Source organism: Hypanus sabinus, chromosome 6 (assembly GCF_030144855.1).
Source record: "Hypanus sabinus isolate sHypSab1 chromosome 6, sHypSab1.hap1, whole genome shotgun sequence".
NCBI lineage: Eukaryota > Metazoa > Chordata > Chondrichthyes > Myliobatiformes > Dasyatidae > Hypanus > Hypanus sabinus.
In genome coordinates this window covers 108,483,759-108,555,847 of record NC_082711.1, presented here as the reverse complement: position 1 = coordinate 108,555,847, position 72,089 = coordinate 108,483,759, and the positions used below count along the sequence as shown (strand labels likewise).

At 45.2% G+C, this 72,089-nt stretch overlaps 2 protein-coding genes across 5 annotated transcripts in view; one reads left to right on the top strand and one right to left on the bottom strand.

The window, feature by feature from the left end:
• LOC132395739 (hydra actinoporin-like toxin 1) overlaps positions 1-2,762 on the bottom strand; it is a 13,780-nt gene extending 11,018 nt beyond the window's left edge. The window contains exon 1 of the mRNA XM_059972706.1: positions 2,626-2,762. The gene's annotated coding sequence lies outside the window, so the exon portion shown is untranslated. The remainder of the gene's footprint in view (positions 1-2,625) is intronic.
• A 25,541-nt stretch (positions 2,763-28,303) lies between these two features.
• ap4b1 (adaptor related protein complex 4 subunit beta 1) lies at positions 28,304-50,665 on the top strand. 4 transcript variants are annotated; one of them, XM_059972703.1, is made up of 9 exons: positions 28,304-28,478; positions 31,170-31,300; positions 37,991-38,138; positions 38,651-39,147; positions 45,834-45,917; positions 45,991-46,094; positions 47,649-47,856; positions 48,364-48,639; positions 50,118-50,665. In XM_059972703.1, exons 1-9 carry the CDS (start codon positions 28,396-28,398, stop codon positions 50,576-50,578), a joined length of 1,992 nt encoding a protein of 663 aa, XP_059828686.1. In that variant the 5' UTR covers positions 28,304-28,395; the 3' UTR covers positions 50,579-50,665. The 4 variants fall into 4 exon arrangements, with proteins under 4 accessions (XP_059828686.1, XP_059828685.1, XP_059828687.1 ...); XM_059972702.1 differs by having other exon boundaries at positions 28,304-28,733; XM_059972704.1 differs by having other exon boundaries at positions 28,478-28,612.
• The last annotated feature ends 21,424 nt before the right edge of the window (positions 50,666-72,089 follow it).

Here is a 72,089-nt window from a genome sequence, read left to right as displayed (position 1 = left end):
GTGTTGTTCCTCCAACCTGAGTTTGGCCTCATCATGGCAGTAGACAAGGCCATGTATGGACATATCCGAATGGGAATGGGAAGCAGAATTGAAGTGGGTGCTGCTCTCCAACCTTTCTTTTGCTACATTGACAATGACATTGGTGCTGCTTCCTGCACCCATGCTGAGCTCGTCAATTTCTTCGACTTTGCCTCTAACTTTCACCCAGCCCTCAAATTCACTTGGTACATTCACTTCTCTCCCCTTTCTTGATCTCTCGGTCTCCATCTCTGGAGACAGACTGTCCACTGACATCTTCTATAAACCCACTGACTCCCATAACTACCTTGACTATACCTCTTCCCACCCTGCCCAATGCAAAAATTCTATTCCCTATTCCCAGTTCCTCCGTCTCCGCCGCATCTGTTCCCAGGATGAAGCTTTCCATTCCAGGACATCCCAAATGTCCTCTTTCTTTAAGAATCATGGTTTTCCTTCTGCCATCATCAACGATGCCCTTACCCGCATCTCCTCCATTTCCCGCACTTCGGCCCTCACCCCATCCTCCCGTCACCACAACAGGGACCATGATTCCCTTGTCCTCACCTACCACCCCACCAGCCTCCAGATCCAGCATATTATCCTCTGCAGCTTCTGCCACCTTCAACAGGACACCACCACTAAGGGCATCTTTCCCTCTCTAACCCTCTCTCCTTTTCACAGGGATCATTCCCTTCATGACTCCCTGGTCCACACGTCCCTTCCCACAGATCCCCCACCAGGCACTTATCCCTGCAAGCGTAAGTGCTACACCTGTCCCTACATCTGCTCTCTTACCACCATTCAAGGCCCCAAAAAGTCCTTCCAGGTGAGGCAATACTTCACTTTTGAGTCTGTTGGGGTCAGCTATTGCATCAGGTGCTCCCGGTGTGGCCTCCCCTACATCGGCGAGACCCGACGCAGATTGGGGGACTGCTTCGTCGAGCACCTACAACAGACAGGATCTCTCGGTTGCCACCCACTTCAACTCTGCTTCACATTCCCATTCGGACATGTCCATACGTGGCCTCCTCTACTGCCATGATGAGGCCAAACTCAGGTTGGAGGAGCAACACCTCATATACCATCTGGGTAGTCTCCAGCCCCTTGGCATGAACATTGAATTCTCTAACTTCCGGTAATTCCCTCCCTCTCCCTTCCACCAGCCCACCTTCACTCTGCCTCCTCTCTATCTGACTATCACCTCTTTCATGATTCTGCCTTCTTCTACTACCCATAGTGCTTTCCCTTTAGATTCCTTCTTCACCTCACCTGCCTATCCCCTCCCCCACCCCTTGATCTTTCCTCTGATTGGTTTTCCACCTTCCCCCACCTTCTTTATGGGGCCCCTGACCCCCCAAAATCTTACAGTCTCTTATAGTCGATTAGAGCACAGAAACAGGCCTCTGGACCTATCTAGTCCTGTCTCATCCCATCAACCTCCACTCTGACCACGCCCTCCACACCCCTCCCATCTAGTAACCTATCCAAACTTCTCTGAAATATTGAAACTAAAATCACATCCACCACAGTCTCACCATTCTCTATGTGGTTCCCTCTCATTAAAGATCTCACCTTTCACCCTTAACCCATGACCTCTGGTTGTAGTCCCACCCAACCTCAGCAGAAAAAAGCCTGCTTGCATTTACCCTATCTATAAACCCTCATAATTTTGCACAGCTCTCCAATCTCCCCTCTATCTTCCACATTCCAGGGAATAAAGCCCTAGCCTATTTAATCTTTCATTGTAACTCAGGTCCTCCTTTTAAATTGCCCTGTACTCTTTCAAACTTGCATCTCGGTGTTCATAACTACACACAATACTCCAAATTAGGCCTCGCCAAATTCTTATGCAACTTCAACATAACACCCCGTGTATTTCTCTATTTAAAGTAGTATTTTGGTCTGGAATGAACAGAGGTAACGTGTACAAACAACAAAGTTTACAATGTCGGCGAACCCTCGTGAACAGTGACCCCACCCCTCTCCTTCCAATCCTCCTCCAGTCCTTTGAATGTTGTTCCCTTTCCCCTATTCCCCCCCCCCCCCCCCGCCCACATTATCCTTTTTCATCCCCTCACGGTTTCTGGATTTATACTCCTAGCTGTCTCCCCTTCCCGTCAGTTCTCCATCTTTCCTTTTATCTGCCTTCACCTATTATCTGCCTACCTCCACCCCCAAACCCCTTACCTGGCTTCTGCCCACTATTTCAATCTATCCACCGGTCTCTGAAGGCCCCTGATTCACCCCCATCACCACCCCTTTAAACTGGCGTCTCTTCTCTCCTCTCTCGGTCCTAATACATGTTTTCGTGAAATGCCGACAGTTCCCTGCTCGACCCGCAGCGTCCCAGCAGCAGATTGTTTGTTGCTCCTAGTTACGGCAGTTAAAGGCTCTGGGGTTCCATGATGGAATACCGACCAGGAATCCGTCCGGAATATCGGAAAGCAAAACGCCAGGGTGCTTACTCGGCTGCACACTAGTTATACTGAAGCGCTGGGATATCTGATTCCACCGCTTACTCTGCGGCCAGTGTCAAAGTTTTTCCAGCCGTCACTATCCCCGGGAATCTGTATGTCCCGTAATTGCTTCCCACAGGATTCTCACCTCCAAAGTGCGCGGGATAACTGGAAGCTGCCGTGTCCCGTTGGCTGACTCTCTGCATCGAAATACAATGGCGATAGGGGCTGGGTGAGAGCAACTCGGAGACAGCGATTGGGCGAAAGGGGATTATTACGTGCAGTTTTCTTTTAAAATGAAACCGAGAGGGCTTCGCACAGATGAAGGATTTATTGTGGTCAGGCCTGAAGAGGGAGCTTGCAAAGAAGTAAAACTCTCAAATGTTAAAATGTTCCATTCGCAGTTCCAGTTGGATTGAATTAATTGAATTGAATTTGTGACATTTGCATTGAATGGACTGAATTTCTTGCATTCTTCACATACATGAGTAAAAATATTTACGCTATGTCTCCGTCTAAATGTGCAATCATAGTAATTTATAATAAATAGAACAGCCAATGTAACATGTCTGCTCTCACCCTATCCTCCTGCCACCCCACCACGGATAGGGTTCCTCTTGTCCTCACCTATCACCCCACTAACCTCCGCGTCCAGGACATAGTTCTCCCGAACTTCCACCATCTCCAACGGGATCAACCCCAGCATCCCTCACCCCCACCCCGCCTTTTGCAGGGATCGTTCCCTACGAGACCCCCTTTTCCATTCGTCCCTCCCCGCAGATATCCCTCCTGGCACTTATCCTTGCAAGCAGACCAAGTGCTACACCTCCTCCCTCACTACCACTCAGGGCCCCAAACAGTCCTTCCAGGTGAGGCGACACTTCTGTTGGGGTCAGATATTGTGTCCGGTGCTCCCGGTCTCGCCTCCTGTATATCGGTGAGACCCGACGTAGATCGGGAGACCGCTTTGCCGGGCACTTACGCTCCGTACGCCAGAAAAAGCGGGAACTCTCCGTGGCCACCCATTTTAATTCTACTTTCCATTCCCTTTCCGACATGTCAGCCCATGCCCTCTTCTACTGCCGCGATGAAGACGCTATACTGGGTAGTCTCCAAACTGATGGCATGAAGATCGATTTCTCGAAGTTCAGACAGTGCCCCCCCCCCCTTCACCATTTCCTATTCCGCTTTCACTCTCCACCTTATCTCCTTACCTGCCCATCACCTCACTGGTGTTTCTCTCCACTTTTCTTTCTTCCATGGTCTTCTGCTTTCTTCTATCAGATTTCCCCTTCTCCTGCCCTTTATCTTTTTCACCAATCAATTTCCCAGCTGTTTGCATCACCCTCTCCCAGTTTCACCTATCACCTTGCGTTTCTTCCCTCCCTCCACCACTTTCTTCCTCTGATTCCTCATCTTTTTTTTCCAATCTTGGTGAAGGGTCTTGGCCTGAAATGTCGCCTGTTTACTCTTTTCCATAGATGCTGCCTGACCTGCTGAGTTCCTCCAGCATTTTGTCTGTGTTGCTTGGATTTCCAGCATCTGCAGATTTTCACTTGTTTGTGTTAGGACTGAGCCTGCTGTTGGGAGCTTTCTCTCAGGCAGGAGGTGATAGAGAAGAAGGAGATAGCGAACGGGACGTGGTATTGGGTGATAGAGGTTGTATGGAGGAAGATGAATGGCAGGTTTCTGGGAAATGGAAACTTAAGTGGCCAATTGAGGGCTGTCATGGCTTATCATCCAGTGATGAAGGCAGTAGACAGGATTTAAATAAAAGAAGGAAGGAAGAGTTTAAGGTTTTGTGGAGTTTTGAATGTGGGTCTGTTGTGGGTGCAAAACCTTTAAGAGATGGGACACTCTTTGTATTCTGTGAAGATAGGAAGCAACATGGGACACCTTTGGGGTAAAAAGCTGTGGGATGAAGGAAAATACTACTCAGGAATTATATTGAATGACAGTGATTTTGGGGAATAATTTCTGGCATGTCTCTAGATGTATCCATTCACCAAGTTAAAATAATTTAGTCGGAAGGCTTCGTACCATCTTTACTTCCCTTGCAGGAAGTAAAACTTGAGTGAAAACTCCCAACAGCAGGTTCAGATGTGGACATTAAATGTTTAAAAGGGTTTCATGGGTGGGGTTAGAATGGACGGTTTATGCGTGCTGATAAGGAAAATACGTTGCCAGATAGAGTTAATTTATGTTATATATGCTTCAAGTCCATGTGAGGTGGCCAATACCAGAGGTTTGGTGATGTGACAGCTGTGTGTTAGGGTAAAGTGTGGTGTGGCAGCTGTGGTGGAAAACACGATTATGGCAATTGTGGAGAAGGCATTAGGCTAACTTGTAGCAACTGTCGAGGAGAATTAGCTCAGGTTATGCAGGGTGCCTGCCCTGTATATAGGAAATCTGTGGAAGTGCGGCGTGTTTGGGTGGAAAGGGGCATATCATATGCAGAGGCTCTGCAGGATGTACGGAAGACAGTGTCAATGACTATCCAAACTACAGACAGTTTAAAGCCGGTGTGTAAAGTGTATGATTGTATAACAAAAGATTGTTTGATTATTGATAAACTAAAGTTGTTACCTTCATGATAGACATGGTCAATTATTGAGAACAACTTAAAAATAGGGCAGAAAAAATTATATTAAAAACTGTAGAAAAGCTTCTAGAAATAAAAGTCTTAACTCTGTAAGTTATTAATGATGTCTTACAGAGAGGAGTACAGTAAATAATGTTCAGACTTCACAGGAAGGTTGCCAATGGGTTTTGTAATCTTACAATGGAATGCTAAAAGCCTATTAGCTAATGGTCAAGAGCTTAAGAAATTTATTGAAGAATTACCAAATAAACCTGATGTTGTATGTGTACAGGAAACCTGGTTGAAACCTGTCTAAGTTTCAAGATAGAAGATGATGTTGAAAAAGACATGATCGGAAAAGGGACAATGGAAGAGTGGCTATGTTTGCCAAAATGGGACAGCACACAAAGCTTTCGAGATTGTGAGTCAATCGTGGTTGAAGCTTGGGTAACAAATGCTAAAGTGCAGATAATAAATTTTTATAACCCTTGTGAAAGGGTTAACACCTGATATATTGGCAAGCACGGGTGGAAATGGGAAATGTAAGATTATATGGTGTGTGGATTTTAATGCTTATTGTACCGTGTGGGGCTGTAATGATACAAATGTGAATGGAATGGTGGCAACAGACTTTCTGAATGAAAATGTTTGCTGTGCTTGAATGAGGGTAAGAATACGAGGATAGATCTATTTCACAACACAGTCTGCTACAGATCTTACACTGGTATCAGATGATACACCAAGTTTGCATAACAGTGGGGAGTGATCTTTTCCCTATTATCTGTACAATGTCCATCTTTCTGTTGTAACAGAAAGTACCAGTCATTTCCCTGGTTAAGAGACCTGGCTTAGTAGCAGCCCTCACCTTGGTACATCCCACCAGTGGGTTTGGTTTCCTATTGGCCTTGTCAGGCCTGGTGTCACCAACCCAGACCATCTGAATACGCAGGCCCTCAGATCTTTTTCTGCTATCTGAGCACTGCCATTCATCCAGTAACTGAGATGTCTGCTCAGCCCAAGCCTCATATTTTTCTTCCCCCTCGTATGTGGGCTTGACCCCAGAAAACACTCCCAGCCTACGATAACGTCAGCTCTCCGCAGATATACTTCTGCATTTATCGACCAATGATGCAATGGCCAAAACGAGTTCAGAATTTGGAACAATCGCTGAAGGTCCTTTCACATCATCAAACTCCTTCCCCTCACTCTGCAGAAACGAGAACAACTTTTCTTGTAAGTCTCCGCCCCCAGCTACGGGAAACTCGACTTCCAGTTCGGCACGCTCGCCTGCACTCCCCTCTTCTTCGAAAGTATTGACAGCCCAAGGCCCTGCCTCTGCCGGGACCCCAGTGGTACCAGGCAGATCCACTCGCGTCTCGTCATTGTTGGTCTGCACTAAAACCACCTCTTTGCCTGCCGTTCGGTTCAACTGATCGTCACTCCCACTAATAATTCAACTTTACTTTAAACCGTAATCAACAATTCATCTGGGCTGCAGATATCCATCCCGCCCAGAACACAAGAATTAGCTGCAGGCAATGTCTTTGAATAGAACCGACACTTAAACACTGCGGCGCCCATAACCTCGTATCTTAATCACTTTCCTGGACAATGGTTTAACACAGTCTTAAACACAAGCCCACTTAATAAATCCTTAGGGCAATCACACAACGTTCAACAAATTCAACCTGGGACAACAGCCCCCTCAGTGAAACCCCTCATTACTGGGCATCTCCGGAAAAGCAGCTTGTTAGCCTTCGTTAACAGCCCCTGGACTCTGCTGCGAGGAAACTACCTTTCCTCAGCCCCGTACGTCTGGGATGTATACGACTTTGGTCCCACCAAACACGAGGCCGGGATGTCTCGCCCACCCGAACCCTGGTTTGTGTGAATGCAGTGTGATTTACTACACCCCCCCCCCACCCCACTGTCACCGATGGCAAGAAATCATAGACCGTACACTGCATACTGTTATAAAGAAAGTAAATTTAAGAATTTAAACTTAACCAGTTATTTAAACAAAAGGGTCCATCATAACTAAACACTCAAATATGCACATGAGTTGGAGCTCATCTTTAACCCACGAGCTGGACCCTTGATCTGTGTGAAACAAACACCTTCTGAATGTCCCTCGAAGTCCGTGTCCAACAAACGGGTCTCCCCGGGAGTACTGGTCCTTCCACCTTGAAGCCATTCATCTGCACAAAGTGCCTTGTTCAACAGGGGCGGCATCCTCAAAAAGACCTCAACCCACACCAGTGTCTATCACAAAAACCTCTCCGCCCAGCGTTCTCTAGAACCTTCTCCCAGTTCCATCATCCTGATTGGCTGACACCAGAATCCTAAATTGAAAAACAAAGCCCCTTATCTCAGTTCAAACCCAAGTCGGCTGAAAGCAGAACAGACTGCTCTTACAGAACTGCTAAAATGAAATACCTACAGCTTAGCGGTAAAGATCTTAACCAGGGCATTGTAATTATACGCAATATACTCACACATATAGTTAAATGACAATAAAATGACTTGATAGAGTTGCTCGTCCTTTATTGGCAACATTAGCAGAGTGTTGGAAGCACTGTATGTGTAGTCTTTTGTTTTAGGTGGATGGGAAATGAATGGACACAAATCTTATGTTGTTTAATGTCGGTGATAATCCCAGTGTACCACTTTCTGGTTTTCCCCTTTGCCTATCGTTGTCTTGGGCCTTCAGGAAAAGATCAAGATGAAGCATGAATGTTTATCAGTGGCACAGGAAGTTCAGTAATATCTGCAATGCGATATAATAGTTTCTTGCATATCTACACAGGTGGTTTAAAAGGTCCAGTGAATGGTCGTACACATGTTTCTATTTACGTTCCAAAGTTTCAGAAGGGTACTGAGGAAAGATTATCAGACAATGCATCAGTATTCACACCTTAGCCTTGGAAAGGGTCAAAGATGTACACCCTGAATATGTGTATTGGTGCTCTGATTCATTCTCTGTTTTGAACTTCTATTACAGCAGGAATTTCAAATTGTCATCCAGACATTCCTCTTCAGATTGGAACACATCTGTAGGGTCTAGGCTTGTGTATGCATTTCATATGGGTTTCTGCCAATGTCAGGTTTGAAAGAAATGAGATGGCAGACATCCTCCCGAAGCTATCTCTTAAAATTAGCGATATAAATATAGGGGTGCCTTTGCAAAATGGGGAGGTGAAAGCCATAATTAAGAAGTCTATTCTGTCACTGTTGGGATAAGGAAAAGGAAAGGAGGCATTTATAGAAAATTCAGAGGATGGCGGGAACTCAGCTGGGAGATGGGTATTAAAGGAGAGAAGAAGTTATACTTACACATTTATGTATTGGATATACTATGTTGAATAATTCCTTGTTCAGAATTAATATGATATTGTACTGTCAAAGTATTTTCAGCAGTTCAAGATGAAGTTGAACTTTCAGCAGTTGAGAATGGGAAGAAATGCTGTCCCTGTCAGCAATGGTAAGATGTGAGAAAACAGACAAGTGAAAGGTGCAATGCCCTTTGTGATGCCGTTGGGCAGCACAGGAACAGGCCCTTCAGCCCAGCTCTCCCTTCACCTTTCTGACGAGGCTGGCGAGAGCCCATTGGGCCTGTCCCATTGAGGCAGGGAAAGGTGGTGGGTTAACAAGAGATGTTCAACATCCAGTCAAGAGGAAGAAAGGTGCTTATATAAGGTTCAGGAAGGATCAGACAGGGCTCTGATGAGTTACAATTTATCCAGGAAGAAACTGAAGAATGGAATTAGAGAGCAAGAAGGGGGTATGAGAAGGCCTTTGTGAGTAGTATTAAGGATAATCCCCAAAGCGATATACACACATGAGGAACAGAAAGATGACAATGATATAGGGTTAGGACCGATCAGGGGTAGACCGATCTACACATGTGATGAACAGGAAGAAGGAAAGGGTAGGGATAGGGCCAATCAGGGGTAGAAGAGAAAACATGTACCTAGAGTCAGAGGAGGCAGGGAAGGTCCTTAATCAATACGTTGCTTCAGTGTTTGCCAGTGAGAGACCTTGACGAATGTGAGGTCAGCATAAAACCCAGAACATGTCAATGTTAAGAAAGAAGATGTGCCAAAACATTTGAAAAACATTAAGATAGGTAAGTTCCCAGGGCTTGATCAGATATTCCACAGGATGCTACAGGAAGTGAGGAAAAAGATTGCTACGGCTTTGGCAAGGATCTTTGCATCCTCACTGGCCACAGTTGTAGTATCAGATGATTAGAGGGTGACAAATGTTACTCCTTGGTTCAGGAACGGGAGTAGGGATACACCTGGGAATTGTAGACTGGTAAATCTTACTTGAGTGGGGGGCAAATTATTGAAGAGAAATCTTAGAGATAGGATTTATGAATATATTGAGAATAATAGCCTGATTAGATAGAGCCATTGTGGCTTTGTGAAGGGCAGGTCATGCCTCATGAGCCTGATTGAATTGTTTGAGGATGTGACAAAGTAAATTGATGAAAATAGAACCGTGGATGGAGTGAATATGGATTTTAGTCAGGAGTTTGATAAGGTTCCCCATAGTAGGCTCATACAGAAAGTCAGGAGGCATGGGATCTGGGGAAACTTTGCTGGGTGGATTCAGAATTGGTTTGTCCAGAGAAAGCAGAGGGTGGTTGCAGATGGAAAGTTTTCTACCAGGAGGTCAGTGAACAATGGTGTTTCACAGGGATCTACTCTGAGACCCCTGTACTTTGTGATTTTTATAAATGACTTGGATGAGGAAGTTGCAAGGTGGGTTAGTAAGTTTGCAGATGACATAAAGGTTGGTGGAATTGTAGATAGTGTGTGGAGGGCCGTCGTAGGTTGCTACGGGACACTGTCAGCATGCAGAGCTGGGCTGAGAAGAGGCAGATGGCGTTCAACCCAGAAACGTGAAATGAATTACTTTGGAAGATCAAATTTGAAAGCAGAATACAGGAAGAGTGGCAGGTTTCTTCACAGGGGGATTGTGGTGTCCATGTCTATAGATTCCTCAAAGGTGGCTGTGCAAGTTGATCGTGTTTTAAGAAAGCCTATGATGTGTTGGCCTTTATTAGTCAGGTATTGATTTCAAGAGCCAAGAGGTAATGTCCACATATGTTTAGACCACACATGAAATATTGTGTTAATTTCTGATTGCTACATTTTAGGAAGGATATGGTAGCTTTAGAGAGGGTGTAGAAGAGATGTTAGGATGCTGCATGGACTAGAGGGCAGGTCTTCTGAAAGTAGGTTGTGTGAGCCTGGGCCTTTCTCTTTGGAATGAAGGAGGATTAGAAGTGACTTGATAGATATGTACAAGATGATAAGAGGCATAGATCGAATGGACAACCAGAGACTTTTTCCCAGGGTGGAAATGACTAATACCAGTGGGAATAATTTTAAGGTAATTGGAAGAATATATGGGGGTGGGATGTCAAAGGTAAATACCTTTACACAGAGAGTGGTGGGTGCATTGAACACCTTGTGAAGGAGGTCAGAACGGCACATACATTAGGGGCATTTAAGAAACTCTTAGATAGGGATATGGATGATAGAAAAATGGAGGGCTATGCAGGAGGGAAGTGTTTGATCTTTCTTTCTCTTTCAATCTTTTTATTGTTATCAAAATAGCGGATATACATAATGTTGTTACATAATTGTTAAAATTACATTGCTATCAGAAAACAAATATAATTACATATTCAGTTAGTGCAAAGGAAATAAACCTCCCATGGATGTTCAAAATACAAATGTAAAGTTAACATAAAAGAAAAAATTGAGTTATCCAAAAAGACCAAAAAAAGAAAAAAACCAAAAAAGAAAATAAAAACAAACAAAAAACTATACCCTCACAAAAAAACTAACCTAACCAATACAAAACTAACATAAAAAGGAAAAAAAAAAACAGAGAAAAGAAAAAGAAAGATGGGCTGTGTATAACATTGGAAAATAAACAGGATCATTAGTGTCGCCAGCTCCGAACCTCCCTACATATATTAACACAAAATAGGTTTGGAAAGGGGTCAACTCACATCATCTGAAAGTGTTGAATAAAAGGTCTCCAAGTCTGATCAAATTTAATAGAAGGGTCATATATAACACTTCTGATTTTTTCTACATTTAAACATAACTTGAGCAAACCAATGAAATATGGTGGGAGGATTAGTCTCTTTCCAATTCAACAAAATCAATCTTTTAGCCATTAACGTAAGAAATCCAATCATTCAACATGCTGAGGAGGTTAAGTGGTGTGGGTCTATCATTGGTAAACCAAAAATTGCTGTAATAGGATGAGGTTGTAAATCAATATTCAAATGTTGAAATGATATCAAAGATTTCTTCCCAATATTTTTTCAAGGTGGAACATGACTAAGACATATGAGTTAAAGAAGCATTCTCAGAATGTCACCTGTCACACATTGGACTTATATAAGAGTAATAGCGAGCTAATTTATCCTTAGACATGTGAGCCCTATGCACTGCTTTAAACTTTATCAGCAAATGTTTAGCATGTATAGAGGATGAATTAATTAACTGAAATTTTTTTCCCCATTTTTTGGTAGGAAAAGTAAGCTTAAGTTCCCTTTCCCAATCATTTCTAATTTTATTAGATGCATCTGAACAAATTTTCATAATTATGTTATAAATAGATGCTATTGCACCTTTCTGTGAAGGATTTAAATCTAAATTTTTTTCCAAATTATCCGTACAGTATATATTCAGCAAAGTAGGAAGGATGGTTTTTAAAACATTTCTAACTTGTAAATATCTAAAAAAATGAGATCTTGGTAAATTATATTTATTAGATAATTGTTCAGATGACATGAAACAATTATCCAAAAGTAAATCACAAAATCGTGAAATACCTTTAGTTTTCCAAATCAAATAGGCTTGATCTATAATAGGATAAAAAAATAGTCATAATAGGACTTGCTAGAATAAATTGATCTAACCCAAAAAATTCTGAAATTGAAACCATATTCGTAAAGTATGTTTAACTAATGGATTATCTAGTAGTTTATGCAATTCAGAAAGAGCAAAGGGAAGCGAGGTCCCCAAAATAGAACCCAATGAAAACCCTTGTACCGAGTTACATTGAAGGTTTACCCAGTGAGGGCTTAAAGTTCTATCCAAGTCCCATAACCAAAATTTCGAATATCTAATATTAATTGCCCAATAATAATATCTGAAATTCGGCAATGCCAATCCACCCTCCTTTTTAGACTTCTGTAAATATTTTTTGGCTAACCTCGTATTTTAATTTTGCCAAATATAAGAAGAGATTTTAGAATCAGCACTATCAAAAAAAGATTTCGGAATAAAAATTGGTACCGCTTAAAATAAATATAAAAATTTGGGTAATATAATCATCTTGATAGCATTAATCCAGCCTATCAATGACAAAGACATTGGTGACCAATTAGTAAATAATGGTTTAATCTCATCAATTAAAGGTAGAAAGTTAGACTTAAATAAATCTTTATGTTTTTTGGTAATTTTAACCCCCAAATATATGAAATAATCAGTAACCAATTTAAAAGGTAAATGTCCATATATTGGAACGTGCGTATTTAAAGGAAATAATTCACTCTTATTAAGATTCAGTTTATAACCCGAAAAATTACTAAACTGATCCAATAAAAGTAAAACTGCAGGAATGGATTCCTCAGGATTAGAGCTATACAATAATAAATCATCTGCATATAATGATAGTTTATGTATCCTATTCCTGCGGGTAATACCAAAAATATCAGATGATTCCCGAATAGCAATTGCTAAGGTTTCCAGAGCAATATCAAATAGTAATGGACTAAGAGGGCAGCCTTGCCTGGTACCATGAAATAAACGAAAAAAGGGAGATCTTTGATTATTAGTATCAACCAAAGCTACTGGGGTATGATGTATCAATTTAACCCAAGATATAAATATTGAACTAAAATTAAATTTCTCAAACACAGTAAATAAATATGGCCATTCAACTCTTCAAATGCTTTCTCAGCGTCTAATAAAATGACACATTCTGGAATGGTACATGAAGGAGTGTAAATGATATTCATTAATCTCCTAATCTTAAGAGTACTGGTTTTTAATAAATCCAGTTTCATCCACGGAAGTAACTTGAGGGTACACTTTCTCCAACCTAGTTGCCAATATCTTAGGAAAAATCTTGGAATCTACATTCAACAAGGATATCAGTTAGTAAGATGCACACTCAGTAGAATCTTTATTCTTTTTTAATATTAGAGAAATAGAAGCCCTATAAAATGATTGTGGTGATTTACCCAATTTAACTGCTTCTTTAAAATTTCTGCCTAACCAAGGTAAGAGAAAAGGAGAAAAACATTTTAAAAATTCTGTTGTATAACCATCTGGACCTGGTGTTTTACCAGAATTCATTGAATGAATGACATTTTTTATTTCTTCATCTGTAATAGGAGTTTCTAACATTAAACGTTCTTCAGGTGATAATTTGAGAACATTCAGTTTTCTTAGGAAGTCATGCATAGTATTAGAATCATTAGGAAAATCAGATTTATATAAAGCAAAATAAAAATCTTGAAAAGATTTGTTTATTTCATCATGATTAACTGTCAAATTATCATCTTGTTTACAAATCTTAATGATTTGGCCTTTAACCAAGGAAGTTTTTAATTGATTAGCTAATAATTTACCTGATTTATCACAATGTATGTAAAAGTCACTTCTGGTTTTCATTAATTGGTTTTCAGTCGAGGATGTAAGTAATAAATTATATTCCATTTGAAGCTCGACTCTCTGTTTATAAATTTCTTTACTAGGAACAATAGGATATTTCTTTGATCTTATCAACCAATAATGATGCTTCCTTCTTGATATGTTTCCTCATACCAACAGAGTAAGAAATAACCTGTCCACGGATATATGCCTTAAAAGTGTCCCATAGGAAATTTCTTCTGTAAAATTAGTTGAAAAGAAAAAAATCAATTTGTTGCTTCATAAACACAATGAAATCCAGGTCTTGAAGCAAATTGGAATTAAATCACCATTGTCTGATGGTAGATGCTGTATCCATTAATTTGATCGAAAGTTTAATTGGAGCATGGTCAGAAATGGCGATAATATCATAATTACAGTCAATCAGAGATGGGATGAGGTGAGAGTCAATAATAAAGTCATCAATTCTAGAGTAAGAATGATACACATGTGAAAAGAATCAAAACACTTTGTCCGTGGGGTGTAAGAATCTCCAAATATCCAGAGGTCCAGAATCATTCATGAAATAATTGATAAGTGTAGCCGACTTGTTCAGTAAGACTTGAATAGATTTGGATCTATCCATCGAAGGGTTCAAACAACAATTAAAATATCCACCCAATATCAGCATATATTCATTAAGAGCAGGAAAAGTAGTAAATAAATTCTTGAAAAATTCAGGGTAATCCACATTCGGAGCATAGACATTGGCCATAAGCACTTTTTAATTAAAAAGTAACAGTAATAAATAAAAATCTACCATTCGGGTCTGAAATAGTATCATGATGAACAAATGTAATTGAAGGATCAATAAAAATTGACGCACCTCTTATTTTTGCCTGAGAATTTGAGTGAAACTGAAATCCTTTCCAAAACCCAAAAATGCTGATTGTCCTCGTTCCTTACATGAGTTTCTTGTTTAAAAATAATATGAGCATTTAGTCTTTGGAATACTTTAAAAATCTTCTTCCGTTTAAGTGGATGGTTTAAACCATTTGTATTCCAAGAGACAAAATTAATACTTTGAGCCATAATTATATAAGATCAACCCTTTGGTTTATAAAGAGTTAAGCATAATTCAAACTCATGAACCCGGAAGAGGAACAAAAGCTCAGGGAAGAGCCGGAGGTGACGACACTGTATACATCTTTGTAGTTCTAAGAGCAAACACGAGGAAATCTGCAGATGCTGGAAATTCAAACAACACACACAAAATGCTGGTGGAACACAGCAGGCCAGGCAGCATCTATAAGAGAAGCACTGTCGACGTTTCGGGCCAAGACCCTTCGTCAGGACTCATAAGAAAACTAAAAGAATTGGAAACCCCCCCACCCTCCACCCAGAAAGCTCCCAGACTATGCCTCAAGAAGGCTAGAGAAAGAAATGATACTAATTCTACCTCCATTTCTCCAGAAGGCAACTCCAAAAAAAAAACCATGTTAAAATAAGGACCACCTAAAATCCCAAACAATAAAAATAAAAATATAACAATCATCATAAAATTATTTTTGAAAACAGGGAAGAAAAAAAAAACACCAGCGTGTATTATAAATCAAAAACCAAGACACAAGTAATTAAAAAGAGCATTTAAAAAAAAAGAACCAAAGGCTATTATGGGAAGGAAAATGTAAAAAGAAGAGAAAAAGATGGCGAAGTGAAAGAGCAAGAAGAAATATGAAATCAGAACAATGAACCACCATCTTAATTATACAAAACTAAAAGAGGACATAGATATTCCTCCATAAAAAATAAAAATCCCCCTCCAATCATTAATAAAAATGGCAAAAAATCAAAAGGATTAAACAAATGATTATGAAAATTTAAAAGGAGAAAAGTAAAAAATAAGCATTTCGAGTAAAAAAAACTAAATTAAAAAGTAAAATATTACTACACTAGTTTATAATGATTGAACTTTATAGAGAGATTATAAACTTTTTTTTTTAAAAAAAGAAAGGCGCATAAGCACAGAACCAGAACTACATTACCATAGATTAATTAAAATTGAGTGACTGAAACAGAGGGATAATGTTCATCCAAAAAGCTTCGAGCGGCGGCTGTAGTGAGAAAGACATGGCGATGCCCATCAGTGGTTGTGATCCTAAGCCATGCCTTATAGAGTAGCACTGGTTTGAGACCCTTTTCATAACATTCCGACATTAGAGGTTTAAAGGCTATTCGTGCCTTCATTACTTCTGGGCTGTAATCTTGCACATGACAGAACTGATCATTTTGATAGTGGATCATACCTCGCTGCTGAACGACTTGGAGAAGATGTTCTTTAACATGGACGTAATGGAACCGGACAATTACTGCTCTCGGTTTGGCCCCAGAGCTCAAATGTCAGGGAACAGAGTGATGTGCCCTTTCAATCAATGGAAGCTCATTTGGAAATACAGAGGTAAACGAATCTTTTAAAAGTTGAGAAAAGAATGTTACCAGATCTCCTTTCTCGATATCTTCGGGAAGTCCAATTATACGTAGATTCTGTCTTCTGGATCGATTTTTAAGATCGATGATCTTAAATTTGCAACCCTCCAAATGTTTAACTGTCAAAGACAGAGTTTGTTGCAAAGACTCGACTTTTTGATCTTTCCTCCGAGCGTCATCCAGTAGTTCTATAATATCAGCTTGTTGTTGTTTAACTTCATGGTTGAGCACAGCCAGAGAGTCCTGGAGTACCTTAAAATCTTCTTTAATATTTTTTTGTAGTTCAACAGATTGTGCGTTCAACAGATCCACCATTGTCTCGTAAGTTAATTCAGGTTACTTAAGTTCACCTCTTTTCTTATTACCGTTCCCGTTGGTATCTTTCCCGTCTTTGGAATCAGCGCCTTTGGCTCTAGTGGTCATCATGTTTGATTCTGTGCACGATTCTTCAAAAGTTCTCAACCAAAGTCCCGGAAAAAATTTAAACTAAGGGTCTTCTAGTGTAGCTAAAAGTGGGTTACATAAGGGTGATCCTGGGTTAAAAAAGTAACGGTAATGGAGAGAAGCCGGATCCAACTTCACCCCGTGGGCGCCTAGTGGAGAATCCCGATTGATCTCATAGTCGGTTAAAAGTTTGAACAATATCCTCGGCTGAAGACCTGTTGCTGTACTGTAATGTTCTATGTTTAAGGGACAGGAAAGCCTGACAACAATCAGCTTGGCTAATGGAGAGTCTAACCATCTAACCATGACACAACAGCATTTCCATCAGTGCTAATCCACTATCAATATCCCGGGGAAGATGCCAATGACCAGAAAGACAAATGGAGGAGCCACACAAGAACCTTGTCAGCAGAAACTCTCAGAGCCTGGGCATTTCATTGGAAATAATTCACCTCCTGACCTTTCAACCATGTCTATCTCCTAAAAGGTATGAGTGAGATGTGTAATGGAATATCCTCCATTTGCCAGGATGGCTGCAGCTCCAACAATGTTTGAGCAGATAAACACCATCCAGAACCAATGTTTCCTGATTGGAAATCCCATCCAGCACCCAAAACATTCATTCCATTCACCACCAGGGTAAACTGGGCTACAGTGCATCATCAACATTGTATGCCATGTCAGATGACGTAGGCCATCATGGTCTTCTAAATGTCTTTAATCTGATTGTTGCCTGTGTCCAAGAGCCCCTTCAGGCTGTTACCTATTATTTGATGTTGTCTGACTTTAAGGCCCCTTAATTGGTTGGCTAAAAATTAGCCAAAATTTGTCACCGGGGATATAAAACCGGGAACACACACAAAATGCTGGTGCAGGACTAACTGAAAGAAAAGATTTTAAAGTGGGAGGGGGAGATGCGAAATGATAGGAGAAGACAGGAAGGGGAGGGATGAAGCTAAGAGCTGGAAACTTGATTGGCAAAAGGGATTCAGAGCTGGAGAAGGGAAAGGATCATGGGACGGGAGGCCTAGCTACAAAGAAAGGGGGAGGGGAACACCAGAGGGAGATGGAGAGCAGGCAAGGGGTTATTGTGAGGAGAGAGAGAGAGAGAGAGAGAGCGAGAGAGCGAGAGAGAGAGAGAACGAGAAAGCGAGAGAGCGAGAGAGCGAGAGAGAGAGAGAGGGAAATAAATAAAGGATGAGGTAAGAAGTGGAGGAGGGGCATGAACAGAAGTTAGAGAAATCAATGTTCATGCCATCAGGTTGGAAGCTACCCAGATGGAATATAAATTGTTGTTCCTCCAACCAGAGTGTGGCTTCATCTTGACAGTAGAGGAGGCCATGGATAGATATATCAGAATGGGAATGGGATGTGGAATTAAATTGTGTGGCCACTGGGAGTTCCTGCTTTCTCTGGCGGACTGAGCGTAGGTGTTCAGCGAAATGGTCTCCCAGTCTGCGTCGGATCTCTCCAATATATAAAAGGCCACACCGGGAGCACCGGATGCTGCATACCACACCAGCCGACTCACAGGTGAAGTGTCGCCTCACCTGGAAGGACTGTCTGGGGCCCGGAATGGTGGTGAGGGAGGAAGTGTAAGGGCAGGTGTAGCACTTGTTCCGTTTACACGGGTAAGTGCCAGGAGGGAGATCGGTAGGAAGGGATGGGGGGACAAATGGACAAGGGAGTTGCGTAGTAGCAATCCCTGTGGAAAGCTGGGGGCGGGGGGCGGTGGAGGGAAAGTTGTGCTTGGTGGTGATAACCAATTGGAGGTGGCAGAGGCTACAGAGAATTATATGTTGGACCGAGGCTGGTGGGGTGGTAGGTGAGGACAAGTGGAACCCTATCCCGAGTGGGGTGGCAGGAGAATGGAGTGAGAGCAGATGCGTGTGAAATGGAAGAGATGCGTTTGAGAGCATAGTTGATGGTGGAGGAAGGGAAGCCCCTTTCTTTAAAAAAGGAAGACATTGTGGCGGTGTGCTACACGCAGCACTGAAATAACGACACGCAGTCGGTGAGCTGCAGTTGCAAAAGTTGCAAACTTCGCAGCCTATCTTTAAAGCCTTCCTGTTCCCGCCCTCCCCGGGCGGGAATGATGTAGGGGGTGCATATTCACAGTCCTGTCCTTCTTGTGGGCTTTTCCCCATGCTGGTGGAACAGGCTTGGTGCCCTCTTTGGGACCGGCCTCAATGCCAGCATGTGCCACTTTGTGAGCCGGTTCAAGTGCGCTGGGAAGTGGGTCGCCACTTAACCCCCCCCCCCCCCAGAACCGGCGGTACATCCCCCAATGTCCTCAGTCTGGGTCGGTCCGTTTGGGAGGTCTGCCTCTGCGCCGCGGTGCCTGAATCTCCACCAGCTGTGCCAAGTCCACATGGGCCGGTTTGAGTCGGTCCACTGTGAAAACCTTCTTTCCCCCCAATGTCCGGCACGAATGTGGACCCGTTGTTTCCGATCACCATAAACCGCCCCTCGTAGGGCAGTTGTAGCGGTGTCTGGTGTCTGCCCGTCGTACAAAAACGAACTTATAGTTTTGCAGGTCTTTGGATATGCAGGTCGGGTTTTGCCCATGCTGTGAAGTGGGTATGGGGGCCAGGTTACCGAGCCTCTCGCGTAATCTGCCCAGGACTGCTGTGGGTTCTTCCTCTTGCCCCCTTGGGGCTGGTATGAACTCTGCTGGGACGACCAGGCGTGCGCCGTACACCAACTCGGCCAACGAGGTGTGCAGATCCTCTTTGGGCGTTGTGCGGATTCCGAGCGGGACCCAGGGAAGCTCGTCCACCCAGTTAGGCCCTTTGAGGCGGGCCATGAGAGCCGACTTCAGGTGACGGTGGAAACACTCCACTAGTCCGTTCGACTGTGGGTATTAGGCAGTTGTGTAGTGTAGCTGTGTTCCCAAAAGGCTGGCCATGGCTGACCACAGGCTGGAAGTGAACTGGGCGCCTCTGTCGGAGGTAATGTGGGGCAGTACACCAAAGTGAGATACCCAGGTTGCAATCAGTGCCCGGGCACAGGATTCGGAGGTGCTGTCAGTGAGCGGGACCGCCTCTGCCCATCTGGTGAACCGGTCTACGATAGTCAGGAGGTGCCGCGCTCCTCACGACACTGGCAGGGGGCCCACGATATTCACATGAACGTGGTCAAAACGCCGGCGGGTGGGGTGGAACTGCTGCGGCAGGGCTTTGGCTTCTTGCACCTTGGCTGTTTGGCAGTGCATGCACGTTTAGGCCCATTCACTGACCTGCTTGTGGAGTCTGTGCCAAACGAACCGGATGGTTGTCCTGATGGAGGGGTGTGCTAAGTTGTGCATGGAGTCGAAAATGTGCCGCCGCCAGGCTCCCAGGATGGTGGGACGGAGTTGGCCGGTGGTGACGACACAGAGTAGGGTCCTCTCACCCGGGCCTACAGGGAGGTCCTGGAGCTGCAAAATGGAGACTGCGGTTCTGTAGCTAGGGATCTGCTCGTCTGCCTGCTGCGCCTCCGCCAGCGCTTCATAGTCTAACCCCTGGGACAGGGCTTGAATGTCAGGTCTGGAGAGAGCGTCCGCCACAACATTATCCTTTCCCGAGACATGCCGGACATCCGTCATGTATTCGGAGATGTAGAACAGATGTCGCTGCTGGGGGGATGACCAGGGGTCGGATGCTTTCGTGAACTCAAAGGTAAGAGGTTTGTGGTCCATGAACGCGGTGAAGGGCCTACCTTCTAAGAAGTACCTGAAATGCTGGATTGCCAGGTATAGTGCCAACAGTTCCCGGTCGAAAGCACTGTATTTGAGCTCGGGTAGTTGTAGGTGTTTGCTGAAAAACACCAGGGGTTGCCAGTGACCCTCGATGAGTTGTTCCACTGACTGCCGTGTTAATGCGTCCACTGTGAGGGCGGTAGGGACGTCCATTCTGGAGTGCACTAGCATCGCGGCATTTGCCAAGGCTTCTTTGGTTTTAATGAAAGTGGCAGCAGACTCGTCGTCCCAGGTAATGTCCTTGCCCTTACCCAACATCAGGGCGACAGGGGGCGCATGATTCGGGCTGCTGAGGGGAGGAAGCAGTGGTAGAAATTCACCATACCCATGAATTTCTGAAGGCCTTTGATTGTGTTGGGTCGAGGGAAATGGCAGACAGCGTCTACCTTGGCGGGCAGAGGGGTTGCCCCGTCTTTAGTAATCCTGTGGCCCAGGAAGTCGATGGTGTTGAGTCCGAACTGGCATTTGGCAGGGTTGATTGTTAGGCCGTATTCACTCAGTCGGCCGTAGAGTTGACGGAGGTGGGACAGATGCTCCTGACGTCTACTGCTGGCTATGAGGATGTCGTCCAAATAGATGAATGCAAAGTCCAGGTTGCATCCCACCGCGTCCATTAACCACTGGAACATCTGTGCGACATTCTTTAGGCCGAATGGCATGCAGGAGAACTCAAAAAGGCCGAACGGGGTGATGAGTGCCGTTTTGGGGATGTCTTCCGGATGCATCGGGATTTGACGGTATCCCCGGATGAGGTCTACCTTGGAGAAGATCCGTGTGCCGTGCAGGTTTGCTGCAAAGTCCTGAATGTGCGGCACAGGGTAGCGGTCCGGTGTTGTAGCCTCGTTCAGCCTGCGGTAGTCGCCGCATGGTCTCCAGCCCCCGTTGCCTTGGGCACCATGTACGGTGGGGAGGCCCATGGGCTGTCGGACCGCCGTATGATCCCCAGTTCCTCCATCCTCTTGAACTCATCCTTCGCCAGTCGGAGCTTGTCCGGGGAAAGCCTTCCAGCACAGGTGTGGAGGGGTGGTCCTTGTGTCGGGATGTAGTGCTGTACACCGTGTCTGGGCATGGCTGCCGTGAACTGTGGTGCCAGAACCAATGGGAAATCTGCCAGGACTCTGGTGAAGTCGTTGTCGGACAGCGTGATGGAGTCTAGGTGTGGGGCCGGCAACTGGCTTCACCCAGGGAGAACATTTGAAAGGTCTCGGCGTGGACCAGTCTCTTCCTTGGCAGGTCGACTAGTAGGCTGTGAGCTTGCAAAAAATCCGCACCCAGGAGCGGTTGGTCTATGGCTGCCAGTGTGAAGTCCCATGTGAACCGGTTGGAGCTGAACTATAGCCGCACCGTACGGGTGCCGTAGGTCCTTACTGTGCTGCCGTTTGCGGCCCTCAGTGTGGGACCCGGTTCTCTGTTGTGGGTGTCGTAACTCGTCAGAGGTAAGATGCTGATCTCGGCTCTGGTGTCGACCGAAAAGCGGCATCCCGACTGCTTGTCCCAGACATACAGGAGGCTATCCTGCTGGCTAGCCGCCAGCGGCAGCTGCCCCTGGCGTGTCCCGGGAACTTGTAGGGTGGGCTATAGCAGCGGGCTTCTGCGCCCCACCGCTGGTGGTAGAAGCACCATTGTTCGTTGGTCTCCTCACCCCTGCCTCTGAGGTTAGTGGTCTCTGTGGCCGGGCCTGGTCTGGTTTGCTGCTGGGTGCCTAGCCTGGTGATCTGTACGAAGGACGCCCCACTCTCCTTCTTAGCTTTCCACAGCACATCTGCCCAGGCCGCTACCTTCTGGGGGTCGCTGAAATCCACGTTGGACAGCAGCAGGCGTATGTTCTCGGGCAGCTGCTTCAGGAACGCCTGCTCAAACATGAGGCAGGGCTTGTGTCCTCCGGCCAGGGACAGCATCTCGTTCATCAAAGCCGACGGCGGCCTGTCTCCCAAACCATCCAGGTGCAGGAAGTGGGCAGCTCGCTCACGCCCTGAGAGTCTGAAAGTCCTTATGAGCAGGGCTTTGAATTCTGTGTATTTGCCATCCTCTGGGGGCGACTGTATGAACTCCTCAACCTGGGCGGCTGTCTCCTGGTCACCACATAGTAGTAACGTGTAGCATCTGAGGTTATCTGCCGAATGTGGAATTGGGCTTCTGCTTGCTGAACCATAGGTGAGGTCGCAGCGTCCAGAAGCTTGGCAGTTTTAATGAAACTGCATGAACAGATGCGGTGTCGTTCATCTCCGGTCCAAATATTGTTTGGGCTGTCGGAGTCACCAATTGTAGCGGTGTGCTACACGCAGTGCTGAGATAATGACACGTAGTCGGTGAGCTGCAGTTGCAAAAGAGGTTTATTCAAATTTCGCAGCCTCGCTTTAAAGCCTTCCTGTTCCCGCCCTCCCCGGGCGGGAATGCTGTAGGTGGCACATATTCACAGTCCCGTCCTGCACGTGGGCTTTTCCCCTTGCTGGTGAAGCAGGCTTGGCGCCCTCTTTGGAACCAGCCTCAATGCCGGCACACACCACTTTGTGAGCCGGTTCGAGTGCGCTGGGAAGTAGGTTGCCACAACATCTCCTTCATCCTGGAATGAAAAGCCTCATCCTGAGAGCAGATGCGGCGGAGATGGAGGAATTGTGAGAAGGGGATAGCATTTTTGCAAGAGACAGGGTGGGAAGAGGAATAGTCCAGGTAGCTGTGAGAGTCTGTAGGCTTATAGTAGATATCAGTAGATAAGCCGTCTCCAGAGATAGAGACAGAAAGATCAAGAAAGGGGAGGGAGGTGCTGGAAATGGACCAGGTAAATTTGAGGGCAGGGTGAAAGTTGGAGGCAAAGTTAGTGAAGTCAACGAGCTCAGCATGCGTGCAGGAGGCAGCGCCAGTGCAGTCGTCGATGTAGCTAAGGGAAAGTTGGGGACAGATACCAGTATAGGCTTGGAACATGGACTGTTCCACAAGGCTAATAAAAAGGCAGGCATAGCTGGGACCCATACAGGTGCCCATGGCTATACTTTTAGTTTAGAGGAAGTGGAAGGAGCCGAAGAAGAAACTATTAAGAGTAAGTACTAATTCCGCGAGACCTCGGAGAGTGGTGGTAGAGGGGAACTGGTTAGGTCTGGTTAGGTATAAAATCGGCTCTTGCTCTTCAAAAGTTGGCATTCAATTGGGTGAGTGGAAATAAGATCAAATTTGGCATGTAGTTCCACTCGTTTTTTGTATAGCTCCAGATTTTTAAATTGAGCATATTGTTGGTCTATTTCTTTAATTTGATTGGCCAGATCTAGTCCTTCTTTATGGGTCTTTCTTTTCATATTCGCAGTGTAGGAAATTATTTGACCCCTGAGGTATGCTTTCAAAGCATCCCAAACAACCAGGTTTCAGTGACGTATTGGTGTTAAGGAAAAAGATTATCTGGTCCTCCATAAATTTTACAAAGTCATTATCTGACAGTAAGGTCAAATTGAAACGCCAATGCTTATTTATTTGAGGAAGGCCAGGAAGAGTTATGGATAAGTCATCCGGGGTGTGGTCTGATATCACTAAGCTCTGGTAAACACATGAATGGACTAAAGGAATCAGCTGATTATCGATGAAAAAATAGTCAATTCTAGTAAAGGTGTGATGAATGTGTGAGAAGAAAGAATATTTTCTCTTATTTCGGTGGAGAAAGCACCATACATCGGAGATGCCATAGTTGGAAAGGAAGGACTGAATTAATGAGGCAGATTTGCTCAGTAATCGGGGAATAAGAGACGATCGATCCAGCACCGGATGTAACCAACAGTTGAAGTCTCCACCTAGTATGAGAGAGTATGAACTCAGATCAGGCAGCGCAGAAAAGATACGTGCAAAGAAGCCCACATCATCCGAGTTAGGAGCATATATGTTAGCCAGCACCACCAATGTATTATATAATTTCCCCAAGACAATGACAAGACAGCCGTTTGTGCCTGACATTGTGTTGTGGAGCTGAAAGGGAACATTTTGGTTAATGAGAATTGAGGACCCCCCCCCCCCCCCGCCGGCTTTAGCATGAAAAGTGGAGTGGAAGTGCTGTCCCGCCCATCGTGACATAAGATGGGAATTATCAGAACTGCAAATGTGTGTTTCTTGTAGAAATGCAACTGCTGCATAAAACTGTTTGAGATGCGAAAACACCTTCCTTCTTTTAACAGGGTGATTCAGCCCCTTGATATTCCAGCTCACAAAATTCAATGGACTAACCATTCTCCTTTAAAAAAGATACAGATTGATTGGCATAAGCAGTATCAAGATTTCAGATATCAGCTTGGGGGCCAAAGTGTAAAACAAAGAGAAACAAGGCAGAAATAAATCCTGTATAGCAAGAACTTCCAGGGATCTTAAACCCGAATCGGCATTGGAGTACCCTCCCTCCCGCCCCCCCACAACAGGACAGCTGCGAAAGAACACAGCAGCAAGCTCTGAAGAACAATAGTCACCCGACAGTACAACTTCCTGTCACTCGTAGCATCTTCTGCAACCCCGTTATTGTTATTCAAAGGAAACAGTAAGCATTTAACACTCCTAAGCTGACATTGTGCTTAATGAGAGGTAAACAATTTCCCCAAGGTTTGTTAAACATGGCTCTGAAAAATGAACCATAAAGCAGAAATATAAATTTGTATTTGAAAAAAGTGAAAAAATAATTTAAAAAAATAAGCAGACTTTACCCAGTGCTCTTCCCACGAATGGTTGTAGAGTTCATTGAATTGGAGATAAAAGGAAATTCTCTCTCTCTCTCTCTCGAGAGCAGTTGGAGTGAATATTATTCCACCCTTCATAGTGGTCAATACCTAACCCGGCCAAATCAAGCCAGACCTCACTATCCAAGCACTACTAACGTTGCCTGCAGAGGGTGTGGAATAAAAGGTATTTTATGAAGAGTTCCACACAGTGGGGAGGCTATCAATGTAGTTCCATGCTTTGTCAACTGAGATAGCCACTTATTATCACTGCTGGGCAGTGTGATGCGGAGCTGCGCAGGATATAGTAGGGAAGGCCTGAGTCCTCGGTTGTATAGCTCCTTCATTACTTCTCTATACTCAGCTCGCAGGCTCAAAACTTCACGCGAGTAGTCTTCCGCAACCCGAATCTGTTGGCCGCGGTATTCTAGCTTCCCTCTCCACTGGGCCTCTCTGACCAGGAGATCTTTAATCTGGTAGCGGTGGAGGCAAAGAATAACTGGGCGTGGTCTCTGTCTTGGGGCTGGTTTGCCTGCTAGTGAACAGTGGGCTCTATCAATCTCTGACAGGGACAGGAGGGTCTCCTTCCCGATTATCTCACAAAGCAGAGTGGAAAAAGACTCAGTAGGACGCCCGCCTTCGATAGATTCTGGCAGGCCCAGGGTGTGTAGGTTCTGCCGTCTGCTCCAGCCTTCCAGGTCAGTAACTTTAGCCGTTAACTTGATATTGTTTTCACGTAAGCTGGAGCAGATAGTTTCCAGTTCACTGGGTGACCAGATCATCTTTGATGTCTTCACAGAGGCTGTTCAGGAAGGTGTTGTACTGTGCCTCCAAGTACCGGCCTCTGGAGGTGGCTAGGGTCAGGAACTCTATGGAGTAATCTGACACAGCCTGCACCCCTGGTGCATGTGCAGCATTTCACGGGCAGCCTCTCTCCTATGTTTAGAGTGATCAAACACTTTTCTTGTCTTCTCAGAAAATAACTGAAAATTGATGCAGAAACGGGTGCCTGCCTCACAGACGACTGTTCCCCACTCTCTTACCCAACCGGACAGTTGGGTGATGACATAGGCCACCTTGGCTTGATCAGTCGGAAATGTTGTTGGTTGTAATTCAAAAATGAGGATGCACTGGGAAAGAAAAGAGCAGCAGGTACCGGGCTCACCTGAGTACTTTTCTGGAGGAGGCAGACAGGGCTCTTGGGCAGGAGGAGCACGCGAGGACATGGAGGTTGGGGCAGAAGATGCAGTGGCAGAATATTGATGGGTGCACTGGGGCAGCTGGAGTGACTGAGTCTGGGTCACAAGATCAGCTACATTGGCAGAAAACAACTCCACTGCCCTGAACACGGAGTCCAGCTGGTTTTCATGTCTCCCCAGCATCACTCCCTGTTGTTCCAGAGCAGTTCTCAGACGATTGGGGTGTGCTGGATCCATTCTGGCCAGATTGTACTGTCAGGGCTCAGGAGCAGGGATCTAATCAGAGACCCAGTACTGTGCACACAATGATAATAATTGAGGAACAAATCCCAAACAAAGTCGGCATCAAAGTTCAGGCGAAGATCAAAACATCCAGAGAAATCCAAAATCCAGAATCGGGAAATGGGCAGAGTCGATATTCAGATGGACAGAATACGGATACAAATGCTGGAAAGACTCAGGAAGATTCACTGGCACAATCTGTCCACAAACAGGTGAAAACACAGGACTGAAATACACTGAGCAATAAACAGAGAGGCAGATGATAGGTGGAGCACAATGAGACACGGGTGGCAATAAAACAGGTAAAGGCCAATTTATACTTCTGTGTCAAATCTAGGCCGTGCGTACGGCATAGCTGCGTACCCTACGCCACAGCCTGATGCACATCCCTAAAAATGTAACTACGTGTCACGGCGACGCAGACTCCAACAATTGTGATTGGTCCACTTGGTAACACTGCATTTCCACCTATGCATTTCCAGATGCTTCTTCTCTTCCATTTTCAAATTGAACGCAGAAAATTCACCCTCCTTCTGCCTCAATCCGTGCAATGGTCAAACACGCCATCTCCTCCGACATCTGCTCTCTTTTCTGCATTGCAGTAATTTCAATAAAAGTAACTCTTGTTCAACATTTATTAGCTCTAACTCCAACATGATACGCTCAGTTTCAGTCGCCATTGTTTGAAGTGCATGAAGAAACTCTACACAGTGCATAGAAACCCCACCGCCAACTAGCATTTTGGCGGTGAATTGCAGAGTGACGCAGACACACCAGCACACAAGTATAAATGCTCACAGTGGCGTAGGCCACTTCTGTAGGCTATGGTGTAGAGCCCTCGCAGAAGTATAAATCAGCCTTAATAATGAGAGACGGAGTACACAGTAATACAGGGGCCGGAGTAGAGCAGGAGTGGGGACAGGAGCACATGGCAATACAAAACTACAGATTGACAGCTGGGGGAAACATACAAAAAGACAGTTTAACTGGAGGTACTGACACCTTCTTCCATTCAAAAATTTCTTCTTATTTAGAATATATCTGTCTTGGACTTCCCTCATTTTTTGCAGAAACTCCAGCCATTGCTGCTCTGCTGCCCTTCCTGCTAGTGTCCCTTTCATTCAACTCCGGCCAGTTCCCTTTCATGCCACTGTAATTTCCTTCATTCCACTGAAATACCAACACACTGGAATTTAGTTTCTCCTCAAGTTTCAAAGTGAACTCGATTACATTGTGATCACTTGTCCCAAAGGGTTCTTTAACCTTGAACTCTCTTATCACCTCCGGATCATTGCACAGCACCCAATCCAGCACAGCCGATTCCCAAGTGGCCTCAACATCAAGCTGTTCTGAAAAGCCATCCCTCAGATATTCTAAATAACGAGAACATCGAGTACTTAAAGTGAGATCATCTCAACGGATGGGCAAGTGGGTGTAGTTAACCCCAGTTCAAGAGCTTGAAGGTAGGGGGTAATAACTGTTCCTGAACCTGGTGGTGGGATTCCTACCTCCTCCCTGATGAGCAGCGAGAAGCGTGCGTGATCAGAGCGGAGGAGGTCCCTGATGAGGGACACTGCATTCCTACCCCAGCGTTTCCCGTCGATGGCCAGCAGGGGCAGAGACGTGCAGGAACGCCAAGACAGGTAATCTCTTGCCCGTTAGTGTTTCTCGTCGTTTGATCAGCGGAACCAATCACAGTCAGCTTCATTGGCCCCGGCGACCAATGAGAGTGTGGGGATTTGCGCGGGGCGTGGGCGCACCGAGACGCGGACGTCTGTCAGCCGGAGTCCGTTGCTGCGGGTCTGAGGTGGGGACGGCAGCTCCCGGCCGCCGCCATGCCGTACTACGGCTCGGAGGAGACGGTGAAGGAGCTCCGGCGGGCCTTGTCCAACCCCGCCATCCAGGCGGACAAGCTGAGGTACCGGAACCTGGTGCTGCGGGTGATCCGCTACATGACCCAGGGGCTGGACGTGTCCGCTCTCTTCATGGAGATGGTGAAGGCCAGCGCCGCCGTGGATATCGTCCAGAAGAAGCTGGTCTATTTGTACATGTGTACGTACGCTGCTCTGAAGCCCAACCTGGCACTGCTGGCCATCAACACACTGCGGAAGGACAGCACTGACCCCAACCCTATGGTCAGGGGACTTGCCCTGAGGAGCATGTGTAGTCTCAGGTTTGTCCCTTACCCGTCCCGCTTTTGTGCAAGTGTGGACGTCTCGTTCCGAGGATTCTCCTGTGCACCGGGACCTTGAAATCCCATGCTTGTTTTAAAATAAGCGCTTTCACCGGTTATTTTTCAGTCCGAAACGTTGACAGCTTGTTTCCACGGATGCTGCCCGACCTGCTGAGTTCCCCCAGCATGTTGTGAGTGTTGCTTTGACCCCAGCATCTGCGGAGTATTTTGTGTTTAAGAAACACAAGGTGAAAGGTGAAACTGAGAGGAGTGAAGTAAAGAGCTGGGATGTTGATCTGTGAAAGAGATAAAGGGCTGGAGAAGGGGGAACCTGATTGAGGCCAGAAGGCCATGGAAGAAGAAAAAGGGGTAGGAGCACCAGAGGGATCTGATGGGCAAGTAAGGAGATGATGTGAGTTAGGGGATTACCAGAAGTTTGAGAAATCAATGTTCATACCATCAGGCTGGAGGTTACTGAGACAGATACATAAGGTGTTGCTCCTCCAACCTGAGTGTGGCCTCATTGCGACAGTAGAGGAGGCCATGGACTGACTTGTTGGAATAGGAAGTGGAATTAAAATGGGTGGCCACTGGAAGTTACTGCTTCTTCTGGTGGACGTAGGTGTTTGGCAAAGTGGTCTCCCAATCTACGTTGAGTCTCGCCAATCTATATACACGAGGTCACACTGGGAGCATCAGATATCGTATATGATCCACAACAGACTTGCAAATTAAGTATCACCTCACCTGGAAGGACTGTTTGGGGCTCTTAATGATAGTGAGGGAGGAGGTGTGGGGCAGGTGCAGCACTTGTTCTGCTTGCAAGGGTAAGTGCCAGGAGGGAGATCAGTGGGGCGGGGGATGATTGGACAAGGGAGTCACGTAGGGGACAAACCTGCAGGAAGCAAGAAGTATTCTTGCTCCTTTCAGGTGTCCCAGCCTTTTAAAACTATTTTGCCTCTAATTCAAGTTCAATTAAAGTTCTATGAATTCTGCTGTTGCATTTTTAGTGGATCTGTAGTCCGTGATGATCAGTGCAGATTTGATGGCCTGATTCTGTGCTGTGTCCCTCTGACCTTCTCCCCCCCCCCCCCCCCAACATTTTTATACTGGCATCTTCCCCCTTCCTTCTCAGCCCTGAAGAGGAGTCTCTGCTCGAAACTTCGATTACCTGTTCATTTGCAGAGATGCTGCCAGACCTCCTGAGTTCCTTCAGCATTTTGTGTGTGTAGTTTTGGATTTCCAGCACCAGCAGAATCTGTTGTGTTTATGTCTTGCTCTCTCAGTTCTTTAATGCAACACTGGCAGCAAATCAGTCTTGAATTGTTGACGATTTCTATTTTTATAACAATGGTGGATGACAATGTTTTCCATTTCATGTAGTTATCGGCTCGAGTGATCAATCCCAATTTTCCTAAATTTTAACTAGTCTCAGTAGAGAACTCTCTCTTATATCAAGGTGGCGTGGTTTTTCTCTCCACAGTCATTTTGTATTATTGAGTGATGTCAGATTCTGTGTAGAATTTTTGTGACGATGAGTTCATTCATATTGTTTCAATCTCAGAATGACAGAGATCTCAGAATGGAATTTGTCTTTTCTCCTTCCCCGTTTATTCCTCATAGCAATTTTTACTGAGCAGTGAGATTTATTTCCAATCACTTACAGTATCTATAAACAAAATCTGCAGCTTTCCAAGAACAACAATATTTTAATTTTAAAGTTTTAAGGTGTAATGTTTTTCAAACACTCTGTCAAGCTAATGATAAATGCAATATAAATAATTACGCTGGTTTTAATGTTTGGCAGCAATCTTTTAGTTCATGATGCAGTGATGCTCAAAATCATAAGTTGTCATTATACTGTGAAAGTGAGAGCAACCTGGGTACCTATGTAGTTTAAGGGTAGTCACTGTTGTCATTAATAAGGGTCTTCCTGCCATAATTTCAGCATTTCAAGCTTAATTAGCCACCAGAAAACTAATTTTCTTAGACTTTTTCCTTCATATTTGCTCTCTGAATTCTTCAGCTGTGATTGGTTGCTCAGTCAGTTTGATGATGTTGCCATTGCTGGATGGGAAGGATTTGAGCTCCAATGGCCCTGAAGAGGGCTGGCAAGGTGAGTGTTGACATTTTGTCACACAGGAAGCAGGAAAACTGGCTTTGAGATAGGCGAAGAAATTTAGTTGAGCAGTGTCTGACCTTGTGAAGTTTGAGGTAGAAATTGATGGTGGCACCATGCTCATTTCAGCTGCGGTGAAATGGGAAACCCAGGTATCGAGCTGATCACCGTTGACAACACTACCAACTTGTTAAATTCGTGGATTCTGTTGAACAATCTGAAAGGTGCTACAACCTGTTCTGTTTGTCATTCGTTCACATTTGGATAAGTGATGTCTTCACTGGATCTGTGCTGATAAATTAAACTGTTTTGTTTAGAATGCCTGGCATAAGTGAATATATTCAGCAGCCTGTGCTAAATGGATTGAGAGACAAGGCATCCTATGTCAGACGGGCAGCGGTCCTGGGTTGTGCTAAAATGCAGAATTTTCAGGGAGACACAGAAGTTGGTAAATACAAAAATGTTATTTCATTGATTTTTACAACATGTCTTCTTACTGTTTACTGTGTTGTTGACTTTTTGGTGAAACTCCATTATCCTGGTATATGGGAACTCTGATGCTGAACTGGCAGATTTGTTATTCAAATTAATAGTTTTAATTTGTTTTTTGAATGTTACTCCGTATTACAATCAATTTTGCAGTTAACTGTGTTAAGTTTAAAGAGAAGATGGGAAATGGGGCCCAGAGGAGTCACATAACAAACCACTGGGATTTCTGAACATTTGGATAGAACAGGGGTTCCCAACCTGGGGTCCACGAATCCTTGAGCTAATGATCGGGGTGGAGAGGTTAAAAAAAGGATAAAGGATTATTAGGAACATAGAACATAGAAACATGGAAAACCTACAGCACAGTGGAGGCCTTTCAGCCCACCAAGCTGTGCCAAACATATCCTTACCTTACAACTACTAGGCTTATCCATAGCCCTCTATTTTTCTAAGTTCTGTACCCATCCAGGAGTCTCTTAAAAGACCCTTTTGTTTCCGCCTCTACCACCACCACCAGCAGCCCGTTGAATGCCCTCACCACTCTCTGTGTGAAAAACTTACCCCTACATCTCCTCTGTCCTACTTCCAACCACCTTAAAACTATGCCCTCTTCTGCTAGCCTTGTAAACCCTTGTAAAAAGCCTCTGACTATCCAATGCCTGTCATTATCTTGTACACCTCTATTAGGTCACCACTCATGCTCTGTCGCTCCAAGGAGAAAAGTCTGAGTTCACTCAACCTATTCTCATAAGGCATGCTCCCCAATCCAGGCAACATCCTTGTAAATCTCCTCTGCATCCTTTCTATGGTTTCCACATCCTTTCTGCAGTGAGGCAACCAGTATTGAGCACAGTATTCAAATGGGGACTGACCAGGGTATTATATAGCTGCAACATTACCTCTCGGCTTGTAAACCCAATCCCACGATTGATGAACGCCAATGCTCCGTATGCCTTCTTGAACACAGTCAACCTGCAGAGCAGCTTTGAGTGTCCTATGGACTCGGACCCCAAGATCCCTCTGATCCTCCACTCTGCCAAGAATCTTGCCATTAAAGCTATATTCTGCCATCATAGTTGACCTACCAAAATGAACCACCTCACACTTATCTGGGTTGAACTCCATCTGCCACTTGTCAGCCCAGTTTTTCATCCTATCAATGTCCCGCTGAACCTCTGACAGCCTTCCACACTATCCACAACACTCACAATCTTAGTGTCATCAGCAAATTTACTAATCCATCCCTCCCCTTCCTCATCCAGGTCATTTATAAAAATCACAAATAGTTGGGGTCCCAGAACAGATCCCTGAGGCACACCACTGGTCACCGGCCTCCATGCAGAATATGACCCGACTACAACCACTCTTTACCTTCTGTGGGCAAGCCAGTTCGGGATCCACAAAGCAATGTCCCCTTGGATCCCATGCGTCCTTATTTTCTCTATAAGCCTTGCATGGGGTACCTTATCAAATGCCTTGCTGAAATCCATATACACTACATCTACAGCTCTACCCTCATCAATGTGTTCAGTCACATCCTCAAAAAATTCAATCAGGCTTGTAAGGCACGACCTGACTTGGTCAAAACCATGCTGACTATTCCTAATCTTATTATGTCTCTCCAAATGTTCATAAATCCTGCCTCTCAGGATCTTCTGCATCAACTTATCAACCACTGATCTATAATTTCCTGGGCTATCCCTACTCCCTTTGTTGAATAAGGGAACAACATCTGCACCCTGCAATCCTTCGGAACCTCTCTCATCCTCATTGATGATGCAAAGATCATCAGCAGAGACTCAGCAATCTCCTCCCTCACTTCCCACAGTAGCCTTGGGTACATCTCGTCCAGTCCCAGTGACTTATTAAACTTGATGATTTCCAAAAGCTCCAGCACATCCTCTTCCTTAATATCTACATGCTCAAGCTTTTCCATCCACTACATCATCCCTACAATCACCAAGATCCTTTTCCATAGCGAATACTGAAACAAAGTATTCATTAAGTACCTCTGCCATCTCCTCTGGTTCCTTACACACTTTTCCACTGCCACACTTGATTGCTGCTATTCTCACACATCTTATTCTCTTGCTCTTCACATACTTGTAGAATGCCCTGGGGTTTTCCTTAATCCTGTCCGCCAAGGCCTTCTCGTGTCCCCTTCTGGCTCTCCTAATTTCATTCTTAAGCTCCTTCCTGATAGCCTTATAATCTTCTAGATCTCTATCATTACCTAGTTTTTTGACCCTTTCGTAAGCTGTTCTTCTGAATAGATTTACAACAGCCTTTGTACACCATGGTTCTGGTACCCCACCATGCTTTCCCTGTCTCATTTGAACGTATCTACGCAGAGCCCAATGGAAATATCCTCCGAACATTTGCCACATTTCTTTCGTATGTTGCCCTGAAAACATCTGTTTCCAATTCATGCTTCCAAGTTCCTGCCTGATAGCCTCATATTTCCCCTTGGTCCAATTAAAACTTTCCCTAACTTGTCTGTTCCTATCCCTCTCCAATGCTATGGTAAAGGAGATAGAATTGTGATCATTATCTCCAAAATGCTCTTCCATTGAGAGACCTGACACTTGACCAGGTTCATTTCCCAGTAACAGATCAAGTACAGCCTCTCCTCTTGTAGGCTTATCTGCATATTGTGTCAAGAAACCTTCCTGAACACACCTAACAAACTCCACCCTATCTAAACCCCTCACCCTAGGGCGATACCAATCAATATTTGGGAAATTAAAACCTCCCACCACAACAACCCTGTTATTATTACTCCTTTCTGGAATCTGTCTCCCTATCTGCTCCTCGATGTCCCTGTTACTATTGAGTGGTCTATAAAAAAAACACCCAGTAGAATTATTGACTTCTTCCTATTTCTTACTCCCACCCACAGAGATTCCGTAGACAACCCTTTCATGACTTCCTCCTTTTCTGGAGCTGTGACACTATCTCTGATCAACAGTGCCACACCCCCACCTCTTTTGCCTCCGTCCCTGTCCTTTCTGAAACATCTAAAGCCTGACACTAAAAGTAGCCATTCCTACCCCTGCACTATCCAAGTCTCTAATGGCCACAACATCATAGCTCCAAGTGCTGATCCACACTCTAAGCTCATCTGCTTTATTCATAATTCTCCTCGCATTAAAATAGACACATCTCAAACTATCGGTTTGAGTGTGTCCCTTCTGTATCACCTGCCTATCCTCCCTTTTGCACTGTCTCCAAGCTTTCTCTATTTGTCAGCCAACCTCCCTTTCCTCTGTCACTTCAGTTTGGTTCCCACCCCCCCTAACAATTCTAGTTTAAACTCTCCCCAATAGCATTAACAAACCTGCCCGCTAGGATATTGGTCCACTTGGGATTAAGTGCAACCCGTCCTTTTTGTACAAGTCACACCTGCCCCAAAAGAGTTCCTAATGATCCAGAAATCTGAATCTCCGCCCCCTCTCCAATCCCTCAGTCACACATTTATCCTACACCTCACTCTATTCCTATATTCACTGTCACATGGCACAGGCAGTAATCCTAAAATTACTACCTTTGAGGTCCAGCTTCTCAACTTCCTTCCTAACTCCCCATAGTCTGTTTTCAGGACTTCCTTCCTTTTCCTAGTTATGTCGTTGGTACCAATATGTACCACAACCTCTGGCTGTTCTCCTTCCCACTTCAAAATATCATGGAAGTGATCAGAAACATCCCAGACCCTGGCACCTGGAAGGCAAACTACCATCTGTGTTTCTTTCCTGTGTTCACAGAATCGCTTGTCTGATCCCCTAACCATACAGTCCCCTATCACTACTGCCATCCTCTTCCTTTCCCTATCCTTCTGAGCCACAGGGCCAGACTTTGTGCCAAAGGCGCAACCTCTGTTTCTTCCCCCAGGTAGTCCGTCTCATCCAACAGTACTCAAACAGGAGTAATTATTGTTAAGGGGGACAGCCACTGGGGTAGTCTCTCACATCTGCTTCCTGCCCTTCCCTCTCTCCTGACTTTTACCCACTTTTCTGTCTCCCGAGGCCCTGGACTGACTGCCTGCCTATAGCTCCTCTCTGTCACCTCCTCACTCTCCCTGACCAGACGAAGGTCATCGAGCTGCATTTCCAGTTCCCTAATGTGGCCCCTAAGGAGCTGCATCCCTGCATCTGGTGCAGGTGTGGCTGTCTGGGAGGCTGGGAGTCTGCAGGACCTCCCACATCTGACACTGAGCACAGAAAACCGGCCTCACACATATACTTTCTGTCTGTATTCTAAACAGATAATTTACCGCGCCTTGACCCTTTATCATCGAAGCCCCTTTGAGCCAAAGCCTTCCTACTCTGTCTCCCACTATTCTGTGAAGCTGTCTTTTTTAAACTCTTCTCACTGCCCGACCTCCACGCGTTTGTGCAGTTGTGCCCTGTTCAAACCACTGAAGAAATAACTGTCACCTTTTAAACTCTGCTCGCTTTTAAACTGTTCCTGCTGTTCTCACTGGCCAACCTCCTTGCATTTCTGCAGTCGTGCCCCGTTCAAATTGGTTGAGGGGTAATTACTGTTCCTGAACCTTGTAGTGTGAGCCCTGAGGCTCCTGTACCTCCTTCCTGTATTGAAAATATTATCAGTCCACTTTGAAATTTCCTCTGACCAATCCTTGGTAGATTGTAATCACTTCCAGGGGCTGTTATTTTCAAACTTGTAATGTGGAGCCTGTATCTTCTGGAACTCACAACAAATAACATCTATAGATATTTTTTTTCTTCTCAGTTGTTTCCACTGCAGAATGTCAGGTAGTTTTATTAACTTGTGTAAAGAAAGTATTGAACTGTTATTGTCACATAAGAACATAAGATCTAGGAACAGGAGTAGGCCATCCAGCCCATCGAGCCTGCCCCGCCATTCAAAAAGATCATGGCTGATCTGTCCGTAAACTCAGCTCCATCTACCTTCCTTTTCTCCATAACCCTGAATCCCCCTATTATGTAAACATCTATCTAACTGTATCCTAAATACATTTAGTGAAGAAGCCTCAACTGCTTCCCTGGGTAGATAATTCCACAGATTCAGCACTCTCTGGGAAAAACAATTTCTCCCCATCTCCATCCTAAATCTTGAGGCAATGTAGTTCTAGTCTCACCTACCAATGGAAACAACTTCCCTACTATCTTATCTATCCCTTTCAAAATTTTGTATGTTTCTATAAGATCCCCTCTCATTCTTCTGAATTCCAGAGAGTATACTCCCAGACGATTCAATCTCTCCTCATAGGTTAACCCCTTCATTCCTGAAATCAACCCGGTGAACCTCCTCTGCACTGCCTCCAAAGCCAGTATATCCTTCCTCAAGTATGGAGACCAGAACTGCACACAGTACTCCAGGTGCGGCCTCACCAGTACCCTGTATAGTTGCAGCATGACCTCCCTGCTCTTGAATTCAATCCCTCTGGCAATGAAGGCCAACATTCCGTTTGCCTTCTTAATAACCTGTTGTGCCTGCAAGCCAACTTTTTGCAATTCATGAACAAGCACTTCCAAGTTCCTCTGTACAACAGCATGCTGCAACCTTTCACCATTTAAATAATAATCTGCTTTTCTGTTATTCCTTTCAAAGTGGATGATCTCACATTTACCAACGTTGTATTCTATCTGTCAGACCTTAGTCCACCTACTTAACCTATCTATATCCCTCTGCAGACTCTCCACAACCTCTGTACAATTTGCTTTTCCACTCAGTTTAGTGTCATCAGCAAATGTTGCTAGGCTACGCTCAGTCCCTTCTTCCAATCATCAATGTAAATAGTAAACAGCTGCGGGCCCAGCACCAACCGCTGTGGCACCCCACTCACCGCTGACTGCTATGTATCCAGACAAAGTGAAAAGCTTGTCTTACATACCGTTCATACAGATTGATAATGGTTGGGGTTTCCTGTCTTGTAAAGACACTGCCCAGATGGCAGTGGCAAACCACTTCTGCAGAAGAATATGCTGAGAATAATCATGGTTATGTGAAGACCATGATCACCCACGTCATACGACACGGCACGGAATGATGATGGTTAGTTTTAAGCTCTCTTTAGGGTTGCTTCGTTGCATGTACAGAAATCAGTCTGTGATTGTTTGTTTAGATCGTGTGCTCCAACAAGTGGTTTCTGTGAACACCTTTCACAAATTAATTCAATTTTGTGAGGTTAATTTCTGCTTTATCGTCAATATTGACCTTTCCTTAATTTGACTCATTATGCCCAATCAACAATATTTTTGCTGTCAAATGGTAGTCATTTTTTTGTGTTCTCTCCCATTAAATTAACATTCAGGCTTGTTATTCATTAGTAATGAAAGAGTGCCCCTTCCTGGTAAAATGGAAACTACTTTTCACTGTCTGCCCGGTGACTGGACTTAAGGTGCCAGTAACCGACCTCTGCCCCTTCTGTCAGTAGAAATGGTTCTGCCAGGCTTTGTGGCCAAATCACACTTGAAAAGCAGGAGCTGGACTTGGTTGTCAGAGGCTATTTAAAGTGCACACCATTGTGAGCATTTAATAGGTTGTGGGAGGTGGGAGGTTATCCATATCTTTCTCCTCACAGTACTAATTACTGTTGGAAGAAGCGGGGTCTGGGGTTGTTTCATAATGGCCGTATCTTTATTCCTTTCTGATCCCCTTCCTGCAGATGGGGCAATGGTAAATGAACTGTATGCAATGTTGCGAGACTCTGACCCCATTGTCATGGTGAACTGCTTGAGAGCATTGGAAGAAATCTTGAAACGTGAAGGAGGTGTGGTCATCAACAAACCAATAGCACATCACCTTTTAAACAGGTCAGTTCTGTGCAATTGACATGCTTTTAATATGTTCTTCCTTTAAAAATTCTGCTATAGTTTTCATCTTTGTTAAAATGGTGATAATGAAATAGTTTTCAGAATTACTTCATGGTAATTTTACAAATGAGGACTTGAACTCCTCATTATTTTGAAGGGCAGGTTATTGTCAATCCTCATTTTCATGCCTCGGCAATGACACTGAAACATTAGGATGTCGATGTATAGCAAAGCTTCGCAGCTTTCATGTTTTGAAACGTTCATCCGGTGCAAACATCCCGGCTGGCTGTGTAATCCAGGCAAAAGTTTATGATCCAGATTACCATCACGTGATGCTTCTATGGCCAAATAACTACTTTGGTACCTTATGGGTGGATAGTGGCATATATTTCTGGGATAGTACTCTGGCGCAAATTTACTCTTTTTGGCAAAATTGAGAACATTCAGAATTGTGGGAAGGACAGAAAGAGGAATAAATCAATTTATTAAATCACTCTCCTTTTTCTCTTTAGAATGAAAGACCTGGATCATTGGGGTCAGAGTGAAGTGCTGACATTCCTAGTTCGCTATAAGCCCCGAACTGAAGATGAAGTGTTTGCTGTTCTGAACGTGCTCGATGGTTTTCTCAAGAGCAGCCAGCCCAATGTTGTCATGGCAACCACCAAACTTTTCCTCCTCCTTGCTGAAGACTTTCCCAACGTACAGACAGATGTTCTAGAACGGATCAAAGGGCCATTGTTGACTATTTGCACCTCTGAGTGCCACGAGCTGTGTTTCCTCGGCCTGTGTCATGCACGGGAGATCCTCCGCAGCTTACCCAGGCACTTCAGTGGTCACTACAAGAAATTCTACTGCACATACTCCGAACCAAATTACATCAAATATCAGAAGATGGAGATCTTGCGGGATCTGGTAAATGATGAGAATGTCCAGCAGATACTTGAAGAGTTTCAGACCTACTGCACTGATGTTTCTGTAGAACTGGCCCAGATGGCCATTTTAAACATAGGTGAAAAAATTAAACTATTTTGCATGTTCCCATATTTCAAATTAGCTCTGCTATCCTTCAGACCCAATTAGATATTTGCCTATTAAGTATTCTAATTGTGACTAATTTATACAGAGATGGCAAAAATAATATTGTATTTATCTCTGGCAATGCTACATCTTTTGGGGGATATGATCCTACTACTCTACAGCAGACATGGTGGAGGAAGTTGAGTTTCCTCACTAATTGCAGGAGAGGCCGGTTCACCCCCTCCTTTAGCAGATGCGCCGGGCCTAAATTATTCTCACAAACTTCATATGGATAGGGAATACAGATAACTCTGCTGAAAGCACACCCATTATTTGTGGGACTGGATAACCAGCAGTGTGTCATTGCAGCCAGTGAATTTGCATTATATTTGTGCTCTTGTTTTGCTCGAGGTTTTGTCAATTGCCAGAGAAGTCTTGTGTTCACAAACTTTCATTTTCTGTGGTTGCCCAGTTACTAATTTCAGTGTATACTGCAAGAGTCCAGCCAGTGGCGCTGTTGAGCAGTTTGTACTCTTCTCATCAGGTTACCCATAGGATGTTGTCCTTCCAGTCCTTGTACACCAGTCAATTTAGTAAATTGTGAAGTTCATTCTCGTTTATTTGATTAAAAAGGTCTCCAAATTGTGTCGTATACAAAAAAAATGCTTTTTATTAGAGAAAACCAAGTATTGTCAGCATTAGGCAGCATCTGGAGAGCAAAGTGGCTGATGCTTCAGTTTGGAAATATTTTATCAGAATTTTTCCATCCAGCAGAAGAGTTTCTGCTATTAACTGAGAGGTCTGTGGTCCCAGGCTGGGACCCTTGCTTCTTGCACTTTCTTCTTTTATTTTAAATGTCCAGCATCTGCTTTTGATTTGCTTTCTGATGCTTTATTCATTTATTGCTTTACGTAATTAAAGTTCCTGTAAATGCAGTGGTTTCTAGGGGCCAACTAAAGGTGTTATTATCTCTTAAATGTACTTAAAAGTACGGCAGGCCTACCCCATCACTGAGTTGCTTGTTGTCATCGGTGCATGAAATAGGTGTGTAGTCTAGTAGCAAGTGATCATCTTGGTCACTTTTCTTGTGATCGTAAGACCCTGTTGGACATTGATAATATGGGATGCTGCAAGTCCAGTTCACTGGTTTATTGGTGGACACTGAGGGAGCTGTGTGGCCTTGGTCATAGCAAGGACTACAGGTCAAGCCACAGTGTCGCCTGTTTGTAGCAATCCAGGAGAGAGGCATCGAAGTCGGTGTGTACCATAAGTTTGCTGGAGACTGTATGGTTCAGTGTCTGTGCTGGTGGCATCGGTGCTGCCCTCCAGTGTTCACTCAGTAGAATACAGGCTGTATTGTGCTCAACTGCAGACTGCTGAATTTACTGATAGGTTTGCTAGCATGGTTCGAGAGGGTTTAAACTAATTTGCAAGGGGGGTGGGACCTGGAGCGATAGAGCAGTGGAAGAAGTACATGGAGTAAAGCCAGATCTAACATATAGAGAGGCTTTGAGGAAAGAGCAGAATAAAGGGTGTAATGGTAGTAAGGTAGAAGGGCTAAAGTGTGTGTACTTCAAAGCAAGAAGCATCAGAAACAAAAATGGTGAACTGAGAGCTTGGATACATACAAGGAATTATGATGTAGTGGCCATTACAGAGACTTGGCTGGCACTAGGGCAGGAATGGATTCTCAATATTCCTGGATTTCAGTGCTTTAAAAGGGATAGAGAGTGGGGAAAGGGGGAGGAGGGGTGGCATTACTAGTCAGGGATACTATTACAGCCACAGAAAAAGTGGGTAATGTAGCAGTATCCTCTTTTGAGTCAGTATTGGTGGAAGTCAGGAACAGGAAGGAAGTAGTTACTCTACTGGGAGTATTTTGTAGGCCCCCTAGTAGTTACTCTATTGGGAGTATTTTGTAGGCCCCCTAGTAGCAGCAGAGATACCGAGGAGCAGATTGGGAGGCAGATTTTGGAAAGATTTTGCAAAATAACAGGGTTATTATCATGGGTGACTTTAAGTTTCCTAATATTGATTGGCACCTGATTAGTTCCAATGGTTTAGAGGGGGCAGAGTTAGTTAAATGTGTCCAGGATAGATTCCTGTCACAGTATGTTGACATGCCGACTAGGAGGAATGCTATACTAGATCTTGTATTAGGTAACAAACTGGGTCAGGTCACAGATCTCTCAGTGGGTGAGCATCGGGGGGGACAGTGATCACCGCTCCCTGGCCTGTAGCGTTATCAAGGTTAGAATCAGAGAGGACAGTATTATTTTTAATTGAGAAAGGGCAAATTATGAGACTATAAGGCTAGAACTTGCAGGTGTGAATTGGGATGATGTTTTTGCAGGGAAATGTATTATGGACATATGGTTGATGTTTAGGGATCCCTTGCAGGATGTTAGGGATAAATTTGTCCCGGTGAGGAAGATAAAGAATGGTAGGGTGAAGGAACCATGGGTGACAAGTGAGGTGGAAAATCTAGTCAGGTGGAAGAAGGCAGCATATGTGAGGTTTAGGAAGCAAGGATCAGATGGGTCTATTGAGGAATATAGGGTGGCAAGAAAGGAGCTTAAGGGGCTGAGGAGAGCAAGAAGGGGGCATGAGAAGGCCTTGATGAGTAGGGTTAAGGAAAACCCCAAGGCATTCTTCAATTATGTGAAAGGCAAAAGGATGACAGGAGTGAGGGTAGGACCGATTAGAGATAAAGGTGGGAAGATGTGCCTGGAGGCTGTGGAAGTGAGTGAGGTCCTCAGTGAATACTGCTCTTTGGTATTCACCAATGAGAGGGAAGTTGATGACAGTGAGGACAATATCAGTGAGGTTGATGTTCTGGAGCATGTTGATATTAAGGTAGAGGAGGTGTTGGAGTTGTTAAAATACATTAGGACAGTTAAGGCCTCGGGGCCTGACGGAATATTCCCCAGGCTGCTCCATGAGGTGTGAAGAGATTGCTGAGCCTTTAGGTCCTCGTTGTCCACAGGAATGGTACCGGAGTATTGGAGGGAGGCGAATGTTGTCCCCTTGTTCAAAAAAGGTGTTAGAGATTGTCTGGGTAATTATAGACCAGTGAGCCTTATGTCTGTGGTGGGAATGCTGTTGGAAAAGATTCTTAGAGATAGGATCAATGGGCATTTAGAGAATCATGGTCTGATCAGGGACAGTCAGCATGGCTTTGTGAAGGGCAGATTGTGTCTACCAAGCCTGATAGAGTTCTTTGAGGAGGTGACCAGGCATATAGATGAGGGTAGTGCAGTGGATGTGATGTACATGGATTTTAGTAAGGCATTTGACAAGGTTCCACATGATAGGCTGATTCAGAAAGTCAGAAGGCATAGGATCCAGGGAAGTTTGGCCAGGTGAATTCAGAACCTGCTTGCCTGCAGAAAGCAGAGGGTCATGGTGGAGGGTGTACATTTGGATTGGAGGGTTATGACCAGTGGTGTCCCACAGTGGTTCTGGGACCTCTACTTATCATGACTTTTATTAACGATCTGGATGTGGGGGTAGAAAGGTGGATTGGCAAGTTTGCAGATGACACAAAGGTTGGTGGCATTGTGGATAGTGTAGAGGATTGTCGAAGATTGCAGAGAGACATTGATAGGATGCAGAAGTGGGACTGAGAAGTGGCAGATGGAGTTCAACCCAGAGAAGTGTGAGGTGGTACACTTTGGAAGGACAAACTCCAAGGCAGAGTACTAAGTAAATGGCAGGATAATTGGTAGTGTGGAGGAGCAGAGGGATCTGGGGATACATGTTCACAGATCCCTGAAAGTTGCCTTACAGGTAGATGGGGTAGTTAAGAAAGCTTATGGGGTGTTGGCATTCAGAAGTTGAGGGATAACGTTTAAGAGTTGCGAGGTAATGGTGCAGCTCTATAAAACTCTGGTTAGACCACACTTGGAGTACAGTGTCCAGTTCTCGTCGCCTCACTAATGGAAGGATGTGGAAGCATTGGAAAGGGTACAGAGGGAATTTACCAGGATGCTGCCTGGTTTAGAGAGTATGCATTATGATCAGAGATTAATGGAGCTAGGGCTTTACTCTTTGGAGAGAAGGAGGATGAGAGGAGACATGATAGAGGTATAGGAGATATTAAGAGTGGACAGCCGGTGCCTCTTCCCCAGGGCACCATTGTTAAATACAAGAGGACATGGCTTTAAGGTAAGGGGTGGGAAGTTCAAGGGGAATATTAGAGGAAGGTTTTTTACCCAGAGAGTGGTTGGTGCATGGAATGCACTGCCTGAATCAGTGGTGGAGGCAGATACACTAGTGAAATTTAAGAGACTACTAGACAGGTATATGGAGGAATTTAAGGTGGGTGTTATATGGGAGGCAGGGTTTAAGCGTCTGCACAACATTGTGGGCCGAAGGGCCTGTAATGTGCTGTACTATTCTATGTTCTATATGTGCCTTGTGCTGTGTATGAGTGTTGGTACTGTGTGTTGTCTCTGGGCCCAGGAGTAATGCTGTTTTGTTTGGCTGCATTCAGAGTATTTGTGTATGGTTGAATGACAATCAAATTTCAACTTGAACTTGATTTGCCTTTGTTCTGGTGGGGGTGGGGGAGATGCTGCAGCATCATAAAGAAAATTACAGTTGAGAAAGATAAAGAGATAACGATTCGCTTTACTTGTCACAGGTAGATCAAAACGTACAGTGAAGTAAGTCGTTTGCATTAAATCAAATCAGTGAGGATTGTGCTGGAGATAGTCCATAATTGGGGATGCCAACAGAGCGCACCCACAGTTTTCAACTTCCTCACCTGAACTGTACACTTTTGGAATGTGGAAGGAAGCCAGAGAACCCAGAGGCAACCCGAGAGGTCACTGGGAGAACATTCAAACTCCTCAACAACCACTGGACTGTAAAGTGATTGCGCTAACCGCTACACTGTCATGGCACCCCAGTTACCAGCTGAGAAAGAATTTACTCTTCTGCTTATTGCTGCACCCAATTATTTATTAAATTATTCTAGGTGCTATTTCTGCTACTGTATCTGGGATTTATTATATTTGCTAAGCATTATAAAATATTTCTTGACAATGGTTCACTATTTACCTCGTAAGTATGAACCCTGTCCTATTCCAAAATAATGAAATTGGTTTTTCTTGGCTGCTATTTATAAATTTTGATTAGTTTGAGACTAAGTCCCATGTTCAGGTTGTCAGACCCAGTCCTCTCCATTCCTTCCTAGCAACTCCAACACTACTGCTGTTTGGTTGTCTTGCTCTCTTGCACAGGCACACTTGGACATTGCATATCCCAGAGCTTCCCAACCTTTCTCATGCCATGGACCAATTCCACTAAGCAAGTTGTCAATGAACCCAAGATTGTGAATCCCTGCACTTTTCAATAACTCACCCTTGTCCAGCCTTACGTCCCTGTCATTAAACTGCTCACCATTCTGCAAAGCTCTCTTACATTTCTTCACTGCTGGAAGTTGTTGGCCATATCCAATTTCTTTAGTTTCTCCCCGTGTTTACTGTTCTCACCATGTAAAGATGGTGACTGTGATTGGTCCAGATCGGATGCACAACTTGTATGAATCCCAATAGGAAGTAAAAACCAACAGAAACATTCCTCCTGACCCTGATCATTCATCCTACCATTGTTAACTCAGCTTACGGTGCTGAGTACAATGGTGGACACTGAGTTGGGAGCTTTGATCATGTTTACATACCAAAAAGTGAGTCGGTCAACAAGTCCTCTGAGCTTGCCTTGCCTGTCAGTGAAGTTATGGCTGATATGATTGGAGCCTCATATCTGCATTTCTGACAAAATATTCAGACACTGATTCTCCCAGCTTAGGCAACTGTAGTAGATATTTGAGTTATTTTACCAATCTTTGAGAAAGTTCCAAAGACTCGCAATTTTAAGAGTAAAACTTTAGTCTCAAAAGGGTGTCACCTATTTAATTTTTTAAATGGTGGGAACAGGGTCTCTGACTTCAGATTATCCCATTAGAGAAAGCATCTTCATTGCATTCACCCTGCCAGGATTCCATGGGATCTTGTCAGCAATTCAGTTGCTACCTTCTCTGAATACCAGTAGAAACAAGCTTACCCTGTCAAACTCTTCCTTTAAAAAAAAACACAACAACATAACCTACCCCACACTGGCTGGTGGATACTCATTGATGATTCTTCCAGAGATCCCCAAAGACACTCTTGAGTTGGAAGTTTGAACTTTCCATGCCTGTATAGTTGAGCTGTTTACTGTTGGAACTAGCTGAAGCATTGACAAAGTGTAGGTATATTTTAGGTTTTATTCTGCTGACTGAAAAGAAAATACGGTGTCTTGTGTTATAATTTGTGTTCTATTTTATTTAATGAGATAGAGTGTGGAGTGGGTCCTTCTACCCCTTCGAGCCACACCATCCAGCAACCTCCAACATAACCCTAGACTAATCACAGCACAATTTACAATGATCAATTAACCTACCAGCCGGTACGTCTTTACACTGTGAGGAAATCCATGCAGTCACAGGGGGAATGTACAAACTCCTTAGCGACAGCAGCAGGAATTGAACCTGGGTCGCTGGTACTGTAACACGTGCTCATCACTATGTTACCATGCCATTGGAGTAATATGTCAGAGTATCTACTCTTGAAAGTGCAGCTTAAGGTATGAACTGTGCCTTACTTGTTCTTTAATTGTGCTGTATTTCCTCAGGACGAATTGCACGGACCTACAATGAAAAGTGTGTGGTTATTTTGAAGGAACTGCTGGGCTTGAAGCAGGAACACATTACCTCAGGTACGTCATGCTGCCAGCTTTAAGCATTTGCTCAGGGTTGCAAGCATCTCACTAACTTCCCCTCTGCTTTTAGCTGTCATTCAGACATTTCGTGACCTGGTATGGCTGTGTCCCGCTTGTACAGTGACTGTGTGTGAAGCACTACCAGGATGTGAGGAATACATCAAAGATGGTGAGGTAGGTTGGTGGGGATGAAGTAGCCATATTCAATAAGATGGCCTTTGTTCACCTTAATTCATGGTACTGAGCCATGCAGACCCGAGATGACCAGGTTCAACCTCTTGGCTGATTCCAGGCAAGTCATTGCATTTTGTTCACAAATAAACCCTTCTTGTGCTTCCAGCTAGTTACGGGCATCGATTATAACTGACATCTCAATGACAAACTCTGCCATCTTGTTCAGGGATGATGCCTGGACATGTTAATAGACAATAGACAGTAGGTGCAGGAGTAGGCCATTTGACCCTTCTAGCCAGCACCGCCATTCACTGTGATCATGGCTGATCATACACCTCCAGTACCCCGTTCCTGCCCTCACCCCATATCCCTTGACCCTGCTATCTATAAGAGTTCTATCTAACTCTCTCTTGAATGCATCCAGAGACTTGGCCTCCACTGCCTTCTGGGTCAGAGCATTATCCACATATCCAATACTCTCTGGGTGAAAAAGTTTTTCCGCATCTCAGTTCTAAATGGTCTACCCCTTATTCTTAAACTGTGGCCTCTAGTTTTGGACTCGCCCATCAGCGGGAACATGCTTCCTACCTCCAGCGTGTCCAATCCCTTAATAATCTTATATGTTTCAATCAGATCCCCTCTCATCCTTCTGAATTCCAGTGTATACAAGCCCAGTCGCTCCAACCTTTCAACATATGACAGTCCCGCCATTCCGGGAATTAACCTTGTGAACCTATGCTGCACTCCCTCAATAGCAAGAATGTCCTTCCTCAAATTTGGAGACCAAAACTGCACACAATACTCCAGGTGGGGTCTCACCAGGGCCCTGTACAGCTGCAGAAGGACCTCTTTACTCCTATACTCAATTCCTCTTAGGCCAGCATTCCATTAGCTTTCTTCAAGTCCAGTGGTACTTATACCCCCATAGTCGACCTTCCTGATTGGTTAGTCCTCGTCCAATCAGGTTTCCACTGTCCCACCATGTTTACAATCGAATTTTAGTTCTTTCTTGAAATAATACTTTGATCTTCATTAAAATCCCTTTCTCCTAGTTTTATTTCAATGGCTTTGTTAACCAGGCAGTCGCAAAAACCATTGGCATGGCACATTCGTTTCGGGGACTCTTCATCTCATGTTCTCGATATTTATTATTTCTTTTTGTATTTGGATAGTTTGTTTTCTTTTGCACATTGGTTAAACATCCAAATTATTGTTGTCTTTCATTGTTACGGTTTCATCAGTTATGGTTATTATTCTACTATGGATTCATTGAGTATGCCGTAAAAAAATGAATCTCGGGGTTATGCATGGTGACATGTATGTACTTTGATAACAAATTTACTTTGAATAGGAGACTGCTAGGGTGGGTGGAATCAGCAGTGATTTTGCCAGCTCTCCATCGCTTTGATGACGAAAAGGCCTTTTATTGTCGGTAGCTGACAGCCAATGATCTACAGTTACTTGGCTGTTGAAGATGAGCGCGATGAAAAATTGACATTAAACTAATGAACTCACCTTTCACTCTTATCCCACTTACCCTGCCAAAATAACTAGGGGAAGCAGGCTCTGATCTGGCTGCTTGGTGTGCACGGTGAGCACGTGCCCAATGCTCCTTACGTATTGGAGGAATTTGTGGACAATGTGAAAATGGAGATCTCTGCAGCCGTGAAGCTGGAGTTGCTGACAGCCATGGTGCGCATGTTTGTGTCCCGGCCAGCTGAATGTCAAGACATCTTGGGCAGACTACTGCATCATGTTATTGGTATGGATCACACTGATGGAAGGGTTGCTCTAGAGTTTGTGGAACAAGTGGGGTGAAACTTTGCTGACTCCTGCACAGGATCTTGTGAATGCTTGATGTCAGTGACTGTTCTTCACATTTCCTGTGTGGTCTGAGGGGTGAGTATAGTCAGCTTTGCAAGATGATTGAGAGAATTACTTGTGAGTACACAGGATTCTTATGAGTGGCAATCATTAAGGCCTCATCACTTAATTGGATGTTTTTTCATAAGGCCTTGTGCTTTGTATGTTTAGTTCACAATGGGAAACCTGCTCAGTGTAAGAGTAGGTTTAGCTGACAGACGATGGCATCCACAGATGGTGGGAAATCCATGCCATCATGGTCCACCCACACACAGATTTTAAAATTTGTGTTCTGTCTGTATAGCTTGGGTCAGCTCTTTTGGACAAGCCACTGATCACATGTGAAGGCTAATAGGTTTATGATTAACCAGATCACTAACCAATATTCTTTTTGAATTATTGGCAGAAGAAGAACTCGATATGGTTGTGCGTGATCGTGGGTTATTGTACTATCGGTTACTTCAGCAAGGTGTTGAAGAGGTCAAGAAAATAGTTTGTGGGCCAAGATCAGATCCATCCTTGGGTGTAATCAGTGGCCAAGCCAATGAGCCAATCAATGCCTGGGCAAAAGACTTTAACACATTGATACCAATCTATGGTTGGGAACACTGGAATTGTATAATGGCACAGAAGGCAAATTCCTTTGGAAATCTACAGATGCCAGAAATAACCTATGAGAAAGGTAAACATTGTTGCTTCAATCCCAGTAATACTACTGCTTGATGATCTTACCATGCCCTTACTATGACATGGATCATGTGTGTGAGTATTCGTTCTACTGTCTCTTTCAGATATTGATCTAATGCTGATACCATCACTGGTGGCAGGACTACTGCCCATTGTGATTCCACATTTTGAAGCTCAAAACCATTTACAAAGGTTTTGGTTTTCCAGTATTCATCACTTGGGCAATGCTTTTAGACATCCAGTGTAATCTGTTTCAAGCACTCCAGTCCTGTAAGATATTTTTCAGGAGGGATTATCCACTGGCCTGTGGTGTAGTGGCATCAGCACTGGACTCCAAGGCAGATGCTTTTGATTTTGAATCTGGTCGGGTCCTAACCTGGGCAGCAGCAGTATCTGCGTGGAACAAAACCCTGGCAATCTACTTCTGTATCTTGCCTCAAGACCCACTAGAGAACTATACTATCCATAGGGTGACTATGAGTCGATGATGTCTCAGCAACAACAAATATCTTTTTAAAATATCTATTAAAGATACTTTGAAGATATCGTAAATATCTTCAAACACTGGAGAGTTTAGAACAGATTACACTGGATAAATAGACTGCATTACCTGGGAGATTTAAGACGGGAAGACAACCAAAACAGTTTCCTTTCGGTGATAAAAGTCAATATCTTTTTTCATCTATTACTATCACCAAAATGAAGCAATTTTAGTTTTATTCACAAGCTTGCAACTTGTGAAGTTTAAAGAGTTTAGCACTGATTTCACTGTTGTGATAAATAAACCAGTATGTGGATTTTGTATGGTCAAATATCTAATTGTTTTGGACAACAAAGAATTTGCTTCCTGAATACTTTTGGGTGTATCTTATGGATTTTGGGCTGCAGATCTTGAAACTTCCCTATTGGCACCATTTTGTTTGAAATCACCTACATTTGTTATTTTAATTTGTAATTCAAGTCAATTAAAATGTTGCCACAATGTAAGCTGAGAAGTTTTCTATCTTGTCCAGGCATGCCTGGGCAGGGCGGATGCTGCTTCGCAGGACAGGTTGTAGAAATGTGTTAAAAGCATCATCTACAGACTGCTCTATGCATTGTGTTTACGTATATATTGAGGCAGTTTGTGTAAGTGTTATGTTTCCAGATTTGACAGCCTGTTCTCTGTGTAGTGATTTCAATTGGGATTGCACCTTGAGGAAGAGGATGAATTTGCATATCAATTATACAATGCTAATTGTTGAAAAGCTATGTCTATAGACACAGTGACACCTGGCGGCAGCACTCCTCCTGTTGCACTCTGTGCTGACAAATGCTGTGGAGCTTCACACATAATGAGTCTTTATTTTAAGGTTCTGGGGTCTCATGGATCTTTTGACATTTTAGCAAAGGCTCCCTTCAGGAAAGAAGTGTATCTCTATCCAGTGATATGCTCAATGTTAACTTACTAATTCTGTTTACCTTCCTGTAAAGACTCAAACCCAGAACACAGTGAAGAGTTGGTCATGGATGCTGAATCTGTCTGCTTGGAAAGCAGTGCCCAGCTTTCACCAGAGCAGTTTGAGGAGTACTGGACGTGCCTGGAAGATGCTAAGGTTGTGACTGTGGACTGGCAGAAGGAGCCATGCCCTGATACCATCCAGGCTGCCTTTCAGATTGTTCATATTCACTCTATTGCAATCAGCCGAGCAGGAGCACAGCCCTGGAAAGCCTACCTGTTTGCCCGAAACGAGACTGGATCTGTATTTTTAACAGAACTGTTAATTGACATGAGCAGAACGAGTTTACAAATTACTGTTAAACAGAAGAATAGTAGTGAAGGGTTACTCAGCAGCTTCATTGCTGTTATTAGATCGGTGTTGCAGACCCTGGGCAAATCTGAAAATGTTGAAGATGTTTCACTAGTAACACAAGAGCAACACTCTCCTCACTGAGATTAAAGTCTTTTTGTTATCCCATTGCTGTCGCAAACTACATTGGTGGATAAAAATAAATTGTTTCTATCAGCAGATATAACTGGATCCTGTTCAGATAGACTGGTCTGTTTAATGTTTTAATGAAAAATGTGGAATTTCCAACAGTTTTACATTTTCTCAATATTACACGGGAGTTCTGTGATTTTCAGGGAACTTGAACCACTCAGCATTTTCACTCAGAGCCAAGGCAGCTGCCTGCAAGATGACCTAACATTAGGGTTTACATGGCACATTCAGATATAGATATGATTTGGTTCCTTGGATAGTTTTCTCGCTGAATGGATGAACTCAGGGAATGAGTGCTATCCAGGTTTCACCTTGTGATGTCCTTAAATACTATTAAACTCATTCCTCACAGGCTGATGGTTAGTTTTTCACAGTAACTCATAAACATTTCATAATGGTGCAGCTCTATAAAACCTTGGTTAGGCCACACTTGGAGTACTGTGTCCAGTTCTGGTCGCATCACCGTAGGAAGGATGTGGAAGCATTGGAAAGGGTACAGAGGAGATTTACCAGGATGCTGCCTGGTTTAGAGAGTATGCATTATGATCAGAGATTAAGGGAGCTAGGGTTTTACTCTTTGGATAGAAGGAGGATGAGAGGAGACATGATACAGATATACAAGATATTAAGAGGAATAGCAAGAGTGGACAGCCAGTGCCTCTTCCCCCAGGCACTACTGTTCAATACAAGAGGACATGGCTTTAAGGTAAGGAGTGGGAAGTTCAAGGGGAATATTAGAGGAAGGTTTTTTACCCAGAGAGTGGTTGGTGCATGGAATGCACTGCCTGAGTCAGTGGTGGAGGCAGATACACTAGTGAAATTTAAGAGACTACTAGACAGGTATATGGAGGAATTTAAGGTGGGTGTTATATGGGAGGCAGGGTTTAAGGGTCGGCACAACATTGTGGGCCGAAGGGCCTGTAATGTGCTGTACTATTCTATGTTCTGTGTAATACAAGTGAATCCTCAGGTGTTTGAAATCCAGAACAGTAAATGCAAAATACTGGAGGAATTCAGCAGGTCAAGCAGCAGCTATGGAGAGGAATAAACAGTCCACATTTTGTGCTGAGATCCTGCACCAGAATCTTATCACAGTACCTGTCCATTTGCTATTTTTCAATCCTCTGTGAGGATTGGGCTTGTCTATAATGTCTGTCTTAGTCTTCCCAGTGTCAGCAGCTTAAGGCAATGCATGGAGAATGATGCTTGGATAGTAGTTCTTTCTTAGTAGAAATGTGATTAAAATGCATTATAGTGATCATAGACCATAGACAATAGGTGCAGGAGTAGGCCATTCGGCCCTTCTAGCCAGCACGGCCATTCACTGTGATCATGGCTGATCATACACAATCAGTACCCCGTTCCTGCCCTCTCCCCATATCCCTTGACCCCGCTATCTATAAGAGCTCTATCTAACTCTCTCTTGAATGCATCCAGAGACTTGGCCTCCACTGCCTTCTGGGGCAGAGCATTCCACATACCCACCACTCTGGATGAAAAAGTTTTTCTGCATCTCAGTTCTAAATGGCCTACCCCTTATTCTTAAACTGTGGCCTCTAGTTCTGGACTCACCCATCAGTGGGAACATGCTTCCTGCCTCCAGTGTGTCCAATCCTTTAATAATCTTATATTTCAATCAGATCCACTCTCATCCTTCTAAATTCCAGTGTATACAGGCCCAGTCGCTCCAACCTTTCAACATATGACAGTCCCACCATTCCGGGAATTAACCTTGTGAACCTATGCTGCACTCCCTCAATAGCAAGAATGTCCTTCATCAAATTTGGAGACCAAAACTTCACACAACACTCCAGGTGGGGTCTCACCAGGGCCCTGTACAGCTGCAGAAGGACCTCTTTACTCCTATACTCAATTCCTCTTGTTATAAAGGCCAGCATGCCATTAGCTTTCTTCACTGCCTGTTATACCTGCATGCTTGCTTTCATTGACTGATGTAGAAGAACACCTAGATCTCAATGTACTTCCCCTTTTCCTAACTTGACTCCATTTAGATAGTAATCTGCCTTCCTGTTCATGCCACCAAAGTGGATAACCTCACATTTATCCACATTAAACTGCATTTGCCATACATTTGCCCACTCACCCAACCTGTCCAAGTCACCCTGCATTCTCATAACATCTTCCTGACATTTCACACTGCCACCCAGCTTTGTGTCATCAGCAAATTTGCTAATGTTACTTTTAATCCCTTCATCTAAATCATTAATGTATATTGTAAACAGCTGCAGTCCCAGCACCGAACCTTGCAGTACCCCACTGGTCACAGCCTGCCATTCCGAAAGGGTTCCGTTAATCGCTAGTCTTTGTTTCCTGTCAGCCAGCCAATTTTCAATCCATGTCAGTACTCTGCCCCCAATACCATGTGCCCTAATTTTGCCCACTAATCTCCTATGTGGGACTTTATCAAAAGCTTTCTGGAAGTCCAGGTACACTACATCCACTGGCTCTCCCTTGTCCATTTTCATAGTTACATCCTTAAAAAACTCCAGAAGATTAGTCAAGCATGATTTTCCCTTCATAAATCCATGCTGATTCGTACTGATCCTACTGCTATCCAAATGTGTAGTAATTTCATCTTTTATAATTGATCAGCTGGGCAATCAGTTTTGGTTGTCTGTACTTTACAGCAATATACTAAGGAAGTTTTACTCCTCACTGCCCCTGTCCTCATCCCTGGCCCTCCTATGCAGATAATGTCTATTTTGTTTAGTACTGACATTCACAGAGCTTGTCATGAATCACCCTTCCAGTGTAAAATCTCAAACCCATTCCTCTTAGTCAATCCTTGCCTTGTAGTTTGAGATTTCAGATGTCACAGAAGTACTGTTATCTGTACCCTGTATGGAAACAGAAATCCCTATTGTAGCTTTTTGGTAGTGACAGCTGTGGGGTTTATTTATTTATTGTGATATAGCATGGCCTGCAATCCACTGATTTAATCCTAACATAATCATGGGACAATTTGCAGTGAGAAATTAACCTACCAACTATCCAGACGAAGCCCATGCTTTCTATTCCATGACTTTTTTCCCATAAAAGCTCTTCGATAACTGAGAGATGGGAGAGTGGAAACGGGCTCAGATGGGGAGGGGGAGAGAATGGGGGGGGGAGGTTTGAGAGGTGGAGCGATAGAGTGGGGAGAGACTGAAGTGGGGAGATGAGGTGAAGGAGATGTGGGAGATCGGGACAGGATTGGAGGGAGGGAAATGGGGAGGAGATCAGGGTGAGACAGAGGGAAACATGATGAGAGACTGGGAGGGAGATGGGACGAGGGGGAGAGGGAGAATGGGGAGAGCTGGAGATGGAGTTGGGGAGAGACTGAGGGGTGTAATGGGGGGAAGTGGAGAGGGGAGAGATGAGGGTGAGTAACAGGACAGGGTGGGGCAGTGGGAGAGTGCGCAGAGGGGCTGAGAGGGGGAGAGGGAACAGAAAAGAAGAAGGTGAGGGGGCAGAGACACAGTGGGACGGGGAGAGTGTGTGAAGACATGAGGGAGGGAGCAGAGTCATTGGGGGTAAGGAGGCAGAGAAGATGCTGGAGAGATGAAAATGGAGAGGGATGGGAGAGAGATGTGGAGAGGGAGAAGGGTCAGAGGGAACAGTGAGGGAGTTGGGGCAGAGACGGAGAAGAGTGGACAGGTGGAGAGGGTGCAGATACAGTGAGGCACGGTTAGATGGAGAGGTGGCGGACCCAGTGAGGGGTAGGGGTAGAGAAAGACGGGAGAAGAGGATAGGGAGTGGGAGGAGAGACAGCAAGTGAGTGGGGTTGGAGGGAGTGGGGAGAGAAGGGTGGCGAGCCAGGGATAGGGGGAAGATGGATGTGGTTGAGGCAGAGAGGACAGCTATAGGGACTGAGGGGAAAGAGCAAGTTAATAGGAAATGAGAGGTCGATGGAGGGAGCGAGAGAGAGATGTATTAAGAGGGAGGTGTAGCAGAAAAGGAGGGGGATGGAGAGGGTGGGTGAGGGGAGAAGAAAGGGTGAGGGAAAAGGGAATTGGGAAGGAAAGGAATTGAGGGGGAGAGGGAAAGTGAAGGGAGAGACAGAAAAGTTGAAGGAAGAAATGGGGAGTGTATGAGGGGAGAGATGAAAGGGGGGGGTGCACGATTGAAGCTGCTAGGAAATGGGCGAGGATGTTATTCTTCCTGATTGAGAATGAGGATCAACTATTCCTTAAGATTCATGGGGTTACGCTGCACCAACTATTCCATGCTGACCAGCAAATACATAATTCCATTTACCAACACTTGTCCCTTCGCTGTCTCTTGTCTACGAAAAACATTTCTATAAAGCAGGAAGCAGAGAACCTGTGATGAGAGCACCGTTGTTACAAAATCGGAACATTACATTTTTGATCTTAGTGATAACTTCCATCAAAATTGCTGAGGTCAGTTTTCTTTAAACTGCAGTCTATGTTTCTATGTCAGCAAACTCCAGGCAGATGGATTTCCAACAGTTACAGTTTCACATCCTTTAATGCTATTTCACTGTACTTTTGACCCATTATCTATACCAGCGTTTCAAAACAGGAAGTCCACAGCCATGGATAGATTCCAGGGGTCCGAGACATGGATGGGAAAAGTTTACATCTTTGTTTTTACTAATCTGAGTGAAATTGAGCATTTCCTTCTATTATGAATGTGGGCAACAAACCACAGTTATACTAGCAGTACCTGTGACTTTGTCATCATTAGAAATCACAGATATTTTTATATCATATTACTGTTGTTACAACTATCTCGAAGTATCATTTCTAGCACCTCATTGTTACTTCAAAATTATGGTAGTTATTAGATCTGCAGCTAGATCAAACATGATCAATCTTCCTATCTACAGGCACCTGTGCAATGTAGCTGGCCGATCATCGGGTAGCCCTGTGCCTAGTAGTCACTCAGCCACAAAACACTGAACTCACATGTTGGCACATTTATGATCAGACATCAACATTGGTTGCCATTATTCCCTAATAATGTTGACCCTTTGCTGACGTTTACCCAGACACATGGCTTCAAATGCTTCAAAAGGAGACCATTCATAATACACTTTGCTGTGAACTCTGGGATTGTGGGAATGGCTGACTCCTCAGATGGGGGCAGTGTGGTGCTCTGGTGGGGGGGGAGGGGTGGGGGCTTGTGGTCAACAGCCTGCTCCCTCCCCAGCATCCAGGGAGCCCAAGATCCCACAGCCATGGGAGGGTGGGCAACATGACAGGCACTACAGATGCTGCCAGAGGAAGGGGAGGACCAATGGGCCTCAGTAATTAGGACACAAGGTCTACCCTGAAGTTCCACAGAAACAACGGTACTGGCAGCCTGGAGCCTTACCTGACACATCAAACTTGCCGCATGGCACGATGGTTGGAGTCCCACCAAGACAACAGTGCTCCTCGACTTAAGCAGTGTGACTACAGGACCCTGGTAGTGCTGGAGCAGAGTTTCCAACAGTGGCCATTGGAGGAAGCAATGAGGGAAGAACTGGCCAGTAGAGAAAGTGTGGGGGTGTTTGCAGCAGATCTCAGTCACTGTGCTTGGCATGGCTACCCCCAGTTCTCTCCTGCACCCAGGAAGAGCTTGCCATACGTGCCTTTCTAAAGGTACTTTTGGCATCACGTTTGCCTGATACCGCCATCATTGCTGGCAGAGGTGGGGAGGACAGAAGGAATTTTACCTCCCCTCACACAAGGCATTCCAGCATCACCCCACAAACTGGGTGCCTGGGCTTGTGCCACCAACATGGAGGAGAAAAGGGAATAACATTTTTACAGGAGATAGGGTGGGAAGCAGCATAGTCAAGATAACTGGGAATTGTAGGTTCATAAAAGATATTGATTGACAGTTTGTCTCCAGAGTTGGAGACACAGAGACTGAGTAAGGGGAGAGAGTAGTCAGAAAAGGACCAAGTGAATTTAAGGGCAGGATGGATTTTAGAGGCAAAGTTGATCAAATTGATGAGCTCAGCATGGGTGCATGAAGTAGTGCCAATGAAGTCATCAATGTAGCGGAAGAAGAGTTGGGGAGTATAACTGGGGCAGACTTTGAACATGGTCTGTTCTATGTAGCCAAAAGAAGGCAGGCATAGTGGGTCCCATGCAGGTGTCCATGGCTACCCCTTGAGACTGGAAAAAGTGGGGGAAAAATGTTGAGGGTGAGGACCAGTTATGACAGACAGAGGATGGCAGAGGGACTTTGTTGTTTCTTTTGTTAAGAGGGAAGTGGAGAGCTTTGAAACCAGACGGGGGTTACTTCACTCAACTTCACTTCAAAATTGAACTGTTCCTACAATCTATCGAGTCACATTCAAGGATGCTTCATCTCATGTTCTCAATATTTATTGATTATTTGTTATTATTTCTTTCATTTTGCATTTAAACAGTTTGTGTCTTTTGCACACTGGTTTAACACCCAAGTTGGTGCGGTCTTTCATTGATTCTATTATGGTCATTATTCTATTATGGATTTATTGAGTACACCCACAAGAAAATGAATCTCAGATTCGTACATGGCAAAACACACACACATATATATATACTTTAATAAATTTACTTTGAACTTTGAAATAATGACAGTGATGTAACACAATCGGCTTCATTACCCATATTTATACCTTTAATCACATCTTTATCCTGAGAAATTATAGGCATGGATAAAATGAAATGGGAAAATAGAAGGCAGATTTATACTCTAATGTGGTCACGTTTACCAGAACACTGATAACATTGAGAATGAGTTAGGTTAACCAAAAACACATGTTACGTACTCGTGACACATGACAGTGGTACCCTTGTCACGTGACTGGGGTTGAAGCTATACTGGACTTGAGGTAATGGTCTTGTGATGGTGGAGTGATGTCATTTTCCCGCCAGTAGAGATCATGTGATTGGTTTTTTTTACAGGCTATAAAAGGAAGACCCCACCCTGTGAGGAGAGGCAGTTCGTGGTTGGATTTGCCATGTTGACTTCATGCCACTGCGTGATTTAATGTGATGACGCAGTTTAGTTGAAAGATGAAGTTTTATCTAATGCCTAAAGTTTAAAAGGTCATTGCCAGCAGTTTCTTTACAATACTGCTAGTATTGAGTGAATACTGCTAGTATTGCTAGTGGAGAGTGAAGATCGGAGTTTGGGAGTTAAAGATCGAGGAGAATCCATTTTCGACGGTGAAACGGGTTCAACCTTATTTAATCCTTATTCGAAAAGAATTCTTTGACTGTTCTCGTCTTAATCTCTGCGGGATAGCAGAAGATTGAGGACAGTGTGATAAAGGAAAGGTCAGTGCCTTTAAACCGTTTCGTTTCGTAAATTCTTCGTGGGAAAAGTTCAACGTCGGGGATCAAAGCAAAACGACGTGAAAGAGAATTTAAATCGTCTTATAAAGTCTCTCCTTTTAAATGGACCGTGAGCATTTTGAACTTGTGGCAATCCTACTTAAAAGAACTGTTTTTGCAACATCGCTTTAAGAACTATTTGAGCTGCATCGCTTTAAGAACTCTTTAATCTGCCGCACAGCAGCTGATTTCCGGTTACGTTAGTGTTTGTTTACTTTTGGGGGGTTTGTTTTCAGTGTTTAATAAACATGTTATTTGTTATATAAACCCTTGCCGAACTCATTTATTTATTGTTGCCTGAATACGTAACACACATGAAAAATGAGTGGAAAGATGAGAACTTCCTTGCCACTTTGCCAATTTTCAAAAACTGGACTGCTACTGGTGATACATTTCTAAAGCTTAACCCAGTGATTCCCAATGGGGGTAATTACATATTCTAATGGGGTATTAGTGGAAATGGAAGTCATTGAGGGCATTGAAGATTCTTGGGGGCACGGTAAATGGAACCCCAACTTGAGAAACAAGACTTGACCGAACACAAGTAGAGCTGGTATTTCCCAAAAAAATGGTAAGGCTCTGGAACACAGGAAGAAGCTCTGCAGGTGATGAAAACTCTTTGTCACAACATGTCTGAAACTCGGCAATCTCATCCGACCTTACCAACCAAACAGACATTATTGGGGATGCATAAACTAACGCCTATTGTGTCCAGCAGTTCCCCTTGACTCGCAGTGTGGAACAGGTTCATGCAATTTAATAGTTGGTACATCAAGTACTCCTGTTGGTATGTCAAGTGCACCCACTCAACATTCTCTGCAGATCTACGCAAAACAGTTGCACAACAATACAGTGCTGACTGATGCTAAAAGATGAAACAGAGCCAATCAGCTTACCTGCAGACTTAAGGAATACTCTTGAGATGTTCAAGGTGACCGTGGCCTAATATATGAGGTCAAGAACCATCTCTGGGGATTATGAGACCTTACGTGATTGGTCAATCAACCTAGTATAGCTTGCCGAACACCAGCTCTATCCCGACTAACATTCAGATTCCAATCTGAATCCTTGTCAATGTAATTTTTGTGATCATCGTCATCCTCACCTCGCCGTTCCTTTGTGTACAGCTACCATCATTCCATCCACGTTAAATAGCTGCTGTCATCAGCATCCAATAGGCATTCCCAGTTTGTATTACTTTTTAATTTTATTTTAGCCCATTAATGGTGGACAAATACATACAGGACGATATCTATGAGTCTGAAGGTGGTGAGGCCTTGAATTCTAATCCCGCTAAGAAACAGAACAGAACAGACAGACAGACATACTTTATTGATCCCGAGGGAAATTGGGTTTCATTACAGTCGCACCAACCAAGAATAGTGTAGGAATATAGCAATATAAAACTATAAATAATTAAATAATAATAAGTAAATTATGCCAAGTGGAAATAAGTCCGGGACCAGCCTATTGGCTGTGGGTGTCTGACACTCCGAGGGAGGAGTTGTGAAATTTGACGGCCACAGGCAGGAATGACTTCCTATGATGCTCAGTGTTGCATCTCGGTGGAATGAGTCTCTGGCTGAATGTACTCCTGTGTCTAACCAGTACATTATGGAGTGGATGTGAGACATTGTCCAAGATGGCATGCAACTTGGACAGCATCCTCTTTTCAGACACCACCGTCAAAGAGTCCAGTTCCACCCCCACAACATTACTGGCCTTACAAATGAGTTTGTTGATTCTGTTGGTGTCTGCTACCCTCAGCCTGCTGTCCAGTACACAACAGCAAACATGATAGCACTGGCCACCACATACTCATAGAGCATCCTCAGCATCTGAGTCAGGATCTGAGTCTCCTCAGGAAGTAGAGATGGCTCTGACCCTTCTTGTTGGGCAGCCTCAGTGTTCTTTGAACAGTCCAGTTTATTGTCAATTCGTATCCCCAGGTATTTGTAATCCTCCACCATGTCCACACTGACCCCTTGGATGGAAAGCGGGGTCATCGGTGCCTTAGCCCTCCTCAGGTCCACCACCAGCTCCTTAGTCTTTTTCACATTAAGCTCACACCATGTGACAAAATTTCCCACCGTCACCCTGTACTCTGCCTCATTTCCCTTGCTGATGCATCCAAATATGGCAGAGTCATCAGAAAACTTCTGAAGATGGCAAGACTCTGTGCAGTAGTTGAAGTCTGAGGTGTAGATGGTGAAGAGAAAGGGAGACAGGACAGTCCCCTGTGGAGCCCCAGTGCTGCTGACCACTCTGTCTGACACACAGTGTTGCAAGTGCACGTACTGTGGTCTGCCAGTCAGGTAATCAATAATCCATGACACCAGGGAAGCATCCACCTGAATCACTGTCAGCTTCTCACCCAGCAGAGCATGGAAGATGGTGTTGAACGCACTGGAGAAGTCAAAAAACATGACCTTCACAGTGCTCGCCAGCTTGTCCAGGTGGGCGTAGACATGGTTCAGCAGGTAGACAATGGCATCCTCAACTCCTAGTCGGGGCTGATAGGCGAACTGGAGGGGGTCTAAGAGTAGCCTAACCATAGGCTGGAGCTGCTCTAGAGCAAGTCTCTCCAGGGTCTTCATGATGTGGGAGGTCAACGCCACTAGTCTGTAGTCATTGGAGCCACTGGGGCACGGCGTCTTCGGTACAGGAACGAGGCAGGACGTCTTCAAACAGCACAGGAACCCTCTGGAGACTCAGGCTCAGGTTGAAGACATGATGAAGTACTCCACAGAGCTGGGGGGCACAGGCTTTGAGCACCCTGGGGCTGACACCATCCAGGCCTGCAGCCTTGCTTGGGTGGAGATGTTTCAGCTGTCTTCTCACCTGTTCAGCTGTGAAGCCCACCGTGGTGGTTTCAGGTGGGGGAGGGGTGTAGTCATGAGAGCAGGGTGGGGGGCTGTGAGGAGGGGTAGGAGGGGAGAGTAGAGTATGTGTTGGTTGGGGGCCGACAACAGATGAATCATGTGGGGGATGGGCAGGAGCCACAGTATCAAATCTGTTGAAGAACAGGTTAAGGTCATTGGCCCTGTCCACACTGCCTTCAACTCCTCTGTTGCTAGTTTGCCAGAACCCAGTGATGGTCCTCATCCCACTCCAGACCTCTCTCATGTTGTTCTGCTGGAGTTTCCTCTCAAGCTTCCTCCTATACCTGTCTTTAGTCTCTCTGATCTTGGCTTTCAGGTCCCTCTGTATTGTCCTCAGCTCCTCCCTATTTCCATCTCTGAACACCCTCTTTTTAGATAAAAACACAAAATGCTGGCAGAACTCAGCAGGCCAGATAGCATCTATGGGAGGAGGTATGCGGTCTGGCCTGCTGAGTTCTGCCAGCATTTTGTGTTTTTATTTACTTCCAGCATCTGCAGATTCACTCGTGTTGCCCTCTTTTTGGAGTTCAGCATATCCTTAATGTCCTTTGCTACCCATGGCTTGTTATTTGAATAACAAAGGACAGTTCTTGCCAGAACATTGCAGTCCACACAGAAGTTGATGTAACAAGTGATGCATCACTGATTACATCATGCAAACTACAGAAAGTACATCAAAACAAAGTTACATATGTGGAGGATGGTTTTATTTTGATCCCGTCAGATCAGAGATGCCCCAAATAAAATTATTTGTATACTCTACTGTCTAATGAAGCCATTTAACCATCAAGAATGCAGGACCGCTTTTGTAAAAGACACCCTGGAAAGGCTACTTATGGTATTATGCAGTTCCAGACGATTAAATAAGCATTTGAAAAGCGTTAGATACTTTAGTCATTAGCCAAGAAAGCTAAAAATGACCTTGATAGTGGTTTCATTGCTTCTTATAACATGCCCAAGATGACAGCAAAGTGTGGAAAATCTCATACAACTGTTGAAAGATTAATAATGCACGCTGTATCAGAAGTGTTTTCAAAATGGATGCCAGTATTTTAACATCAATTCCTCCAAGTAAATACTCTGCAGCTCATCGTGTTGATAAAATGAATGAAGACATTGAGTATCATCTAGGCACAGAGCTACTAAATATAGAATTTGGGATACAATTGGATGAGTCAACTAACTATGCGAGACAATGAGGCATTACTAATGGCATACGTATGGTTTATCAAAAATGGAAAAGTTTCTGAAGAGTTTCTTTTTAGTAAAAAGTTAAAAGCAAATATCAACAGAGAATCAATGTACGATGAGCTCAAGATGCATATTGAGGACAAAAGTATTCCGATTAAGGACATGATTTCTTGTGCAACATATGGAGCACCAAATACGACAGGTTACCATTCTGGTTTAGTGGCATTTATGAGAAAAATAAATTCCGTCTGCTTGCAATCTATTGTCTAATTTGCCATCAACATATTGCAGACTAAACTCTAGCCTGCAACTTTTTTTCAAGCATGATTCTTGTAATGTCTGCTATCAACAAAATTAAAGCTGATCCCTTAAATAGCAATTTTGTTTTGCGCATTGAGCTATGATAATGAGGAGTTTGAATTCTTCCTTCTTCACACTGAAGTGTGCTGGCTGTCAAAAGGCTGCTGTTTAAAATGTTTATTGGATATTTTGACATTGTGGATGAATTCTTGTTCAAAGTCAACATGGGATTGGGAAACAAAATTGAATTTCTACATTAAGATGTGGCATATCTAGCTGATCTGTATGACAAAATGAACATTTCAAATATGAAACTGCGTAGTGAAAATTTCCATTTAATTCAGCCAGAAGTGCCATGCAGTCTTCTTTTTTATCATTAAAATTGGAAGTATACAAGCAAAATATTGAAAGGAGGATATTCCTAATTTCCCTGCATGGGAAATATGGTACTGTAGCGGTGTGCTACACGCAGCGCTAAAATTACGACACGGAGTCGGTAACTGCAGTCGAAGAAAAAAACTTTATTCGAAATCCTCAGCCTCACTTTTAAGCCTCCCTCAACCTGCCCCCGTGGCGCAGAGGCTCCAAAGCTCTGTGCTCGCAAACCCCCGTAGGCTATCTAATTTTGAGCCGGTTCAGATGTGCCAGGAAATGGGTCGCCACATAACCCCCCCCCCCAGAACCGGCGATACACCCCCCCAATGTCCACAGTCTGGGCCAGAACCTGCTTGGGAGGTTGGCCTCTGCGCCGAGGTGCCGGAAACTCGGCCGGTTGCGCTAGGTCCACATGGGCCGGTTTGAGGCGGTCCACCGTGAAAACCTCCTCTTTCCCCCCAACGTCCAGCACGAACGTGGACCCGTTGTTCCGGAGCACCATAAACGGCCCCTCGTATGGCCGCTGCAGCGGTGGCCGATGCCCGCCCCTTCGTACAAACACAAACTTACAGTTCTGCAGGTCTTTGGGTACGCAGGTCGGATTCCGCCCGTGCTGTGAAGTGGGTATGGGGGCCAGGTTACCGAGCTTCTCGCGTAGTCTGCCCAGGACTGCTGCGGGATCTTCCTCTTGCCCCCGTGGGGCTGTTAGGAACTCCCTGGGGACGACCAGCGGCGCGCCGTATACCAACTCGGCCGACGAGGCGTGCAGGTCGTCCTTGGGCGCTGTGCGGATGCCGAGTAGGACCCAGGGAAGCTCGTCCGCCCAGTTGGCTCCTCGCAGGCGGGCCATGAGGGCCGACTTCAGGTGACGGAGGAAACGCACCACTAGCCCGTTCGACTGTGGGTGGTAGGCAGTTGTGTGGTGCAGCTGAGTCCCCAAAAGGCTGGCCATAGCTGACCACAGGCTGGAGGTGAACTGGGCACCTCTGTCGGAGGTAATGTGGGCCGGTACACCAAAGCGAGATATCCAGGTGGTGATCAGGGCTCGGGCGCAAGATTCGGAGGTGGTGTCGGTGAGTGGGACCGCCTCTGGCCATCTTGTGAACCGGTTCACGATAGTCAGGAGGTGCCGCGCTCCGCGCGACACTGGCAGGGGGCCCACAATATCCACATGAATGTGGTCGAAACGCCGGTGGGCGGGATGGAACTGCTGCGGTGGGGCTTTGGTGTGCCGCTGCACCTTGGCCGTTTGGCAGTGCATGCACGTTTTGGCCCATTCACTGACCTGTTTGCGGAGTCCGTGCCAAACGAACCTGCTGGAAACCATCCGGACAGTTGTCCGGATGGAGGGATGCGCCAAGTTATGAATGGAGTCGAAAACACGGCGCCGCCAGGCTGTCGGGACGACGGGACGGGGCTGGCCGGTGGCGACGTCACAGAGTAGGGTCCTCTCACCCGGGCCTACCGGGAGGTCCTGGAGCTGCAAACCGGAGACTGCGGTTCTGTAACTCGGAATCTCCTCATCCGCCTGCTGCACCTCTGCCAGTGCCTCAAAGTCTACCCCTTGGGAAAGGGTATGAACGGTAGGGCGAGAGAGCGCATCCGCCATGACATTGTCCTTACCCGAGACGTGCCGGACATCCGTCGTGTATTCGGAGATGTAGGACAGGTGGCGTTGCTGGCGGGACGACCAGGGGTCGGAAGCTTTCGTAAATGCAAAGGTAAGCGGTTTGTGGTCCGTGAACGCAGTGAAGGACCGACCTTCTAGGAAGTACCTGAAATGCCGGATTGCCAGGTAGAGCGCCAACAGTTCCCGGTTGAAAGCACTGTACTTGAGCTCGGGTGGTCGCAGGTGTTTGCTGAAAAATGCCAGGGGTTGCCAGCGACCTGCGATGAGTTGCTCCAGCACCCCACCGACTGCCGTGTTAGATGCGTCCACTGTGAGGGTGGTAGGGGCGTCCATTCTGGGATGTACTAGCATTGCGGCGTTCGCCAAAGCTTCCTTCGTTTGAACGAAAGCGGCGGCGGACTCCTCGTCCCAGATAATGTCCTTGCTCGGACCCGACATCAGGGCGAACAGGGGGCACATGATCCGGGCAGCTGAAGGGAGGAAGCGGTGGTAGAAATTGACCACACCTACGAATTCCTGAAGGCCTTTGATCATGGTGGGTCGGGGGAAGTGGCGGACCGCATCTACCTTAGCCGGCAGAGGGGTTGCCCCGTCTTTAGTAATCCTGTGGCCCAGGAAGTCAATGGTATCGAATCCGAACTGGCATTTGGCGGGGTTGATTGTAAGACCGTACTCAGGCGGGCGCAGAGTTGACGGAGGTGGGACAGATGCTCCTGACGACTGCTGCTGGCTATGAGGATGTCATCCAAATAGATGAACGCGAAGTCCAGGTCCCGTCCCACCGCGTCCATTAACCGCTGGAACGTCTGTGCGGCATTCTTCAGGCCGAACGGCATGCGGAGGAACTCGAAAAGGCCAAACGGGGTGATGAGAGCCGTTTTGGGGACGTAGTCAGGATGCATCGGGATTTGATGGTACCCTCGGACGAGGTCTACCTTGGAGAAGATCCGTGCGCTATGCAGGTTTGCTGCAAAGTCCTGAATGTGCGGCACAGGGTAGCGGTTCGGTGTGGTAGCCTCGTTCAGCCTGCTGTAGTCGCCGCACGGTCTCCAGCCTCCCATAGCTTTGGGCACCATGTGCAGGGGGGAGGCCCATGGGCTGTCGGACCGCCGGATGATCCCCAATTTCTCCATCCTCTGGAACTCCTCCTTCGCCACTCGGAGCTTGTCCGGGGGAAGCCACCGAGCGCGGGCATGGAGGGGTGGTCCCTGGGTCGGGATGTGGTGCTGTACGCCGTGTCGGGGCATGGCTGCTGTGAACTGCGGTGCCAGAACCGATGGGAAATCCGCCAGGACCCTGGTGAAGTCGTTGTCGGACAGCGTGATGGAGCCGAGGTGAGGGGCTGGCAACTGGGCTGCACCCAGGGAGAACGTCTGAAAGGTCTCGGCGTGTACCAGTCTCTTCCTGGGCAGGTCGACCAGGAGGCTGAGAGCTCGCAAAAAATCCGCACCCAGAAGTGGTTGGGCTACGGCGGCCAGTGTAAAGACCCACGTGAACTGGCTGGAGCCGAACTGTAGCTGCACCTGACGGGTGCCATAGGTCCTTACTGTGCTGCCGTTCACGGCCCTCAGGGGGGGACCCGGTGCCCTGCTGCGGGTGTCATAACTCGTCGGAGGTAAAACGCTGATCTCCGCACCAGTATCGACCAAAAACTGGCGTCCCGACCTTCTATCCCACACATACAAGAGGCTATCCCGATGGCCAGCCGCCGTAGCCATCAGCGGCGGCTGGCCCTGGCGTTTCCTGGGAACTTGCAGGCGGGCTACAACGGCGGGCTTCTGCGCCCCACCGCTGGTGGTAGAAGCACCAGTGTTCATTGGGCCGGGGGTTGGCGGGCTCTGCGGCCGGGCCTGGACTGGTTTGCTGCTGGGAGCGTGGCTGGGAGATCCGTGCGATGGACCTTTTTGGCGTTCCACAGCAAGTCCGCCCGGGCTGCCACCTTCCGGGGGTCACTGAAATCCGCGTCGGACAGCAGCAGGCATATGTCCTCGGGCAGCTGCTCCAGGAATGCCTGCTCAAACATGAGGCAGGGTGTGTGTCCGTCGGCCAGAGACAGCATCTCATTCATTAAAGCCGATGGAGGTCTGTCGCCCAAGCCATCCAGGTGCAGTAAATGGGCAGCCCGCTCGCGCCGTGAGAGTCCGAAAGTCCTGAGGAGCAGGGCTTTGAATTCCATGTACTTGCCGTCTGCCAGGGGCGACTGTACGAACTCCGCGACCTGGGCCGCTGCATCCTGGTCGTGGGAGCTCACCACGTAGTAGTAGCGGGTGTCTTCTGAGGTGATCTGGCGAACGCGGAATTGGGCTTCGGCTTGCTGGAACCATAGGTTCGGTCGCTGTGTCCAGAAACCCGGCAGTTTCAACGAAACCGCATGAACAGAGGCGGCATCGGTCATTTCTGGTCCAAAAATCGTTTGGACCGTCGGGGTCACCAATTGTAGCTGTGTGCTACACGCAGCGCTAAAATTACGACATGGAGTCGGTAACTGCAGTCAAAGAAAAAAACTTTATTCGAAATCCTCAGCCTCACTTTTAAGCCTCCCTCAACCTGCCCCCCGTGGCGCAGAGGCTCCAAAGCTCTGTGCTCGCAAACCCCCGAAGGCTATCTAATTGTGAGCCGGTTCGGATGTGCCAGGAAATGGGTCGCCACAGTACTTTCTTTCACAGATGGTGATTTGCAAGAGTACAGCTTACACCTGCAGTCACTGAAAAAGGATCTTCAGAATCATTTCAATGATTTGGTTGATTGGGAATTTCCGGACTAGATAATTGACCAATTTCTTTGCAAGTTTGAAGAACAGGAAGAGAGCTTGAAAGATGAGAAACTGAGTTACAGAGAAAGGTTGAATAGGTTAGGACTTTATTCCCTGGAGCATATACGAATGAGGGGAGACTTGATAGAGGTATATAAAATTATGACGGGTATAGATAGAGTGAATACAAACAGGCTTTTTCCACTGAGGCTAGGGGAGAAAAAAACCAGAGGACATGGGTTGAGGGTGAAGGGGGAAAAGTTTAAAGGGAACATTGGGAGTGTGGAATGAGCTGCCAGTTGAAATAGTAAATGCAGGCATGGAGTGACCACTCCCCACTGAACGTCGACCGCTCCTCGGTAGAGATTGTAAAGAGCACCAAATTTCTTGGTGTTCACCTGGCGGAGAATCTCGCCTGGTCCCTCAACACCAGCTCCATAGCGAAGAAAGCCCAGCAGCGTCTCTACTTTTTGCGAAGGCTGAGGAAAGTCCATCTCCCACCCCCCATCCTCATCACATTCTACAGGGGTTGTATCAAGAGCATCCTGAGCAGCTGCATCACTGCCTGGTTCAGAAGTTGCACCATCTCAGATTGCAAGACCCTGCAGCGGATAGTGAGGTCAGCTGAGAAGATCATCGGGGTCTCTCTTCCCGCCATCATGGACATTTACGCTACATACTGCATCCGCAAAGGAAATAGCATTATGAAGGGCCCCATGCACCCCTCATACAATTTCTTCTCCCTCCTGCCATCTGGGAAAAGGCTCCGAAGCATTCGGGCTCTCATGACCAGACTATGTAACAGTTTCTTCCCCCAAGCTATCAGACTCCTCAATACCCGAAGCCTGGACTGACACCTTGCCCTATTATCCTGTTCATTATTTTTTGCAATGCCTGCAGTGTTTTTGTGCACTTTATGCAGTCCTCTGTAGGTCTGTAGTCTAGTGTAGTTTTCCCTGTGTTGTCTTTTTACGTAGTTCAGTCTAGTTTTTTGTACTGTGTCATGTAGCACATGGTCCTGAAAAACGTTGTCTCATTTTTACTATGTACTGTACCAGCAGTTATGGCCGAAATGACAATAAAAGTGACTTGTCTTGACTTGACTCACTTTTAACATTTAAGAAAAACTTGGAAGCTACATGGATGAGAGGTGTATGGAGGGATATGGGCCAGGTGCAGGTCAATGGGACTAGGCAGAAAAATGGTTTGGCACAGCCAAGAAGGGCCAAAAGGCCTGTTTCTGTGCTGTAATGTTCTATGGTTCTATGAAATTATCGAAATTCAGAATGAAGAAACAAAAATGCTTTCCAAAAATGTCTGCTTTTGTGGTATGTGGCTACACCATCATATGAAGTTTCTTGGTCTTCAGAGAAAAGTCAAACTGACCTTCATTGCATTTCTATCCTCCTGTCTTGTTGGAAGATGCTTCAGTACAGTGAATTACATACTCACAAAGAACAGAAGCTGCTTGGACATTGTTACACGTGGGGACTTAAGGCTTTTGCTGTCACAACTTCAACTAGATATTTCAACCCTTGCTAAAAACCATCAAGCTCAGGGATCAAGTTGATATCAAAGCTGCTGTACAGTGTACAGGTACTGTGTAAGCTAGATTTAAAGAAAAAAAATTAATGCAGAATCAGTTTTCTTGTTCGCTTATGGTAGAGGCTTTTACACTATGGGGGTGCTGGAAAGTATATTGTGCCTAAGAGAGGGGTTGCAAAGTATGAAGGTGCTTTAGGTGGCTGTTGGCCAAAACAGTTTGGGAAATACTGCTCCAATCAGTGATGGAACTGATTAGTGTTCTCCACTGTAATTCTTTGGCAACAAACTAGATCTCCTCATCTCCGAATGAAGCAGAGTTGCAGGCTCTAGGATTTGGGATTTGGGGTTTGGCATTTCATCTGTTGTTGCTGATTAATCAAACTCTGATAGCGAGCAATCGTTTCTCAATTATACTTTACTTACTTGTGCAGAAGGATAACAACCAAGCAGAGTCCTAATGAGCTGTTTAGTCTCTGATTACAATACAATGCACTTGATAACCAATTGCCACACCATGTGATGGCTTATACAATGCTTTGAAGTCTAGTTCTAGTCCAGTCACATTGCTGTTGCTGTGGCTGTAGGCTTCCAATTGGAAGAAGAAGCTTAGCATGCGTATCTACTTTTGCCACGTCTACTGCTGGCAGAATCACTTCGCTTATTCACTTCTGTCTTGCCAGATTCATAGAGGATGCAGTTCTTCCTCTCTCTTGTCATGCCACAATAATGCATTAACCCTTGCATCAACATTGACAACTGCAGAAGTGAGATTTTTTGGACCCAAGAAGCTGACACCCAGGAGCTTGAAGCTGTCCTACATGGGGTGGTTGGTGGGGTGGGTGGGGGGTGGTTGATGGGCCTACTTTTCTGCCATATGACACTCAATGGCAATTACCATAAATGCTCATTTGCAAAGTTGTCAGTATTGAACTAAGCAATGAAGCTAAAGGTAGGAGAAGGGTGAAAAACTGAATTCTACTCAAAAGGGATGATGACCTTTGGTAGGTGGGTAGAGAGAGACAAATGATGTTCACCAAACAGTGAAAGGCACAAGACACTCAACATTGAATGGGTGACTGTTGTCCGGTTAACGAGAATGCACTATCACATCTTGTGTTTAAAATTGGTTCATCTTCTGCAATAGAATGAAGAGTGTTCATGATATTGCTCTGGATTTTGAGCATCTGCACAAGCTCTTGTGTGGATTATAAAGGGTCCCCTTTAAGAGCATTTGAAGCCATTCCTGGGAAAGGGTCAGCAAAGAGTCATCATTATTAAGGAACAATGGAGAGCAACAAGTAGATGTCTGAGTCACAACTGTGTGAACATGTGACTTCACCATCTGGTAGCTGAATGATGACTAGGTGCAGGGCTGTCCGACAGTCTGCAGACAGGAAGACTGATCACGTCTATCTAGCAGCAGGTCTAATAACTACCATAATTGTGATGAGCAAGCCGGAAATGGTATTCTGAGATGTTTGTAACAATGGTGATGTGATATGAAAATATTTGTGATTTCTATTGGTGACAAAGTCACAGGTACTGCTAGTATAACTGTGGTTTGTTGCCCACATTCATAATAGAAGGAAATGCTAAATTTCATTCAGAGGTTAGTAAAAACAAAGATGTAAACATTTTCCCATCCACGTCACGGACCCCTGGAATCTGTCCATGGCTGTGGAACTCCTGGTTTAGATAATTGGTCTGAAGCGCAGTGAAAGAGCATTAAAGGGTGTGGAACTGTAACTGTTGGAACTCCATACGTTTGCAGTTTGATGACATTGAAGCATAGACTCAAGTTTAAAGAAAACTGACCTCAGCAATTTTGATGAAAGTTATCACTAAGATTGAAAATGTAACATTCCAATTTTGTAACAATGTTGCTCTCAATACAGGCTCTTAGTGAGGAGAACTGCACTTGATACTGTTAACAACACGCAAAAAATGTTGGTGGAAGGCAGCAGGCCAGGCAGCATCTATAGGGAGAAGCGCTGTCGACATTTCGGGCTGACACCCTTCGTCAGGACTAACTGAAAGGAAAGATAGTAAGAGATTTGAAAGTAGGAGTGGGAGGGGAAAATGCGTAATGATAGGAGAAGACCGGAACGGGTGGGGTGGAGCTGACAGCCAGACAGCTGATTGGCAAAAGGGATACAGAGCTAGAGAAGGGAAAGGATCATGGGACGGGAGGCCTAGGGAGAAAGAAAGGGGGAGGGGGGTACCAGAACGAGATGGAGAACAGGCAGAGTGATGGGCAGAGAGAGAAAAAAACTAAATATATCAGGGATGGGGTAAGAAGGGGAGGGGCATTAACGGAGGTTAGAGAAGTCAATGTTCATGCCATCAGGTTGGAGGCTATCCAGCCGGTATATAAGGTTTTGTTCCCTCAACCTGAGTGTGGCTTACTCTTGACAGTAGAGGAGGCCATGTATAGATATATCAGAATGGGAACGGGATGTGGAATTAAATTGTGTGGCCACTGGGAGATCCTGCTTTCTCTGGCGGACAGAGTGTAGGTGATCAGCAAAATGGTCTCCCAGTCTGCATCGGGTCTCATCAATATATAAAAGGCCACACCGAGAGCACTAGATGCAGTATACCACACCAGCTGACTCACAGGTGAAGTGTCGCCTCACCTGGAAGGACTGTTTGGGGCCGTGAATGGTGGTGAGGGAGGAAGTGTAAGGGCAGGTGTAGCACTTGTGCTGCTTGCAAGGATAAGTGCCAGGAGGGAGATCGGTGGGAAGGGATTGGCGGGGGGGGGGGGGGGATGAATGGACATGGGAGTCGCGTAGGGAGCGATCCCTGCGGAAAGCAGGAAGAGGGGGGAAAGATGTGCTTGGTAGTGGGATCCTGTTGGAGGTGGCAGAAGTTAAGGAGAATTATACGTTGGATCCAGAGGCTGGTGGGGTGGTAGGTGAGGACAAGGGGAACCCTATCCCGATTGGGGTAGTGGGCAGATGGGGTGAGGGCAGATGTGCGGGAAATGGGAGAGATGTGTTTGAGAGCAGAGTTGATGGTGGAAGAAGGAAAGCCCCTTTGTTTAATAAAGGAAGACATCTCCTTCGTCCTGGAATGAAAAGCCACATCCTGAGAGCAGATGCGGCAGAGATGGAGGAATTGTGAGAAGGGGATAGCATTTTTGCAAGAGACAGGGTGGGAAGAGGAATTAGATACTTGATACTGTTTCCTGCTTTATAGAAATGCTTTTCCTAAGCAAGAGACAGCGGAGGGACAAGTGTTGGTAAATGGAATTATGTATTTGCTGGTCAGCATGGAATGGATGGTGCAGTGTAACCCCATGAATCTTAAGGAATACTGGATCCTCAGTCTCAATCAGGAAGAAATAAATCCTCGCCCATTCCCAGCAGCTTCAACCAGAGCTTTGTATATCACTAGATGTAGCCTATTCTATTTTACCCCCTATTCCTATCTATGCTTAGCCACA

Coding starts and splice junctions, on each gene's coding strand:
- ap4b1 (XM_059972702.1), top strand. CDS start 28,396: ATGCCGTACTACGGCTCGGAGGAGACGGTGAAGGAGCTCCGGCGGGCC. Junction 45,918..45,990: donor GCAGGAACACATTACCTCAG/GTACGTCATGCT, acceptor CTCTGCTTTTAG/CTGTCATTCAGACATTTCGT. Junction 46,095..47,648: donor AATACATCAAAGATGGTGAG/GTAGGTTGGTGG, acceptor CAAAATAACTAG/GGGAAGCAGGCTCTGATCTG.